The sequence below is a fragment of the Arachis ipaensis genome, chromosome B3 (assembly GCF_059453495.1).
Source record: "Arachis ipaensis isolate K30076 ecotype BB chromosome B3, ASM5945349v1, whole genome shotgun sequence".
Classification (NCBI taxonomy): Eukaryota; Viridiplantae; Streptophyta; class Magnoliopsida; order Fabales; family Fabaceae; genus Arachis; species Arachis ipaensis.
In genome coordinates, this window is record NC_142438.1 from 133216603 (window position 1) to 133288691 (window position 72089).

The 72089-nt window shown below is 33.7% G+C and overlaps 5 protein-coding genes and 1 long non-coding RNA gene across 7 annotated transcripts; 2 read left to right on the forward strand and 4 right to left on the reverse strand.

Moving 5' to 3' along the window:
* Positions 1–4336: 4336 nt before the first annotated feature.
* LOC110269817 (uncharacterized) lies at positions 4337–6611 on the reverse strand. Its single transcript, XM_021117611.2, has 8 exons — positions 6556–6611; positions 6343–6405; positions 5780–6260; positions 5347–5699; positions 5130–5264; positions 4890–4993; positions 4726–4819; positions 4337–4641 (listed from the first exon to the last, which is right to left on the reverse strand). The coding sequence occupies exons 3-4, from the start codon at positions 6227–6229 to the stop codon at positions 5508–5510; spliced, it is 642 nt and encodes a 213-aa protein (XP_020973270.2). The 5' UTR covers positions 6230–6260; positions 6343–6405; positions 6556–6611; the 3' UTR covers positions 4337–4641; positions 4726–4819; positions 4890–4993; positions 5130–5264; positions 5347–5507.
* A 415-nt stretch (positions 6612–7026) lies between these two features.
* LOC148572501 (uncharacterized) lies at positions 7027–7963 on the reverse strand. Its single transcript, XR_015907627.1, has 3 exons — positions 7833–7963; positions 7539–7606; positions 7027–7456 (listed from the first exon to the last, which is right to left on the reverse strand). It is a non-coding gene; the product is annotated as an uncharacterized LOC148572501 (long non-coding RNA).
* Positions 7964–10800: 2837 nt separating this feature from the next.
* APE2 (Glucose-6-phosphate/phosphate translocator-like protein) lies at positions 10801–13862 on the reverse strand. Of its 2 annotated transcripts, none has more exons than XM_016334560.3 (12): positions 13276–13862; positions 13130–13195; positions 12891–12956; positions 12642–12720; positions 12442–12562; positions 12266–12361; positions 12070–12182; positions 11912–11989; positions 11696–11812; positions 11446–11545; positions 11224–11324; positions 10801–11135 (listed from the first exon to the last, which is right to left on the reverse strand). In XM_016334560.3, the coding sequence occupies exons 1-12, from the start codon at positions 13536–13538 to the stop codon at positions 11118–11120; spliced, it is 1218 nt and encodes a 405-aa protein (XP_016190046.1). In that variant the 5' UTR covers positions 13539–13862; the 3' UTR covers positions 10801–11117. The 2 variants fall into 2 exon arrangements, with proteins under 2 accessions (XP_016190046.1, XP_016190047.1); XM_016334561.3 differs by having other exon boundaries at positions 13271–13679.
* Positions 13863–16275: 2413 nt separating this feature from the next.
* LOC107634677 (protein DMP4-like) lies at positions 16276–17095 on the reverse strand. Its single transcript, XM_016338103.3, has one exon. The coding sequence runs from the start codon at positions 17081–17083 to the stop codon at positions 16469–16471; it is 615 nt and encodes a 204-aa protein (XP_016193589.1). The 5' UTR covers positions 17084–17095; the 3' UTR covers positions 16276–16468.
* A 23016-nt stretch (positions 17096–40111) lies between these two features.
* Positions 40112–41092, forward strand: LOC148572502 (uncharacterized). The gene has a single exon (XM_088508137.1). It carries the CDS (start codon positions 40112–40114, stop codon positions 41090–41092), a length of 981 nt encoding a protein of 326 aa, XP_088364263.1.
* A 10787-nt stretch (positions 41093–51879) lies between these two features.
* On the forward strand, positions 51880–55926 carry LOC107631198 (receptor-like protein kinase HSL1). Its single transcript, XM_016334559.3, has 2 exons — positions 51880–54667; positions 55100–55926. Exons 1-2 carry the CDS (start codon positions 52060–52062, stop codon positions 55489–55491), a joined length of 3000 nt encoding a protein of 999 aa, XP_016190045.1. The 5' UTR covers positions 51880–52059; the 3' UTR covers positions 55492–55926.
* The last annotated feature ends 16163 nt before the right edge of the window (positions 55927–72089 follow it).

Below are 72089 nucleotides of genomic sequence, written 5' to 3' on the forward strand. Positions count from 1 at the left end.
CGACGTTGATTGATTATCAATTGAAAAAAAAAATTATTTTCAATTTTTTGGAAAATGTTGACATTTGATGATTATTATTTATGATCTTTTTCCAATTTTTTTTTAAAACTATCATAATTTTTTTCTTCTTTTTGAATCACTACTAACTAACTTCCTTTTTTTTCTTGTCCCTAACACTCCTTATTTTATTTTAGGATTAATCTCTATATACAAGTGTTTTGTGCTTACAAACTTTACAAGTCCTGAAGAGAACGAACCCACTAAACGCGTTGCTCATGTTACGTACGTTTCACGCGCTCTATAACAAACTTTTAAATCAATCCAAATCAATTAACGCGCGAGTATATGACTTCCATTTTTCAGAAGATTTCGTTTTCTTTTTCGAGTTTCTTGCCAAATTTGTTCGATCTCCTTCGTGCCTTCTGTCTTTGCCTTTTCATTCGTTGTTTTACATGCATTTATCACTGGTTTCTTCTTCGTCATTTACGTGAGTTTCTCTATCTGTATTCTTGCTTCGTTTTTTTTTTAGATTTTCATGGTTTCTGAAATCAAGCTTTGAATTCGTTTTGAAGATAATGTATGATTCAACTTCAGATTATCAGCTGAGCCAGGGCGAAGTGAATTTTGAATTTGAATTGAACGAAGTTCTTGAGGTGTGATTTAGTTTCAGTTAATTATTGAATCTGAATTTTATGCAGTTAGTCGTTTATGATTGTCTAGCTGAATAATCTGTGAACATTGACTGTAAAATTAATGCGCGAACATAATCTATGAATTGAATCTAATGTACTAATTTTGATTAATTTTCTGCATTTTATACCAGACGTTCGGGTGTAGATCAGAACTTTTTTGGTGTATTTTAGGAAAGTTTGTGTGTATTTACAGTTTATGGCTTTCCTTGTTATTTTAGTTGAGTTGTTGTCGTTCGGGTATATATCAGAACTTTTTGGGTGTATTTAAGGGAAGTTTGGGTGTATTTACAGTTTATGACTTTTCTTGTTATTTTAGTTGAGTTGTTGTCGTTCGGGTGTAAATCAGGAATACTTGGGTGTATTTTAGTTGAATTGTTACTTTTTTTATGACGTGCAGAAACTCTATCGTATATCCTTGTTTTTAACATCGTGTATTTTGCAGCCCCTTTGTGTTGTTGATGACCAGTTTATTCCCAAGGTTGGAATGACTTTTAACACTCTTGAAGATACTGCAAAATTTTACAAGAACTATGCAAAGGCTGCAGGTTTTTCTACAAGAGTTCAGAGCATAAATAAGAAGGGAAACAAAATTAAGAATCAATTGATTACATGTAGCAGAGAGGGAAAATAGAAATCTAAAATATCCCCGACCGAGAAGACAAATCCCACAGCTGGTTTCAATTGTCCTGCAAGAATTTATATACACATATTGAAGGATGTTGGTGCTTGGATCATTTCGAAGGTCATGTTGCATCATTCACATCATTGCTCTCTGACTCAAGCAGAGATGCTCAAACAGCATAGGGAACTAAGCATGTCCATTCATCGTACAATAGAGAATAACGAGGAAGCTGGTATCAGACCAAGTAAAATTTACCAATCATTCGTTGAGGCAGCCGGGGTCACCGCGAGTTAAATTTTATCAAAAAAGACGTAAGGAATTACATCACGAGAGAAGTGTGGAATGTTTCAGAACAAGAAGATGCAAAGAAATTCGGGAAATATTTATTAAGAATGAAAGAGAAGAATCAGAATTTCTTTTTTGAGATCGAACTCGAGGACAATTAGTCGATTAAGCTGGCTTTTGGGGCTGATGCAAAGAGCAGAGCTGCCTTTGAGTATTTCGAATATGTTATTTCATTCGACACCAACTACAATACAAACAGGTAATATGCTGTTCTTGTTTATGATGCTAAATTAATTTTGTTCTATGAATTTGCTGTAAAGGTGTATATTGGATATTTTTGGGTGTATAAAATCATTATTTGGGTGTACGTAATGATTTTCATTTTGCAATCTCGTAATTTATTTCAGGTATAATTTGGTTTATGGTTCTTTTGTCAGGGTGAATCACCACGGTCAGTCAACACTTCTTGGATGCGCTTTGATGAAAAACAAAGAAATTGAATCATTCAAATGGTTATTTCAATGTTGGCTTCGTTGTATCGGAGGAAATGCTCCGAAAGGGATTCTCACCGATCAATGCACGTCAATAAAAAGGGCTATAGAGGCTTGTATGCCAACAACAATTCACCATTGGTGTATTTGGCACATCACGAAGAAGATTCCAAGTAAATTAAATGGGTACAAGGGACACGCAGAAGTTGAACAAGAAATGAGCCAAGTTGTTTAGAACTCTCATAGCAAAGACTCATTTGATAGGAATTGGAATAATTTTCTGCTAAAGTATGGTCTTATGGACAACAAGTGGCTTTCAGATAATGTTGTTTAAAATCTGCAGCAGAGGTATAAATTGCCTATTTTTGGGTGTAATATAGCCTTATTTGGGTGTATTCTGCAGATCTTTACGAAGACCGTCATATATGGGTTCCAATTTATCTGGATCACCACTTCTGGGCAGGGATGAGAAGCACACAAAGGAGAAAGAGCATGCATTCATTTTTTAACAAGTTTATTACCCAGAACAGCTCGCTTATTCAATTTGTCAAACAATACGATAATTGCCTCGGAAGCAGGGAACAAGCAGAGAGAGAATCGGATGCTACAGATTTTCATATGGACATACCGTGTGCAACAAAATCCTCCATTGAAGCTCAGTTTCAACATACGTACACTCACCAAAAGTTTAGGAAAGTCCAAGCACAATTCAGAGGCAAGGCGAATTGCATCACAAGATTAACGAACTCCGCTCTAGGCTATTCAGTATACGAAGTTGGAGAACAAGTTTCCAGCTCAATATTCAACAAGTTTGTGGTTACTTTTGACTTAGTAGCAGCCCAAGTGAAATGCCAATGCTTATTATTCGAGTCAAGAGGGATATTGTGCCGTCACGCACTAAGCGTTTTAAGCTTTAAACGAGTAACCCAAGTGTCACCGAGATATATATTGGAACGATGGAGTAAGAAGGTAAAGAGGTGACATACACACATCAAGAGCAGCCACGACGAGCTACTGTTGGAGCCAAGAAGCAAGAGGTTTGACGAATTGGTGTTTCATTCGCAAAATATTTGTGAATTTGCATCAGAATCAGAGGAGCTGACTGCCATTCTGCACCGTGCGTACGATAACGTCATGGTTGAGATGGAAGAACTGAAAGCCAAAAGGAAGGGGACATGTTCGTTATCTCACGAAAATGCCAACTTAGAATCTGTTAACAAGCTTCAAAGCCCTCCAAGGGTTCGAACAAGAGGACGTCCAAAAAATAGGCTAGGTTCAAAGTTGGACAAATAGATTGCAAATGCCTCAAAGAAGAAGAAAACGAAAGCTCTAAACGAGGTAAAGGTGATGTTCTTTAAATATGTGGTGATTGAGTTTAATTTTCTTGTTAATAGTTTTGCTAATATGTGAGTTTATTATTTCCAGTTAAACCTCTTTGATGTTGTATCAGTGGTGCGTTCAAATTCCAGCCAATATCAAGGACATGTTATGAATTATTAATTCAGGGAACCAGCAGCAGGGGATAGTTTTTTAGGTGTATAGTTACAGAATATAGGTGTAAAGCTCAGTTTTTTTGGTGTATTTATGAATTTTCTTGTATTTGAAATTTTACATTTATATATTTTCAGATGCTGCTGTTTATGTTATAAATTATTGTTTTGTTTAGTTTTTATGGTTTAGGGTTTAGGGTTTAGGATTTAGTTTTTATGGTTTAGGGTTTAGGGTTTAGAGTTTAGGGTTTTAGGAGTTTAGGGTTTAGGGGTTTAGGGTTTTGGGATTTAGGAATCCAGCATCAGGGGATAGAAGTTTGGGTGTATATTGATATTGTTGGGGTGTAAAATTCCATGTTTTTGGTGTATAGTAGGTTGGGTGGTTTAGTGTTTATGATTTAGGGTTTAGGGTTTATGGTTTAGGGTTTAGGGTTTAGGGTTTAGGGGTTTAGGATTTAGGAGTTTAGGGTTTAGGAGTTTAGGGTTTATGGGTTTAGGGTTTATGGATTTAGGGTTTTAGGGTTTTATGGTTTAGGGTTTAGGGGTTTAGGGTTTTAGAATTTAGGGTTTATGGTTTAGGATTTATGGGTTTAGGGTTTTAGGGTTTAGGGTTTTAGGATTTAGGGTTTAGGGTTTTAGGGATAAAGCATCAGGAGATAGAAGTTTGGGTGTATATTCAACTTTTCTTGGGTGTAAAATTTCATGTTTTGGGTGTAAAATTTCCTGGTTTGATGTTTTCCTTCATATTTTAGCACATGTAATTCAGACCTTTTGAATACAGCAGAGACAGTTTAATTATGGAAAATTTTTTTATAATAAAACTGGATTATATTGGCAAAATTTTATAGCATATGTTCAAATTGTTACAAGACTACATAACAGTTAGATTAATCAGTGTCAATATCATTAGAATCTATCTGACAATATGGACTCAATAACAATGAGGATGGTTTGGACAGTCTTATTGCATCACTTCCCCTAATGGCTTTAGCTTTGTCTTGATTCATTTCATGGAATAGAATCCGGGAAGCATATCCTACTCTATAGTGGTCCACCTCCTCCTATAGTTTAAAAGAATTTTTTTTTAATCAACCATGTTAATTTAGTAAAGTAATACAGAGTTATATAGTTTTAAACACAATTACCTGGGTCCAATTGTCCCACTCATACTTCCCCCTTTTAACATTTTCAGGCTGAATTATTTCAAGCCACTTCATTACATAAATAGCACAGTCATAGCTGAAAAACAAGAAATAAATTAGCAAATTACATATAGGAAAGATTAATTTTCAGAGTGAAAGATTTATACCTTGTCTTTTGGCCTGAGATGTTAATGTATGGTGGTTCAATTTCCTGATCCTTTCTCTTCAGAGGTGCCCCCAGCATATACTCTCATTCTTGAAATTACATATCCTTTAAAACACAAAACAAATCAGTAATATATGAATAAATTTAATTAAGGAATACACCCAAAGGAGTACAAATTTACACCTTATATTGAACAGAAATACACCCAAATATTAAAATACAAAACACAGAAACAACTTACAATGAATTTATTTAGGTTCATTCTGGCATCGGAGGGACATGTCTTGTGATATGGGTTGAGTATATAAAATTTTCTCTTTCTTGCATCAGCCACCCATAACCACCAATGGTTTGAATAGCAAACAGGTGCAAAAATCTGAAGCATGTCCACATTGAACAGTGTTTTATTTTATTTAAGTAAAGAATGGTGATAAGAAGTTTTAGAAACGAAAACTTACATATGGATGTGATGCTAATTTTTTGAGGTCCAAGAAGGGTATAAACATTGGGTAGTCTTCCACCCTGAATGGGTTTTTGGTTTTAGGCTGTAAGAATTCCCCATTTGGATGATTTCCAATGGCCATGCTCTGCAATAATTGTGAAACACCAAATGAAATAATTAATACACCCAAATGAATACAGAAAATATACCCAAATAAAGACAGAAAATACACCCAAATGAATACAGAAAATACACCCAAGGTTGAATTGAAGTACACCTTACTACAATATCTGGGAGGAGACAGTATATTTCTTCTTGAAATCTTTTAGTGTTTTCTTGGTTTAGGATCAGGCAGATGGCAGTGACAATCTAGAAAAAAAACCCAAATCAATTTACATGAATTGCAGTTATATTTCATGATAAAATCATTAATGTTATTCTAATATTACCTTAGCTTCTATATGTGTATCAGCTTTAAGAGATGCAAAGTAGATTTTTGACAAAATGAATTGATCTTGGGCTTTGAGGGTGCAGACTGGGTCATACTCATTAGTGTTTTCATCTCCGTATGTCTTCACACGGGTGGCCCAGACATAACACTTCTCTTTCATTTCAACCGAGATCTCGTTGCTCTTCAGAGGAGTTTGAAACTTTTTAAAACTTTCTTCGCCACTCTGCTTTTGAATCTGTGGACTTTTACCTTCTGTTTTCACCCCACTGCTTGCAATTTTTTCCACCAGCTCCCCTAATTGTTCTATTAGTTTTGGCATTTCAGGAGTTTTTGCCATCTGCTCCTCTTGCGTTGCTGCTTCTTCTTGGCTTGAATCAGTCAAGCCAAGGCTGAATGATGGCATCGGACCTTCTTTAGGAATGTAGGAAGCTGTCCGTGCCATCATCATCAGTGCAGCAGCGTCTTCTGGGGCTGGATTACTGCGTGATGACATATAACGTACTATAAGAATAAGAATAGACGAATGATATTGAAAACCAAATTTTACTCTGTTAAACTTACATTTTGGATGGAGCTGGTGGAACCGTGGGTGTGCTTTGATCAAGTTTCGGGGGTTCTGGAGTGCTGCAGGGTTAGATAAAACGAATCATATTATAAAAAAAATAGTTACAGATCTTATGTGAAGATATACACCCAAGTAAGTAAAATATACATCCCAACAAGGATAATATACACCCAAACAATAACCAAATACACCCCAATATTATTCCTTACCTTTTTGTTCTTTCTTCATTAATTTTCTCACTTGGAAACTTTGCAAGGGTTAGTTCAATTTATGGCACAGGGGTTGACTGGGACAAAGGTACATAAACTTGAATCGGAACTCTAAATAAGACAAAAATAAAAAGTTAAGAAAGTCCGTCAAAATTCATGATTATAAGGTTGAAATTTACTTGTAAAACTCAGACTGAAAGTGCTTAAGTTTGTGACTGTATCTCTACCCTCACAACCATCATGTTCTATTCAGCTGGGTCATTAGGAGATTTTTCCACCAGACTCAACCTGAAATACACCCAAAAAAAGTTAACATACACCTGAAGCATTCAAAAGAAACACAGGCTTTGTATTTTGAGAACTTACGTAGTTGCAGTTTTTGCTTTTTTTTTTCATGCCTTTTTTTTCTTGAATAAAACATTAAAGGGCGCTTTTTTCTAAAAAAATATATATACAAAATTAGAAGCAGAAGATAATAAAAGATAAAAGCAACCGGTATTAGAAAGGGAAATTACATGCTATCCTCCGGTTTGTTTATGATGCTTTGATCTGTTTGTCTTTGAGACAAAGGATCATTCTCACTTTCTAAGTTGACCTTGGGGATTCTAAGCATAAAATAAATATCATTCAGTAAAAATACTGTACAGTTAAATCAGGATAACAAGATTTTATCAAATAAAAGTTCTTATGTTTCAGATGAGTCATAGTGACCTTCTGTCGATGGCAGTGGAGCTCCCTTCTTCCTGGGAAACCAAAACCAATTATCAGCAACCAAAAATTCCTTAGAATGCATACTATACACCCAAATATAACAAACCCCTGTGCAGCAGCTTTTTCATTAGCTTTCTTCTTTTTTGATTCCCTTAACAATTCTTCTAATACTTCAGTTTCAAGTTCAGATCTGGCAGTACATGCATAAAAGAACATGTTAACAAATATAATTTTAATGATAAATGGTAATATAGTTTTACAAAGTATCTTACCCATCATGGATTGAGTTTGTTCAGGAGACGAATCCTCAACAATGAGCTTTCTCTTTTTGGATTGCGTCCTGGAAAAAAAAAACAGTGAATCAGAAAAACAAAATAAAATTGATCATAAAATACTATCCAAAGTAGTGCTTACTTTTTGGCTGTAGTCTAAATTTTTTTATTTGTTTTTTGTTTTTTTATTGGTGATGATTCTTCACTTTTGGAAGTTAATGAGAAACAGTGTGTTAATTCATCAAATTTTGAAAATAAACGGAAAAGAAAGCAATGATAATTTCAGAATCTTACTCATCATTCGATTCAATTTCTGAATTGGAATCCTCCTGAATCTGCTTCCTTTTTTTGGATCCCATTCTGCAAGGCAAACAATCATTAGTAAAAAATACCCTAAACGAGACAAAATACACCCTAAAAGTGACAATATACACCGAAGTATATTACTTACTTTTTGGTTGTTCGGTGGGTTGTTTCCTTTTTAGTTCCTCTGAGTCTTCTTCAGTCTCAAACTCAGAGGAAGAATAGACTTCAGTTTTAGATGTATCACTCTCAGATGATGATGAATTTGCCTTTTTTTTGTTATTTTCTTTTTTTCTTTCTTTTCTTTTTCCTTCATTTGTTTCAATTTCTCTTTTGTTTCTCCCATCTTTACGATTCCCTGAAACAGTAGAAATGTTAGTTAACAGCATCCACGTAAATAAAATACACCCAAGGTATTCTGTTCACTTACCATATGTCCATCCATTTCTGCTCTCATCCTTTCAACCAACTGCTCTCTATTCCAGTTGGCAATCCAGGCTTGTGCATGTCTTTCTTCTCCTTTCTTGTCTTTGTTTTTTGACAGATGGAAATAGACTATCATCAGGGCAAACAGACAGTCGTCAATTGCCCTTGATGATAAAATTCAGAATATGGGCTCCCCAGTTGCCCTCCTTTATTTTGTCCATCTTAAAAATTGGAGCTAGGTGCACATGAGAGATTTTGTTTATTGTGGTTGGCAACAGGAACGTCATCTGTATATAGAGGATGAAAATCCTCTTGAACATGAGGCGATCCTGTTCATTTCCAACACTAATACTCATCTCATTCGTCAGATTTTTTAGAGTCTTCCCCTGGAATCTTCTAAAAATCTGTTTGTTCTCTTCAGAAAGTTCCTTATAACTGACTTTCTCAGAAAATAGATCTCCTACAAAAAAGAAAACAACTTAAACTGAAAATCACTTGAAATACACCCCAATATCACTCATATACACCTCAACATCACTCATATGCACCCCAATATCACTCATATACACCTATGTCTGTTTCTTGATTATATGATAGCAGAATAAGATATTACGAAGAATGGAAGTATAGAGGTTTTCTGTAATGAGTTACCTGATGCATTGAGGCCAAGCGCAGCCCCTATTGTGCTGGATTTAACTCTAAACGAACTGTAGCTGGTTTTGAGTGTGTTTTTCCCCAATTTAAAGGAGTTAGCCAACTCCTTTAATAGTTTGTGATGCACCCTTATTGGCGGGATGTGCATCAGTCACCAAAACCTAAATCCCAAACAATTGCTTTCTTTTCTTCGCTCATATGTTCAAATTTTTCACTCAACAATTTTGTTGCACACTTCAAGTCTTTTGTTTGCTGTAAACAAAGCAAAATTAGATTCATTAGAATAAGATATATTTGTATTAGAAAAAATTGACTTGTTCTAAGACATATATTTGTGCTTACATTGTATTTTTTTTCACCTTGATTTTTGCTTGTCATTTTTACTACAATGAAAAAGAGATGCTGTCAATATATAAAAAATACACCCAAAATTCAGAGAAATACACCCATATATCAGTCAAATACACCCAAATATCAGCCACATACACCCAAACCCAGTCCCATAAACATTTTGTTTTTCCAATTAAACGAAACTAAATCAATTCAAAATCATAATCAATTCACTCAAACATGCATAAAATGACACTACAAGGTCAAGCACAATTAGAACAGTACCAGTTAGACTTCAAAACTCCTAATATATATATCAGTCCCATACACCTCTACATTTTTTGGATTATATGACATTATATGAGTTCATAAATATATTTAAGTTCAAAATGCCACTAGAAAGAACAGTCGCATGCCAAGTCCGAGATATACACCCGACAATCGGCCATATACACCAAAAAATTCACCATATACACCCAAAAATCAATTAGAAGAGGAAGAGTCTTTCATGTAAACATGCACAAACCTACTTAAAAAACATGTAAACATGCACAAAATATGTACCAAACAGATCAAAACACACGTTAAAGCATTTACTAGAAGTATGTAAGATAGCGTAAACGAAGAACAGTTTCATCAGAACAGTAATATGAGATCTAAAAGAAGAACAGTAAAACCTAGAAGAATCTAGAAGAAATAGAGAGAGAAATACTGATGATATAGTGCTTCGATTTCGAAATCAGAAACAGAAATGTGAAAAATCTTGAAGAACAGTAAAACTGTACCTTGAATAATGTTTGTTCCTTCTTTTTGGTGTTTTTTTATGGAGATTTATATGCTTTCTGCTTGATTTCTTCTACTCTTCGCGAGGAGTTGGAACGTTTCTTCAGAATCATAATTTGTTTCGAATGTGGCTTGAAACTTGACGGTTTGCGTTTTGATTGAGGAAGAAGAGGAAGAGTCTGCCATAATGAGCGTGTTTTGGAAAAACGCAACCATTGTATAAGGCGCGTGCATTTACGCTCCATTCTAAAGAGTGTAGTGTGCATAATTTTTTTTTTGGGTTGGGCCAAAGCCAAAAAGGCTTGCGTGTGTAGCAGGCCTGTTTATTTTATTCCACTTTGAAAAATCGTTTATTGAATTATAAATTATTCAACTTTTTGTAGTGTGCGATTCTCCTCAAATCTAAAACGAAAATATCACACTCTTTCTAATTTACCCAAAAATATCACAATATTTAACAACGGTTTTTATATAGTCATGTAATAGGTCCTCAAATGGTAGTAATTTACAATCAACTATGAACGAAAAACAGAGAAAAAGGAAATGCATTTAACTAGTTTTAAAAATAAAAAAATAAAAGCATTTATTTTGTAACTAACAGTTAGTCTCTTAAATCTGTCTGTTTATAATATTTTTTTTTTTATGATATGGTGATTCAATTACATGCTATCACGTAAAGTCGTAAACAAAGTATTTGATTTCAGAACGTCATGAGAGACCAAACAAATAGCTGAGTGGCTATGAAAGAGAGACCTAGAAAAATATATCTCCCCAAATGCCGTTGCCACTTTTTTTTTTTGTTTTCATAATAGTTTTAGGAGCTATTTATGGGAATCAAGGTACTAATACATCATTTTTCAGTCAACAAGAGAAGACTGCAAATCAGAAAGTCCTGTTGTTTTCTGAATGAACAAACGGAAAAGAAAAAGATTTGACAAAGAAAAAATAGGAAGAGAGAGGAAGAATAGAAAGTTATCGCAAGGATAGTACAATAGTGAACCAGCCACCCAATTATTTTGAAGGAAATATGTGATGATTTACAGTGCAAAACACCCCCTCCTCCAACTTGACGCCTCTTACTTATTATGCTGCTTTTGCTTGCTGAAAATAAATCACAAAGAAAACATTTTTGTCAAAAAATATAATATTGTTTTATATAGGTTTTATAGAAATTTGAAAGAATACTTACTCTCTTCTCTTCCTCCATCCTGGCTTTGATGAACGAGTAGAGTGCAACTCCAGCAATTGCAATGCATGTTCCTATGCCAGTTTGGGTTGAAATCTTGTTACCTGTGTGTGAAGCAATATAATTATATTAGCCAGTTAGAATGTTAAGATTGTTACCAATATAAATCAGACATTAACAGTGGAATTGAACATCGAGAATGGGAGAAAATATATGTGAACTTACCAAAGACAATGATTGAAAATCCAATAACAAATACACGTTTGAGTACGTTGCCAACTGCATGAGTGAGAGGTGCCACTCTCTCCAGTGTGTTGGTGGCCACCTGCATGGTCGGTCATGCAATAATGTTATTGTTATGTTATCAATGACACTCCACACACAACAATTAAACAAGAGTTTCTCCTATCCAAAAGGAATGTAATGTAATGACATGACTAATAATTAAGTTTATTAGAAACTCATCAAAATTTACCTGATTGTAGAGGTGATAAAACATACCAACCCAGAAGAGGTCTGAGACGAACTTGACCAATCCTACTTTAGCAATTGCATCATTAAATCCATGCTTCATCAGTGCAGGCCCTTCCAGCTGTGATAACATCAGTTCCAATGAACAATAACAGCGATTAGTAAATGAATAAATAATTAGGGATATGTCATTCGGAAAGCAAAAGTGAATTTCACTCACAATAACAGCGGGTGGTATGCAGACAATTAGAGCAATGATGGAAATGTAGGCGTAGATATTAGTACTGTCCATATCAGTCTGCACAAAAAATTATCAAGTAATGACATTGAATTCATAAATAACAGAATGAGTTAACAGGGATAAGATTGAAAGATAACCATGGCTTTCTTGGAATAGATACTCCGGTATGTAAAGGAAATGTTTGAAATCATTGCACTGATGAATCCGGTCCAGTTGAATGAGAGTTCGGTCAATGACGCCATTGAGACACCTGCATTACATAACATGCAAAACTAATTAATCCAAATGAAGGAACACTTAAATTCAGTGGAGTTAATAAATGAGAAGACGTACCAATAACAACGGGAGCCAGTGAGAGCCAGAGAGTAATTGGTATTGATTGGCCAAGTATGAACTGTGAAGCAGCAGCATTGAAGAATGGCTCAAGAGCTGAAACAAATATTCTATCAATGTCAGCTAGCAAGATACAGTTTCAACCTTCAAGGATAAAAGAAAATGGACACAGTCACCTTTAATGGTATGTGTGAACGAAACAGCCACCGCTGCAAATGAGACATTGCTGGTAACGTGGCCTAATGCGTGACACACGGCCACAGGGATCAACAACTTGAGCAGGTTCGAGTCCATAGGCTACACAAAAATACTTATTAACAGCAATGGGCTTTAAATATTGCAAAACAATTTGGGCTGGATTATAATTTATACTTACAGCGCGCTTAGGAAGGCCCACGGTCCAGCTCACCAAACAGTACACCACACCCACGAACAAATGAATAACCGACACGAAGCTGCACAAACAACCATAAATAAAGATTAATTTTAATCAACATAAAATATCTGCGTAAACGATGAAACAGAAAGATTAATAATAAGCCTCGAGCGGTAAATGAAACAGTTGAATAAATGTTTCACGTATAATCCCAATTAAGACATGAAAATGTGTTATCCATGAACTTACTATGGGTAGGGGAAGTAATTGTAGATCTTCTTGTTGAGGATGTTGAAAATCACATTCAAGAAGTACCTGCATCGAGAATAGAAAGAGAGCAAGAACAAGAGGACAAAGAAGTAATTTCAGTTCTCATCAAAATTATCAGTGATCACGCACGCACATGTACCAAGCAAGTAATGGAAAGAAAGACAGTCAGACACAACAAAAAACACAGTCGCGGGTGGACTCGTAGTCACGCCACTTACCACATGAAGAAGAAAAACCCGGTTACAAGTGCTGGGTACTTGTCGAAGAACCCAACCTTCGCTTCCCTGTAACAACAGAAAACACACTAATGAGGACACTGAGTTGGCCGAGTTAACCGACTCAGAACGGAGGAAACGGACCTCACCCGGCGGAATCACTCCCCTCGGCCGGCGAGGAGGCGGCGGCCAGACACGGCCGAAGAAGCACGGCAGGCCCCTCTTTCTTCAGCACCGGCGACAACAGCTCCGGGCGCAGCTGTCTCCCCCATATGAGATTCCCACCGTCAGCCACGGAGCCGATCGCCTTCACAGCTGGCACAAAGGATGCATTGGCGGCGGATTCACGGCGCGGTAGCCTGCGGAGGTGGGGGAGGGAGGTGGCGGCACGTGACAACACTCGCGACTCCATCACGGTGAAGAAGACAAGAGAAAGAGAGAGAGAGTGAGTGATATGATACGTATGATGATGTTTGGCTCCGTTTTAGTAGGTATGGCTGTGGTTTAACCGCTTGTGTTTGGATTTTTGATCTGGTGCTTCGCGGGGAAATGTGCTTGATGGAGTTGAGGCCGTTGATGCGAGGGGTGAAGGGTTGTGGTGTGAGTGAAGAGAGGAAGTGGATAGGTGGGACCCTCTTATCTGTTAGAAGGGAGATTTGTGTCCAAGGTGGAATGGATGATTGGTGGAGATTTTGGTGTGTATTGCTTTTTCATCTATGAAGGACCTTATCGTCATATCGTTTCTTCTTTCACTCCTCGCCTTATACTATCATAGAGGTCATCGTTCCCCTTATGGGGTGGTTATTGTCGTTGTAATTAAATTTAAATGTCACGGAAAATACCACATTTTCTCAACAGAAAGGCAATTGCATTTCTTTTTTACTTACTTTTCTACAACCCAAAAGCGGGGATGATTACCTCTTCAATCTATTTAGAAAAAGAGTTCAATCAGAAATCAAATATTTTTCAATTAATATTTAATAATAACAATTTTTATTTTCTTAATTCAAAATCTTAATGATAAAGTTTAAACTTTAAATTTTAAATATTAAATATTCTAAAAATAAGAGTTAATAAATAATTTTGCAATAAAAACATTAATATTAACTAGGAGTGTTAGTCACCAAAAAAAACTAGGAGTATTTAAATCTAGATCGATCCAAATTAAACTGCTCATCCAATTTAATCTAAACAAAAAACTTATTAAAATTGTATTAATTTTGATTTGATTAGATTCTATTTTTTTGCAAACCGCATGGATTTGATTAGATTTTGGATTTACTTTTTAAAATTGATCCGATCTAATTCAAAACACACGAATGTGCTTTAATATTATTATTTTATTATTATATTTATAATTTTACTTATAATATGTTCAACTTGTTATATATTTTTATATTATTCATCGATTATTACTATTTAATAAATATTTTATATTTAAAATAAGATTTATTTATTTATTTTAACTAATTTATAATTTTTTTATTGTTATGTTATGTTAGTTTTTTAAAATATTGTTAATATTTATTATGTCATTATTAGTTATTTAAAATTTGATATTGAGATTTGTTATCTATATTTAATTTTTTTTAATTTATAAAATTACAAATTCAACCCAATTCAAACAGTTTGAAATTGAATTGATTTTTTTTAAAAAAAAAATATCTAATCCAAACTATACCACAAATAAAATTAGTATTTGAATCGGATAAATTTTTCACTTAAAAACTAATCCAAACTACACTATAAATACTCCTAATATTAACTAATAAAAAATTAATTCCTATACTTATTCATAACTATAAGCCAGCATTCATGGGAAAGCAGTTATACGAGCCTATAAGTTTTGCTAATCATGCTTTTATTTTGCTTTATTATTTTTTTTTTTTACCAAAGATAGAAGCCTCGAACCCAACTCGCGATCTCTTAATTGATTATGGGGAGTTTATGCCATTTGAACTATAACTTTACTCATTGGCTTATTTTGCGGGGAGACTATGCCATTTAAGCTATTATTCATTGGCAAAATTTAGAAAGATATGTAACTCGAACCCGCGACCTCTTAATTGAGTATGGAGAATCTATGCTATTTGAGCTATAACTGATTGGCTTATTTTGTTTTGCTTTATGTTGACTTATATTAAAAATACGTATTTCACTTTTTAATTGTATTTGCAATAAACAAATATTAATAAATTAATAAATTAATATTATAAGAAAACTTTTATGCAATCATGCGATTATAAAATTTCATCATGTTTACTGTTTTGGTGAAATATGATTAAATTCCAAAAAAAAAAAAAAAATCATGTGGAGTTGTGGACACACAGCATCGTTACTCTTATACAAGTGGTGGAACTTTGTGGTTCGATTGCGTTACATGGACCACACGTAGTGGATGATTGATCATAAAATTTCGTAACATCTTAGTATAATTTGGATGCTTCTGCGTTACAGTGAATAAAAAACTTTTTTTTCTTGACATTCTAAATCTTGGATTATCTTTTTCTCGTTTTATTTTTTTTCCTTTTTGGATAAAATAGAAACGTCAAAAGTTGGATGGCGATATCAGAAATGTCAAAGTAAGTAAATAATTGTAAACCAAAAATAGCCATTAAAATTAGCCAATAAAATAAAATATATATTAAAAATAAATTGAATTATATATATATTTATAATTTATATAAATATAATTAATTTTAGTGATTAAATTAAAAAAAAGTCTAGGCGGCATGAATTTTGTTGCCAATGAATTTTTTTGGGGATACTATCAGCTTCTATGTCTTTTTAGGCTGCATCAAGAGGTTTAAGAGAAAACCTGAGAGTAAATAATTTGATCTCACAGAAATATAAATATGAATTAAGTGTTCAACAATATAAAGTGTAAATTAAACTTTTAGAAATATTGATCTCAACATGAGAATCAATTAAACCTGCCAAACGAATTATAGATCAGATGACGTATTCTTTTCATATTTACTTATTTGAATCTCATTTCAAACTTTGAAAAAAAAAAAGAAAAGAAAATAAGGGATCACCTAACCAACATTTGATACATCAAATCTCTCAAACTCAAGCTAAAAGGAATTTCGAAAATGGATGTATGCAGTAAGCTTTAAGAGAAAAGAACAAAAAGAGAGAGAAACGTCATTTAACTAATCTGCCCAGTATTGAAATAATGGTGAATATCAAGAAAAAGTGTATTTTAACAGATTGCAGAATATATATAATATGGAAGCTTTAGAATATGCCATTCCACTAACAATAATAATCATCACGGAAACTTTTTGTACATTAATAGTTAGTTAGGTAGATACACGTGAGTTTTTGAATTGAATGATGTTAAGTTTTTGAGAGTGGGAATCCAATTCCATATCGCTGTGTAGGAAATGCAACAAAGAGCGTGCTGCAGAGCACTCCAATTCCCACCGGCAACGCCGTGAGCATCTGCTGCGCCTCATCCGACGGCGAAGGGAAGAAGCAATTCACCACATTCTGATCGAACAGCGCAATGGCGGTGAAAACCAGAACTGACATCACAGCGTGCACAAAATCAATGAACCTGAGCCTATACTTTGCATCAAGTTCGGGTGGGAGTGTGGTTGATCCATCAATAACCCACAGTCCCTTAAATGTGGCAAAACCGTGACATACATTCCCCTTACTGTCCCTGAAGCTATCAGTGAAGCTTAGAAGGAAGCATGAGAAAGCAGAGAGGGATAATAGTGTGTAAGTCATGAATTTGTTGACAGAGTCGCAGTTTCCTTGGTTTGTGAAGATTGGAGAGAGGAGTTGGAAGGATAGGACAGTGCCGGTTGGAAGAAGATTCGCCAAATGTGCCGTGCTTTGAAATGTTTGGCTTATGGCTCTTTGAACCATGCTCCTCTCTGCTTCTGGAACCTCTCTATTGTGATCAAGGAGTGGCAGCTTTTGTTCATCATCATTAATATGATCCATACTAATTGTTCATAAAATAATCATGTGTTAATTTGCTCTATATAGTTGCCCATGGAGCAATTGAAGACTTGCAAGAAACATAAACTGAAAACTTGAAGGATCTGCTTTTAACTTGTTTTGGGGGTTTCTAGTTTTCTTTGATCATCAGGGCCGAAAGTTAGTTAGTTATGAGAGAGATTTGTTATTTGGGGGAGGTATGATTTTTGTTTTATTGCCTTGTAAAGCATGCATGACAGTTATGAACCTAAAAGCTTGCGCAATATTAAAGATACAGAAATAAGAGAGACAATGCGTGGGATTTCAATTATCAATTTACTTGTCATGGATGTGGTAAAGTTTGGTGTCATAGGAAAACGTTTTCCGGGGACGCAATGCCTTCAAGCTTTGATTTTGCATAGGTTAGCAGTTTTACTATGTAAGCACATGATGCTATGTTTGCCCACCGCCTCCGTTTCTATGGATGAATATAGTTATACAATGTTATAGTTTTGTGATTTTGTCTTTTAATTTGCTCCTCTTTTTTTTTTTTTTTGATAGTATCTCCCAATTCAATACAATAGGTCATTAGGTCGAATAGACAGGACCAACTAGCATGGGAGAACATATAATATGGACCTTATTGGTTTTGGTCTTAACAATACATCGCAGAGGAATGTTTGAACTTTGAAAGCCTCATGCCCAAAGGCCCAACAGGAGGAACACGCTGGGCTTATGAATGCATACTGGGGTTTTCTTAAGGACGTGGTAGGAACTACATCAAATGTATTTTGAGGCCCATTAAGCTTATTTATTAAGTGTATATTCGCCTTCAAAACATTGAAAAAAAATTATCCTCCAAAGAAGATAACACATAATGATCCCATATATGTTCTATTTAACAAAATGATCATAATCTTCGGTCAACTCTTAACTTATTCAGTTAATTAACTGTTAGCTGTTTTTTTTCAAAAAAAGAAATGACTAAAATTTAACTCTACTACAATATATTCAACACCATCCCCATCTCCATTTTCACTTGAGACTAAATTATTGGCTTCATAAAAAATTAACAGTTTGGAGTAACTTGATGATTGACCGATATATTTTATCAAATAGACTATATCTTTTGAGAATATTTTGCCTTTCCGATGATCTTGAATTATTTTATCAAAATCATTAATTTTTTCAACGGTTAAAATAACTATTTACTCTTAAAAAATGTATTAAACACAATAGCAAAATATAGTTCTGCAAAAGAATCGTGATGTTCTAATTTTTTTTCAAGCTTTTACATCCAATTTGCTGTGCATGAGTTTCATTTGGTGCTTGGTTGGGTAATAGAAGAATCATTCATGTATTAAAATAAATTATAGCATCATCCTTACGCCTGCATCTGTTTATATGAATAAAACACTAAAATAAGAATACAGAAACACAAAATCATATTTGATATCTAAGATATAAATAAAAATATTATATCTAATGTCCATTCTCATAGAAAAAAGATACAGATAGTAGTTTATACGGCACTACTTGTCAAAATCTTAAGGTATCAAGTTAATGAGTCTCTCATCTTATAAACTCCTCACTCTTCCTTACTTTCTTTGATGTGGGACTAATTTCGACACTCCTCACACTTGCAACACTAACATGAAGATGGTCACGCATCTAGTTTTATCATGGGGATCAAGGTCTGCTGCCTTGTAATTGTAATAAAATAATAAATTTACAATAAAACAAATTAATTAATTAATTAAATTAATTAATTTCTTATACACAATAAAATAGTATAAACAAATTACACCGCAATAGCCGAATCTCTAGGTCTACCAATAAAAGAATTAAGCTATGATCCTATAAGACATAGAAAGTAGGCTATACATACATCCAAGATTGATTTCTTTTTCTCTCTTTACGTGAATTCCAGGATAAAAGTTAAACTACTTTTGGAAGTAGCATTTTAATGTAGTGAATTTCCCCTTAATTAGTTCAATCAATCAGAGAAAGAAAGGATAAAACTATAATATATGTGTCATATTTTATTGCAACAAATAAAGTGGGAGCGAGGAAAAGGAGAGCCTAGATCGGAACTACTCTCTACTATATCTTCATAACTACACATAGGGAAATAAGAAATAGACAATTTCTTTTACGAAATTGTAATTTGCTATACGCATGCTATAGTATATATACAACTTTTGGATAGGAGCTATAGTTATTTATGAGAGAAAGACTAATAAATACTCGTGACACCATTGATTATTACAGAACGGGGAATACTGTTTTAATGTTTTCTCTGTGCTGGATAAAGTTAATAATAAGGCGTTGACTGCTAAATTTATTGTCAAGTATATGAGTAGTTAAAATAAAATGGAGTAATTGATTTCCTTGTTATATATGTTTAAAGGATTGTCCTACTCTTGAAAGGAATCTTGAGGAATAGCAACTCTCATCTAGAGTACAGAATCTGGTCCATGGGGTTAGGTAGCTGAATATATTACATACATATATATTTTTATTTTCTTTTCTTTATCTTTGGGTGGAAAACACATAATATAGTGATGATAGCTGTTTTTCTTTCTCACCCCACATAGTAACATCCTATGCCACGGGGAATGAGGATGCTCCCCTGTAACGATTAGTAATTAACACTTTGCTTCTGAGGTAAGAGTGTCGCAGTAATTAAAATCATTGATTTCTTTTAATATGCCATTATTGTCTTATTCACATTTCAGGACAAAATTTTTTATGACTGTATGTGTTGATGGATAGCATATCATCAAGAATTGTCATGATTAGTATATAATATATATCCTTAATTACTACTTCAGAATCATGCCTTCAAGCTAAGATTAATAATTTGATAGTTACTGGACTCAATAACCAAGTGGACCCTTATGGTGAACCTTTTGCTTCTAGTCTATGCATGGGTGATTACAACATTCAACAATGAACACATGTTAGTAAACCATAGGACTACCTTATTATATAAACCACTCTTATAAGTTCTAACTAATTTCACCTAATAATTGACATTCCAACTTTCAACTTTAATTATTTAATTTAATAACTAGAAAGAGAGGGAGAGAGAGGAGGTGGTGTAAGTGAAGTAGTATAGTGATGATGGGTTGCATGGACCGTTAAAAAGTGTAGTCAGCCTTTTACATTAGAGGCTCAAACAAGCATGTTGATTGAGCAATAACGCCCTTGAGAATCATGAAGGAGAAAATCTTTTTCCCCCTCTTTAATAATTGACATCATGAACCTTTTTGTTCACTTCTAATTCCTGTTTGTGATCTCTTTTTCCCTCAATTTGAGGATTGGTGCCGGTAGGGAAACCCATATTGATGGTATATGCATCATAATGTTACATAGTGTGCACCAACATAGCATGAACAGAGTATCGATGCCTCATAATAATCATATCAACCTTTTCTTTTTAATTTATACCACAAAAAAGATTATTTCTTTGTATTTTTTAAGGACAATGTACCCTTTAATCTCATGCCCTTCTTTAATTCCAATTGAAATACATATTTCAAAAAGGTCAACTTTTTCACATTCATATTAGTGTTGTGACAAATAAACACTTCAATTTCTATATGATTTTCGAAAAGGTAAGTGAAGTGTTTGGTGATTATCACAAACATGGAGATCCTAGGGAGATGAAAATGAATATGTTTACTCATTTAAGTATAAAAAAAATAATTAGAAAGGTAAACTAAATCTCCTAATTATTATTCATAACAATATCTTAATTTAATACATACATTACATCATTTATTAACATCGATTTTTTTTTTTGGTTCCTAAGTACAACACACACCCACACGCTCCTCACATACTTATCATTTTTTTTTCTTTCTCGGTTGCAGTCGGTAGGAGTTGAGCCCGAAACCTTTTGGATGGGGAGGGGGCGGAATGCCACGTGAGCTAAGGCTCATTGGCTTTATTATTAACATCGATTAAGTAACTATGACTATGTATCTTCAAGATTTAATTAATTTTTATTCCTTAAGTCTTTTAACTAGTCTTAATCATTCAACCATTGCAGTAAATTAGGGATCTGCAGTCCTCAGCATGGGTTTAGATAAGCGAATTCTTGTGTGGATAAATTGGCATCTCATGAACATGATTTGCAATATAATTGTCACATTTTTTTTATCTCTCTATATTTTTCTTAGTTTTATTTCATTGATCAGTTGGAACTATATTTTTTATAATAGTAACTGTGTACTCTATCTAGATTTTTTCTTTGGCGTTTCGATCCCGTTATTTATAAAAAAATTACATTATTCACTAACGTGATTTAATTAATTATTTAAATATGATTTACTCTTTTATCCTTCAAAGTTCTACTATACATAAACATTTTAAGTGCATCAGAAGTACCGGTGCTCCAGTTGTTTTAACCGTTGATTTAAATTATAAAAAATATATATAATATATATTAATTAAAATCAACGGTTAAAATAACTGGTGCACCGATACTCTCCGGTGCACTTAAAATGTTTCTTATACTATATTAGTATGTCATATATATAGTGTTGTCCATACAATAGAGATGGGAACATCATTCTCCATTTCTCCCCTTTTTTTTTTTTTTTGCCTTTTATTTTATTTTATTTTATTTGTAAGAGTGGCCTACAAGCACCAAATTTTCTTCCCTAAGTCCTCTCCTATCTCCAAAAGCGATGAAGACCCTACCACTCATATCGATTGAAACGACAAAAAGAAAAGACCTAATAATTTTTTTTGTTAAATACTAGTTTCATGCCCTTGTTTTGTTTGTTTCAAATACGTACGTATTACTTTCTGTTCAATTTAAGTGGAACTACTTCACTCCAACCCAAATTCAAATTCAAAACAACATGGGTTTGTATTGTAGTGGTGTAGAGTGGAAGCCATGGCTCTCTTTGTATCTACCACCCAATTGCAATAGCAGGCACATGTGTATGAGTGATGGTTGGACATGATGGATGATTGGAAATTACAAGCAACAAAACACATGCATGCGCATGAACCTAGTTAAGTAGCTATATACATAGCCTATCCATCCATCAATCACTTGCATCTCCATCTTTGGCTGTTGTCTCTCTTGTTCAATCTTCTAATGCTAGTTTTGTCCCTAATTAGCTACCTTTTTAACACCTTCTCACACTCTCACTCCCACGCCCCTCCATTGCCATTATTTTCTACGCAGAAATAGTTAATCGGTCAAATCATTTTCTTCTTCTTCTTTTTTTAATTGTATTTATGTGTCTATGGTTTGGCCAATATATCACTCATTTTATCATTGAAAAGTTTATTTTGAATGGTAATTTGGATTTATCAAGTATTTTTTGGGTAATGGATTCTCTCCATTTTTTGTTTTATTTGAAAAGATAATGTATAATTTTTTATTATATATTTTATAAATAAAATTAAAAAAATATTAAAAAATATTAAAAAATTAAAAATTACACTTTATTCTCTTAAATAAAAAAAAATTAAAAAAATCTATTCTCCTTTTCTAACTTTAATTTCCGATTAAGGCTGACAAGTAGCGAAGGATTTGGTTGTGAGTTGAATTGTGAGTTGTGACTATTATGCTACTCCAGATTTTTTAAATTTTTTACTAGCGCAATAATAAATAATTTATATATTTATTGCTTTTGTTATTTTTGGGCATACATAAATCACTTAAATTATGAGTCTAAGAAAGCGAATGGCATTGCCGCCCCTAGTTGGGCAAAGGGATGAATCGGATCAAGAAACGCCAAATAATCCTCATATCTCTCTATATGATTTTACATCAAAATATTTATAGCATCAACAAATAACATCATCACCATCTTCATCTTGGAGAGACTTGATTTCTCAATGATTGTTATTAGAAAATGGTAACTTTTTTGTTACATGGATAAGAGACTAAGAGAGTCAGAGATTTACGCACAAAATTAGCTGCCTAATTGAATCACTAATCATATATTCTTCCCCTGGCTTCCTTCAGCGGTGATAATAAAAAAGGCATCCAAACGCGTAGCAAAGAATTCTTTGCATGATTAATTGAAACTTCGTGCTTCGTTCTAGACTTGTCAAAGTTAATATAAAATCGCCGCTAATCGATTGGTGCTTGATATGTGAAGGAATAATCATTAATCATGAATTGAAAAAGAAACTAAGCAATGATGATGAAGAGTTGGTGTATGACTGTATGTATGTGCAAGCTTAATCTTTCTTTATCTAGCCTTTTGCTTTAGGCCCCAGAGTAGCCGAACTTATATTTTCTAGAATATGTGCATGCCTTAATTACCATGAATCATGATCTATACTTAAAAGCCAATGACTGAGGTCATGCACTCACATGATCTAATTTTATGTTTAAATATCTCACATATATAAAAAAAATTTTTTATTTATTATATTAAAAATATATTTTTTTACGTAAAAAAAATCTTTTAAATAAATATAAATTATAGTTTATAAAAAAGATTTTTTTATTTTTATTATTAAAATTTTATTAAATATACTAAAAAATATTTGTTTTATTAAAATTTTCTTTTTAATAATCTAATGACACCCAAACAAATTATATATACGTTATTGTTAATAAAAGTTTAAATTTACTACTACACTAACGAATCCTTATGTACTGTGAATATAAAAATATCAATAATTTATATTATTAATACATATAGTAAATAGAATCTTTTATATATATTTGGCTCTTGTCTAAACTACAATGAGCTCTACATGTTATAATGTTATTTTTAAACTATATAGATTAAAGGAACAAACATGCACCGGGATCCTATCCAGATCGATCTCCTTAATTTGGTTAATCATTCACAATAGTAGGAACAGGAAGCAACAGGTTTTGTACAAGAAAATAAAAAAGAAAGAACAAGCTGCGAAAGACACATATAGTCAGAAATTATTTTTAATATGAAAATAGAGATGATATTTTTGTTGAATATTGATATTTAAAGTGTATTATACAGTATTATGAAAATCATTCAACACGTCTTCCACGTGTTGGCCAATATGCTGTCACATGTCCAGCACGCCCCCCACATGTTGACTTCTTTCCTATAAAATCCACTCATCTGTAATTACACCAAATAATGTTATTTTAAAAAAAAAACATCAATATTTTTTTTATATAAAAAAAATCAGCCATATAGAGTAGGAAATCTTTTTTTTTTTAAATCAACTAGTCATAATGTCTGCAAATTAAAGAAGAACCCTTTTTCCACGCAATATAATATAGACAGAGAAAAGCTTTTAAAGTGTGAGTCGACAATAATGTGTGTGGTTTGGAACAGATCCAAATGGGTTGGATCCACCATTACCTTTATAAGAGTACTAGCATTTTAATTTAAACATCTATATATGTTCATATAGCTTAATTAATATATTAAATTATTAATCAATAATGGACTAACTAGCTAGGGTCATTCATTCATATCTCTCCCCTCAAATTTTGTAAAAGCTTTAAGTTCTTTCTTTTTTTGCCCCACACATATATTTTCTTTTAATTTCTAGTGGCTCTACCATATAGGTCCGGATATTTATATCGAAGCATGGAGATGATGGTTACTACTATGGATACTTTAATAAAAAGTCCTTGCACTAAAATTTCTAGTAACAAATTTTTTTTGTGGTTAATTATTTGAGATATGTGAAGGGATTTTATCATCTTGAAATCAGGGAAGTAGTGTTTTAGTTGTTGGGTTTCTCTGCTAGCTGCATGGACCACGTACTATATTCTATATGAAAAAGGAAAAAAACAGTGTGAAAAGTGCTATTATATCCTTTATTCTATTGTAACTTGAACATGAAGCAGATTTTAAGTCATCATTCAAGAAAATGATGTAGATTGTCTATTGGTTTCTGAAGTTTGGACCACAAGTTGTCACAACTACTTAGGATGTGTAATTTGATGAGAATGTTAAAAAAAATTAATTAATAATTTGTTTATATAATTATTTTTTAAAAAACAATTGATTTTATATTTAGATATTTTAATTGAAAAGTGGTATAGTTACATAAATAAATATAGAAAAAATTGTTTTATTATTTAATATTTAATGTCAAATTAGTGAAATTATTACAATTTAAATATAATAAACTTTTACTTATTCTAGTAGTTCCTAAACGTGCTCTTATTAGGAGATGAAAGCCTAGCTAATTTAGATGATTATTAGTTCATTACCAAACATTTTGTTGAAAAAGTTAGTGTTTGTTTGGACATCATTAAATCGATAAAAAAAAATTTAATAAAAAATATCTTTTTTTTTATATATTTTAGAATGTTTGACAAATTTTTAATAGTAAAAATAAAAATACTAAAAAAATTAAAAAAATATTTTTTTAAAAAAGTTACGATTTACATCTTTTTTTTAAAAGATATTTTTTCTTAAAAATTTTTTTTCACATAATAAATGAACAAAAAAGTACTTTTATCTTATTTTATCCAAACATAATTGATAGATAAAAAAAATATTTTTACATGAGACATAAAATTACTTTTACTTTAATAAAATATCTTTTTTCGAAAATATCATCCAAAGAAATCCATAATAAAGGCGTGAAAATAATGTTATTGGCAACATTTGGACAAATCGACATATATAACTAGTTAATTAAGTACTATATCCACGCTTAAACATATATGTTGTGTTGTGTAATAAAGGCAATGTTAATTATGACAAACACCAAAGAAGAACTTTTCCTTTGCTTTGCTTTTCTTAGCTTCTTTAATTTTTTCTTTTGGGATGAGGATGATTAACTATTCTCTATTGCAGCATGAGTTGATAGTCATTTTTAATTCACCAAAAGTAAACTTTCTGAACTGAATTATGGAGTTGGTCATGTCAACTAACCTAGCTAGCTTTTCTTCTTTTTATTTGCCTATGCAAAACCACTTTTGGAAAGGTACGACACCGTTTCCATTCTATAGGACATGCATCACTAGTGCAGGTCCTTTTCTAAGTAAAACGGATCACGAGGATTTACTGTTTTAATCACCGTTACGTTATCACATGTTACCAAATAGTACCTCTAAAAATGGCAAAACAATAAAAATTGACTACTCCTAATTAAGTCTTAACTTAACACTTCTATTAATATATGTCTGTCTTTTTCTCTGGAAATTCAGTTAATATAAAAAAAATAGTAGTAAATTAAAATACACAAAATTTAACTAATTAAGCAACACTACGTACTACGTACTATATGTATTTAATTTACAGGTTCCAAGTTCCAAAAAATTCTTGGAATTGATCGTAAAGTTTCACTGTTGTAGTGGGATTGATCAATGGAATTGGAATTGCAAAAGAATTGATGGTGTTAGGTTCACATAAAATGAAGGTCGCTATCAATTTTAATCTGAAGGAGAAGGACTGATAACGAACCCTATGTGACTGTGCTGACAATTGTTAAAGGTTTAAGTGCCCTACAAATTTCGAACAACGCAACAACATAATGTGTACAAGTGCGTTTCGAAAGGGAAATTGTCATGTAACTATATTTTTCCAAAATCAATATACAAATGTGCCAAATTACTTCCCCACTTGGCCCTTAGCTTATTATTTTTCTAGCTATTGCTCATTTTTTAAATTGAAAAGTGAAATTAGATATCAAAATACTTATTTATTCTATCTCAATTCTCATAATTAATAATAATAACTTTTAACCACAAAATTATATTTCATTTTGTATTTTTTATAATATAAAATATATATTTCTATATCTAAATACGGCTTAACAAGTAAAGCGTGGCAAACAAATGAAGTAATAATTACAGTAGTGATAAATGGCCAATTTTATAGTACTTATAAGTTATTGCTTAAATTTTGTCTAATTTATTTTTTAAAAATTAATTATTTTTATATTTTTGTATTTTTTAAATTAAATATTAATTTTTTAAATTTTTTTATAAATTAAACACCACATTTTAGTTATCATAGAATTTACCATGATAAATAATAATAGATGATAAATGACTGAGATCGCTAAAACAGCTTACAATATTTGAGAGTAGCATGTATATGCAAGGCATATTTTTTTTAGATATTAATAAAATTTTTAGTGTAATATTCCGTTATTGATATTTTATAATATTTTTAAAATTTTAGAGGCGAGACAATACATTTCCGGATATATAATATGTGGAAGTACCCGTATATTTTCAATATGCGAAAGACGTATTGTCTCCACTCCAAAATTTTAAAAAATACTACAAAATTTAATAATTGAGTAAATTTTTTTCAATATCCACAAAAATGAGCCTACTGTTAATACCCAAAACCAATGATGAATTATATTGAGAATGAATGGTCGATTTTCCAACTTTGCACAGCTAAACTGGAGCCGGTGTTAGTTTGACTGACTCCAAGCTTGTAAGAAAAATTATTATTATCATGTTGTGTCAACTACTGCAAAGTACTGTTTTTATGTCTTTTGGCCACAAGCATGTTCTATAAAGGTTAAAATTTAATCAAACAATTTTAACTTAAGCTTGTACGCAAAATTATAGCAACGGTTCAAGTCTTCATCAAGCAAACCGATCCAGAACCTAAATTAAAGTAGCTAGGCTGGGGTGATTGTGATGCTTCTTCTCAGGTGAGGCTACTAATTTACATGAAGAACTAGTGCTGCTGTTTGGAGACAAACTTCACTGTTCATGCTGCACCCAACGCAGCCAATAAGCTCCTAACAAATACACCTATATATGTAACGTAACATTTCATCTTTAATTTAATCTACCCTAAAGCCTATTTTACCGCTACCTACGTAGCATCATTCTATATCAATGCAGGAAGTAACATGCATGACATGATTGATCTATGTATATATATTATGTCCATGAACAGTTTTTGTTACCTTAAGCTTTTCAACTACGTAACACTCTCTTGCAAAAAAAAAAAAAAAAAAAAAATCTACAGAATTTGTCTTATTTAATAATTAATGAATACTAAATAAAACAAATTCTGATTAATTTTGACTAAATTTTTTTGTTAAAAAATATTTTCGTAATAATGCTAGGGAGACAAAAAATACAACTAGAACTTGCCTTATTTAGCATTCATTAATTGTCGCAACAATTAATAAATGCTAAATAAGTCAAGTTATGGTTGTTTTTGGCTAATTTTCTTTGGTTACCAAACATTTCCGAAAGTTAATTAGTAATTATTCGAATATTGATTTTAAAAAAAAAAAGAAAGATTTCCAGAATGTGTGAATAGCTGGGTAACTCGAGCAAATTTGTTATTAATAACACAATTTATGAGCAATATTCTGTAGTTACGCCACATTACTAAGGTGGGACCAACTTAATTATAAGGATGCGTATGATCTCTCATAGTTATGTAGCAACAACCCATTTGCAAAATTTGGTGGAGAAAATGATGAGAATTATGCTATACCTTAAATTCAAGAATTATAATCTAGCTACCTTATCTTCTTAGTTATTATTATCCTTACTTAAATCCTTTATATTAGAATACCTTCTTCAAAGACCCAGATTCCAGGGTAGGTGTATTTCGGTTTTATTATATGTACGATGGAGCATTTAGAACACATAACAAACAAGAAACAAGCAATTAAATTAAAGACATGATAAATCGCTGTTCTTAAATTCATCTCAGAGACATTAAAAAAAATGCATCTTAGACTAATTAAAGGACTACACAGCATGTATTACTATTTACAATACATTAATTAGTAGTAATATTTACATGAAAAAAAGTTGGTGCTGAATTTAAATGTTGAATGTTAGATGTCCCACGAAGAAGGCAGTGACAGTGTATTAATAAATGGAAGTCACGAGGCAATTTATTATAACATTATAAATATGTTGCACCAACCTCTGCAGTGTCCCTGAATTCGAATTTTAACTTTGGCCTATCTATGTAACAACCACCAAATTAATAAGTAGATATTCTGATTCAGAACGAAATAGGTGGAACCATATGTAAACTCTTACCAACTGAAGTAATTCTACATTGAAAACAGTAGCTTCAGCTGTTGAAGATTATCACACATGCATTAGTTTAGTGCATTGCTACTATATCATCACAGTCTGTAAATTTGGTACACGCTTTCCTCGTCAGTATGGCATGCATTATATTCTGTAACAATGGCGAAAATTTGTCCCCTCAATCTACCCAACTTGACCAAGTACCTTCAAAAAGTTTGGTCACTAATATCAGGAATCTCTATCTGATACAACTAATTAATAGTTAATTAATTAAGTATACCCTTTTATTGATCTTCTATTATAATCCCAACAAGTACTTTCTTTTTTTTTTTTTTATACATTACTTGAAATTTTTCTCTCATTTGTTTTAAGAAATAAACGAAACACAAGACCTCAATTTAGAATGCCAAGACAATATTGAGTATCAAGGTTGTTGCTGCCTTTAATACTGCTCCTACTAACAATATATTGAACAAGTCAATGGTTAACTTTAAAAATAAACTTGTGTTTGGAGCCATGTCGAACATTGTGTAAATAAACTGGTGGATAGCATTTATCATATTTGAAATTGAACAACCCGTTAACTCAAATCAATGTGCTGTTCTTTGTTTTTTAGAAATGTTTGCACATTTATTTGTTATAGATGTATCGACTTACTACTGATTCTGTGTATGTTAAACACTATTTCATGTGGAAAAATTATACATTTTTCTTACCATATTTAAGAAACATTACAATAAAAACAAGTATAATTTTTTTCAACATGTGATCTCATTACTAATTAAAGAAGTGGCAAGTAAATATAATATTAATGTAACTAAGAGCCACTTTGCATAAACAACTTAAATAAGCTCTTTTGAAAAAGAGCTTAACGTATAAGAACTTTTATTAATAACAGCTTATAAATAAGTTATTTTGTATTTAGATTTTTAGTTATAAAAGTACTTATTTTAAAATTATATCATTTAGATAAATAACTCAAGAACTTGTTATAACTAGCTATAAAAATAATAGCAAGCTATATCAAAATAAAATCACATGTGAAAAAAATAAAATTAAAACTGAGATTTCATATCACACACAATGTTAAATACAAATTTAATAATAAAAATAGAATAGTAAAATGATAAAAAAAATAATTGGAAAAAATATATGAAGTAGATGATTCAGATAGAACATTATTTTAAAATGGTGTTGGAAGGTCCATACTTTTAGCAGATGGAATCATTACGTGAAAATGGTGGTGGGAGTCAATACTTCCAACAGATGGAACATTGAGTGAAAATGATGATGGAAGGTCAGTACTTCTAACAAAATAGGGTGTGTTTGGCAAACATGTTGGTGAAGAAAGAAGTGCGTTTGAGCTTTTTGAAAGTTTTACTTTTATGTTTGGCAATTTTTTTCTTTCTAAACGCAGAAACGATTCTGCCTCTGAACCCACTTTGAGAAGAAGCTACAATTTGTAACTTCTGCGTTTCACGTTCATGATTGCTAATTACCTTTAAAAAATTAGGTGAGAAATTTTCTTCTTTTTTACTAACCTTACCCTTCATTTTCTTCTATAAAAAGGATACCAATAACTATAAGCTTCACAGCAATTCTCTCTAGTTCTTTCTACTTTTTCATAGTTCTTCCTTTCATTTTTTTTTTCAATCAAAATCGTTCAGATTTGTTTCAGTCACTAGGGTAGCGTTTGTTTCCGGGGGCAGGACACAGAGAGACATGGACAACACTTGTTTAAAAAGTGTTTAGAAGCAGAGACATGGACAGTGGACATATTGTCTTCGAGACAGTTTTTTATACTTTTGTGTCCACTCTTTCACGAAGGACAATGATGGACACGGTATTTGAAAGAGTGGACACGGACAATTTTATAAATTTTGTTTTCCTTTTTTTCACTATTACCCCTTCTTATTTTTACTATTGCATTGTTCAGAGATACTTTTTTCTTCCTGTTCTTCCTCTATCTCTTTCTTTTTCAGGTACTCTATCATTTTTGTAGAATTTTTTATTGGGGGTAGATAATTCTTTTCTTTTTATCGTTTTACTTCAATACCATTTTAACCTTATATTATATTATTTGATTTGTAATAAAAATAATAACAAAAATAATTAATCTTAAAACTTTTGAAAGATAAATATTAGCAAAAATAAAATTAATCTTTTAAAATGCTAAAAAATAATTTATAAATTGTAATTGATTTTATATAATTTAAAGAAAAATCAGTTTTTCATAAAGAAAAATCAGTTTTTAGATAAAAAAATTAGTTTTTTTTAAATAAAAAGAGATTTTTATATGCAAAAACTAATTGTTTTTTCATGTAAAAATGTATTTTTTTAAATTAATTTAGCTTATTAACTTAAACAAAATTTTTTATTAATCAAATTCAAATTTATTTTTTTTGTTAATCTTAACCATGTATATTCCTATATATTAATAATAAATTTTAAAATAAAATAATTATATTTATAAATTTTATTTTAATATAAATACTAATATATTTTTTTATTAAAATTTTTGCCTCTTCAAATATTTTGTTCAAGTTCCGTTTGTACTCCTACGTACTCTCATTTTTTATTAAATTAATTTGTGTTGATGTAGAAAATTTGGAATCACAAGACTATTTTAGTCATTTCATATAATATTTTAGTCTTGTCCATGTATATCCAAATAATACTAGACATTACATTAGTGTCTTGTCCATCGTATCCAAACACAATACACAAAAGATAATTTTTAGTGTCTCCATCCTATTGTCTCCGTTTCAGTGTCATGTTCTGTCCTGTCTCTAAAAACAAACGCAGCCTAGTAAATTGAATATTTTAATTTTTTATTATTTTTAGTACTCATTTTCATATTTTAATTTTTAGTGTTACGATTTCTCATGTTATGTTTTTATATGAGTTTTTTTTTATCATTTTCTATACTATTTTTTATATGTATATTTTTTATGAATTTTTTTTATTTTTGTTTGACTTTGTTTATATGATTTTTTATTTATTTTATTATATTTTTTTTATACATATGACAAATATTGTTGATTTTTTGTTGTTGTGCTATAATTTTTAGATATTTTATTAATTTTTATGATTTTTTTATTATTTTTTGTTCATATGAATTTTTTTCTATCTTTTACTATATTGTATTTATGTTGTGTATGAAATTTTTTTATCTTTTATTTATTTTATTCATATGAATTTTATTTAGTTTTTATTGTATTTTTTTGTTCATATGATATGTGTTGTTGGTTTTATGAAGTTTTTATTATTTTTTATCTGTATGATTTTTTTTCTATTCTTTGATGTACTCTATCTTTGTTTTATATTAATTTTTTTTATTTTTTATTTTGACTTTGTAAAATTTATAATTGTAATTATTATTTACTACGTTTATTATCAACATTTTGTATAATATAAACTATGATCCTATAAAAAAAGACAAAATAAATAAAAAATTAATTATAAATAACAATAGAACCATAAATAGTGAAAATTTATAGTCCAAAATAATACTAAAGTAAAGAGTACGGGTAATATTAGAAAAATTATAGAATTTTTTTTGTTTAACATTATAAAATTTATAGTACTCTCTTTCATATTTTTTTTATTGTATTTATTTATTTATATAATAAATATTTTTTATATTATTTTTGTTAGGTTCTGTTTTTACATGTATATAAAAAAAATAATTTAAATTAATGTCTCTTTTAGTAATTTTTTTTATCTAAAAGTAATTTTGAGTAGTATAATCTAAACAAAATTTATTTTGTTATAATCAATTTTAATACAAATATTGCCAAACATAAATCATGTTAACCCAAACTTACTTTTCATCAGGTCTTTCTCTTGTTAATTGGAGGACCGTGATCACTCCAAAAAAATTTGGTGGCCTGAGTGTTAGAGATCCTGCGTGTGTTAATATATCTTTACTTGGTAAATTGGTGTGGCAACTTTTTCATTGTCAGGACAAGCCTTGGGTTGCTCTATTGAGGGCGAAGTATATGAGGAATGAGGGAGTTTTAGATGGCCCTGTCCCTTGCAATGCTTCTCATGTTTGGAAGAGTATCTCAAAGGCTTTTGGTGCTCTTAAGGATGCCTTCTCTTGGTGCGTTGGGTCACTTGATCAATCTTTTTGGTTTGACAATTGGAGTATTGAGGGTCCAATTGCTCAAGATGTCCCTTTTGTACATATATCTGACTCTGATTTAACTATTAGAGACGTTTGGAAAGATGGTCAATGGAATCTCCATGATATTTTCTCTATCATTCCAGAAGATGTCAAACAGCGTTTGAATGCTTATAATCCAGATTTGAATGCTGGAGAGAGTTCGGGTTGGTCGTGGGGTGTGGCATCTTTTAGACTTTACTCAGCTAGGAGTGGGTACAGTTGGCTAGCCAAAAGAAAGTTTGACTGGAATGAGCATGATAATTGGTTGTGGATATGGCGACTGCATATTCCTGAGAAGTACAAGTTCTTGATTTGGCTCAGTCTTCATAATGCTATTCCTACGGCAGAGTTTCGTTTGGGTCGTGGTTTAGCTTTATCTAGCACCTGTCATCGATGTCAGAATGGTTCTGAATCAATTCTTCATTGTCTTCGGGAGTGCCCTAGTGCCAAGGAGGTCTGGAACCTTTTAGGCCTGTATTCAGATAACTCGAATTTACATGATTGGCTCTATAGAGGTGCAAGGAGTGAAAATATTTTTCTTTTCTTTTCGACCATCTGGTGGATTTGGAGAAGCAGGAACCATGACTTATTTAATATAGATGATTCATGGAGTGCTAGTAAAGTGGTGAGTTTGATTCGTAGTTCAGTAAGGGAGTTTCACGCTATTTTTGCTATGCATCAATCTCTGTCTCCTCCTTCACTTTGTTTGCATTGGGTTCCACCTCCAGTTTATTCTGTTAAATTGAATTGTGATGCTAGTTGGTTTGCTCCTTCTGGCTATGCTGGTTTTGGTTGTATCATTCGCAATCCTGATGGATGTTGGTTGAAAGGTTGCACTGGGAAAGTCGAAGTGTGCAGTATTCTTTTTGCTGAATTGTATGCAATTTGGAGAGGCTTACTTCTTGCTTGGGAGAGTGGATTTCGTGAGGTTATTTGTGAAACAGACTGTTTAGAAGCTCTTTTCTTGGTAAACCAAAGAATGCTTGGTAAAGATATTCCGGAATGGGATTTGGCAAAACATATACAGGAGGTTATGAATTGGAATTGGAGAGTCTCTATTCTTTTAATTCAGAGGACTGCAAATAATGTTGCAGATTGTATGGCTAAAGCAGCTGCTTCTGTCGCGGACATTCACTCGAATTGGAGCCAACCATGGAGTGAGCTTCAACATCTAATAGATTTAGATATGACCCTAGCCAATTAATTTGGTTTTGTCTCTTTTTTTTCTTTCTTTTCTATTTAGTCACCAAAAAAAAAAACTTACTTTTCATCAAAATCAATTTTGTTAGGGGTGGCAACACTACCCGAACCCGCGGGTACCCACCCCGCCCCTATCCGCTCGGGGCGGGTAATTACCCGCCCCCACACCGGGGCGGGTTTTAATGGAGCGGGTTCTTGGGCGGGGCGGGGCGGGGTCGGGTTTAGGTTGAACCTGCCCCTACCCGCCCCGGTATATATAATATATATGTAAATATATATATTTTTAATATATAATATACGTAACATATATAAAATAATTAGTAAAATGATTAATAATATTATATCATATATAAATTTTTACTTTAATTTATATTATGTATGTAAATAGTGGTTATATAATTTTTAAAATTTAATTTTATTTGTTGGATTTAATAATTATAGGGGCGGGTAAGGGTGGGGCGGGTACCCGTAGGGGCGGGTTAGGGTTTAACATTTTACAACCCGCGGGTAAGGCGGGGCGGGTTTGATGCGGGTTTTCTGTAGGGCGGGGCGGGATCGGGTAGAGCAAAAACCCGCCCCTACCCACCCCATTGCCACCCCTAAATTTTGTAAAATCAATTTTATGCAAACTCAGTTTTCAAACTGAAATCCAAACACACACATAGTAGTTGAGGGCCAATTAAAAACAGAAAATATTTTCACAAAGTCAAAAATAAAAGAAGATTTTTTTTTATTTTAAAGTTAAATTTTTTAGGAAAATGATATAATGACTTATCAAAAAAAAAAAGTCATGTATTTTTACTTCTTCAAAAAATTGTGAATTAATTTTTTAAAAAATTAATTTTTTTTAAATGGTGTCAAATACTCGTATTATGACTTTTCATAATTTAAAAGTTAAAAAAAGAATAGCTTCTGGTATTTTTTAAACGGGCTCTAAATCATGTAAACAAAAAAAATTCATACTATTATCCGGTCCTGATGAGTTAGTTTTCATATTTCAAAAGTTAATTAACAATTATTCATTGAGATTATTGGACAAAAATAGAATAAATTTTTGTTAAGCGATGGTTTTGGATAACTTTTTAATGAATCAAGACAGGTTAAAGATATGTTAACAGTTTAATTATAGTTTGAAAGAAATTAAAAAATGAATTTTGTATATATATATATATATATATATGTATGTATTTAATAACTTGTGGTTGTTATCATTACAAGTTATATTTATTACTACATACTCAATACATGCATTGAATCTAATAAATGTAATAAAAATACTATTTATACACTAAAATTAGCCACTAAAATTAATCATAATATATTTATATATAAATATATAAATTATTTAACTGATTTTTAATATATATTTTATATTTTATACTAATAACTGAGTTTTATATATACCTAGTATAATTGAATTTAATTACTTGAAAATTTATTCATTAATAACATATTTCATTAAATTTATGTTTGCTATGCGGGGTAATAGTTTCATGAATTATTCACTATATAGTCCATACATGCATGCGCATTCTGCCACTTCTATTTATATATATATATAATTGTACAAATTTATGAACTATTAAATATCAAATATATTAGAGAAAATATGAGGAACTAATAAAATATTTGTACAATGTATATAATGAAAAATTAGAAAGTATTAGAGATATAACTATTAGTGTTATCTTTTGCCATCAATTAAAGCTTTTGGGATGAGTGGTATGAATGTTTATTATCCTTGGACTCAATATATTATGTATAGATTAAAATAAATTATTAAAATTAGTCAATAATATAAAATATATAATAAAATATAAAATACAAATTAAAAATAAATTAAATAATATATATTATATACAAAAATATATAATAATTTTTAGTGATGATTAATTTTAATATATTGGTAATATTTTAATTAAATATTTATTATTAATAATTAAGCTATACTATTAGGGATAAAAGCTCTATTCCTATTTATTATACAAGGCTAAAGGGCTCTCAAGTCTCAACAGCTACACACACGTTTATTTTCTAAGTCCTAGCATGATCATTTTATGTATCTTTTACATTGTTTTATATTCTCTGTATAGTAGTCTATACCTTCATACGTCTCACATGCATGATATTTTCCACATTACCTGATATTCTGTATTATACCTACACCGGAAATTTCAAATTAGCTTTAATTTAGTCACACATTCCCAATTTCCCATCTATTGTCAATCTGAGTCCAACTATAGTCATGTGATGAATTTTAACAAATAAAGAACACCAAATTTCCATCAAAATATGAATTGGAATGGAGTCAATATCAATATATATCATAACGGTTATGAACCATACGAATAACGAAATAAGATTAAATTTTAAATAATAATAATAAATCTCATCGTCGACAAATTATATATATGCTAGTTTTTTACATTTATTTTCCGAATGGAACATTTGTTTTTAACTTTTTACAAAAATATTTTCTGCATGTATTTCTAATTAATGATTGATTTTTTTTACCATTTTTTACAAGACTTTTTTAAAAATATATTTTATTATATGTAATTTAAATAAAAATATTTTTAGGGGTGCACATGGCTCGACCCAAATATTTTAGGGGCTAATTTAGTGTGATTTTACCGGGTTTATGGTCGAGTAAGAGTCTCAAAAATAGATTCGGTCATTATTTCGGGTCGAATCCGAGTCAAGACGAATCCGGTTTCACCCAACCCATGTGTATCCTAAGGGAACTAAAAAATATATATATGTTTTAAATTAATTTTAATATTATGTTATATTAATTATAAGCTTATTGTTTTATTTTTAATTACACTTGTTGAATTAGAAAATAGATCAAAGAAACATCCAATTAAAATTTATGGACAAATTCAAGTTTAAATATGGATATCAACTTTTCCGTAATAAGTTCTTCTTTATAAAGAAGTGCATCCTAAATAAGTTTATTTATAAATTATTGTTAAAACTTTAAAGATCCGGTTTTTATCCGATATAGTTGTGGCCCAAAATGTTTAAGTTTTATCGGATTTAGGGTCGGCTTAAAGTCTAAAAATTAAAATAGACCCGTATATATTTAGGATCGGATCTGGATCAGACAAATTTAATTTCATCCGGCTTATGAATACCCCTAAATATTTTATTATTTCTAAGACTTAAATCTAACCACTTTATTAAATTATAAAATGCCAATTTCGCTTTTATTATTTTTACACACATGTAATAAATAAAGGAGTAAATTTATTGATCCATCACTATAGTATCTAGCTATAACTATAGTTCAAAGATTTTCCCTATTTCAATGATGAGCACAAGAAGAAAGTTTCTTCAAGTTGATGAATATACACTTGAAGTGCAATCCGGCCTTCAACTTTGTTTGAAACTCAAAATCTTAAATAAGAAAAACACTTATTAAAAGCACTTGGATTGGGATATTTGGATGGAGATAGACATAGATGCAAAGAAAGAAAGAAGCCAGTCACCAAAAAAAAAAAGAAAGAAAGAAGCAAGTAACTAATAATAATAATATTAAAAATAATATATCTATTTGAATTTTTACCTATCTAAGTATTATAAAAATAATTAAGATGATAAATTAACACTTCTAATAAACACTTTAATAATAATAATAAAAACGAAAAGGCAAGGCACACATCCTGCAAGAGAGAAAATATTACAGAAAGCCAAGAATATCGTTTTCAGACATTGACCCATTGCCGTTTTGTTAAAAGTCTACGTGATGACACTGTCCGAATCCGAACGGTTCAACTAGGTATCTGTTACGGTGGATAACCGGAGATTAATGGGTCGGATGGCGTTGGTTGGCCCAAACGTGTGAGGGAGGTGACTATCGAGTGGACCTGGTACTCGGTGTTCCTCCGTCCGACTTGTGCGTGAGAAAGAATGGGGGGTGGTACCTGCAAAGACACTCCGATGCCTAAGTTAGCCAGAGTGGGAGCAGGTTAGAATGTATATTGGTCTCTCATACCTGAATGGTGTCAGTGTATTTATAGTGGTGAACTAATAACCACCGCTGAAGTAGTGCCACCTTTTTAGGTGGATAACCGTTCCCATATCTTAGGGAGGTTAAGATATGGCTCTATGAAGTGGTTAGAGAGTTTCTAGGGGCAGTTACTCGTTCAAATGAGTGTTATCTGCCAGCTGACCCTCGTATCCGACTTCTCTAGAACAGGTCGCGTTCAGTACCGACTTCTGGGATGAAGGCTGGTACTGGGGAGAAGGTCAACCCTTTGGGTTGGGCGTCTTTGCTTGGGTCCTGAGCCCTATTTATTGGGCCAGGGTATGAACAGTGCCCCTACTCGAGCCCAATTTCTTTTTAAGAGTTGGGTTCGAGTATTCAACTCGGGGTCTTGGCCGATTTGCGAGAGGACCGACGTGATGGTTTAAGAACCGACGTGATTTTTCTTGACCTTTCGATTCTGACGGTTACGTCTAATCAAGCGTCGTGTCCATTGGGTGTGCGTAGGGATTTAATGGCCTTGGTAACGGTGCACCTTTATTAAGGATTGCCCCAATTTTACCATTATGCCCCTAACGTTCTTATAAATACTTTTCCCTCTCTTTCGTTGTTTCGTTTCTGCGATCTTTCAAATTTTTCCTGCATTCGTTCGTGTTGCATTTCTTGCGTTTCGAAGGTTTTTACTTTCTCCAGACTTGATTTCAGACTTAAAGGTTAGCTTTTTCCCCTTCTGTAACATGCTTTCTATTTGTGTGCCTTTATCTTATAGGTAGATTGGTTTGTAGGCTTTAGTTCCGTACCCCTTCCCTTAGAGACCGTGTGTTGATTTTCCTTTTCTTTTGTAGGTTTCTTGTCACCCTTTTTAAGAAAAGAAAAATAGCTTCCGTAGATGCTCTCTCCCAGTGGGTTGATGTTACGGTCCTAGGGGAGGAGCCTTCAGTTGATACTGAATTTATCACCCACCTTCGTACTCACTATAGAATTTGTACTTCTGAAGAAGATGAGCCGAAGTACGAGTTGGTAGTCCCGGGTCCAGAAGACTGGGTTTGCTTCGGGAGGGCCGACGAGGCGGCCCGTCATTTCTTTTTTATGTATGAGAGTATGGTCACTCGTTTGGGCATTTTTCTCCCCTTTTCAGAGTTTGAAATGTCTGTGTTGCGTCATTGCCGGGTTGCTCCCACCCAGCTTCATCCCAACTCTTGGAGTTTTTTGAAAATTTACCAATTTATCAGCCAGGCCTTAGAGTTCCCGACTTCTCTGAGGATATTCTTCTATCTCTTCCATATGACCAAGCCCTTCAGTGGGTTAAATAATAAGCAACAGTGGGTGTCCTTCCGAGCCATTCAAGGTCGGAGGCTTTTTACCCTTTTTGACGAATCCTTTCACGATTTCAAAAACTATTTTTTCAAAGTTCAAGCAGTAGAGGGTCACCACCCCTTTTTCCTGGATGATGATTCTTCTCCCCGATTTCCTTTATATTGGCTGGAGGCCTCCCCCTGCGAGAAATATGGTCTGGACGACCTGGATGAGGTGGAGGCGGCCATTGTGGGGTTCCTCCGAGAAGTGTGGGGGAGGGCCCCATACTTGGATACTAAAAAATTTCTCCAGGGGTCGCCGGCCTTTGTCCAGTCACAACTAGGTAGCTTTTTGCGTTTCTCACTTATTTCCGACTTGCAGTTTCTTTTACCGACTTGTCTGACTTTTAGCTACCAATTTGTTTTTGCAGAGATGGCAAAGAAAAATGCTCAAGAGTCTTTCCAGAGGGTTCAGGAAGCCAAGGCGAAGTCTCGTGCTAGATCTGGTGGTGCTAGGGTGGTTGTCTCTCCTTCTCCTCCTCCTCGGAATGTTGGGACTCCCTCCCAACCTATTGTGATTTCCTCCTCTGCTTCCTCTCTGCCACCCCCTTCTGTCCGACCTACTCCTGAACCAGAGCCGAAGAAGCGCAAGACCTTAGAGTCTGGCGCTTCTGGTGAGGCGGACGCTCTTGCGTTCGTCCGAAAGAACATCTATCCTCATGCTCGTATGAGTATGGATGATGTTTCTGTTCGGCACTACCTCACCACTGTGGTTGAGGAGAGTCTCAAGACGGCGGGGGTTTGTGGCAAACTCTTGGATATATTTGAGAAGACTCCTATCAGCTCTTTAGGGACGACCTCGAGGGTCGAAGAGCTGGAGGGTAGGCTTTGCATATATCAGGAGCATGAGAGGGAGTTGGAGGGGAAAGTCGCCAAGCTGAAGGAGGAGAGGGACAGCCTCCGGGAGAAGGGGCAGAAGTTGCAAGCCCAATGCAACATGGAGGTGGATTTGAGGAAAGCAGCGCAAGCCAGCTACAACAGTTTATTTGCTGATCTTGTGTCTGTAAAGAATGACTTGCTGAATGCTCGGAAGGCCTATACCGAGTTGGAGGACTCTATTGCGAATGGTGCTGATGAGGCCTGGAGGGTTTTCAAGGAGCATGTCGGAGTCATTGCTCCTGACTTGGACCTTTCTCCTTTGGACCCTGATAAGGTTGTCATTGATGGTGCCATCGTGGATCCTCCTGTTCCCGTGGTGGAGTCTGAGTCTGATTTGAAGACTCGGGGGCAGAGGATCATAGAGTCCCCTCCTCGCTCTAAGGACGCTCCGAGTTCTTCTGCTGCTCCTCCGACTTTCTCTCCAACCCCTAGTCCTGGTGGTGGTGATCCTCCTACTCCTCTTGCAAAGAAGTGATTTGGCTATTGGGGGTCCGGCCTATGGACCCCCCCTCTTTTTAAACTCTTTGTATTTATTTGTTGGTGTTTGAACAATTTTTGGCCTTTTAAGGCCGTAAACAAAACAATTTATGATGCCCTTTTTTAATAAGGGTTTAATTTAGCGTTTTAAATAAATGCCCTTTTTTTTTGGATAAGGATTTTGAGTTACCTTATGCGCGCATGCTTTTCTATTCGTGGTTCTTTTGACCCTTTGATCTTTTCTGGAAAAAACCTTTCCTTTGGGGCTTGCCTGCTTTTCTGAATCTCTTTGATCCTCAAGGCAGCCTTACAACTTTTTCTTAGTTTTTCCTATCTCTTTTTGTTATTCCTAGTACTCAATTTTGTTTTATTGAGTTTTTCGTGACTTAGGCTACTTTTGCGATTCATTTTAATTTTACTCGGTTCCGACTTATGAGTCGGACTGCTCCCGAGTTTATCATGATCGACTTCTATAGCCTCTTTACGCCGACTTGTACCTCGTCGTTTTATCCTGACGACCATCTAGGTCGGTTCATGGGATTTTCACGTTTTGTCGAGCTTAAATCAGCGCGTTTCGTAGAAAGAGAATAAAAATGGAATTTAAAAGAGATATTTAAAACGAAAGAGATCTTTATTAATTGAGGAGGTACCTTATTGCTACTAAGGGCTTTTGATTATTTATTTTCCCTTAGCCCCTACTATGATGCCTCGTTAAAAACCCTTTTTAGAAAAAACCCTTTGATTTTGGGAAAAAATCATGAAATTGGGAAAAGAGTACATCAGGGAGTAGGGTTCGCTTTTAGCTGTAGTACCTTTTCATATTACAAGCATGCCATGACCTTGGTAACTCGTTGCCGTCGAAATCGGTTACCCTATAATAGCCCTTTCCTAAGACCTCGTTGATCTTGTATGGTCCTTTCCAATTAGCAGCGAGCTTTCCTTCCCCTGATTTGTTGATTCCAATATCGTTTCTGATTAGGACCAAGTCATCTGGGGTGAAACTCCTTCGAATGACTTTTTTGTTGTATCTCGCGGTCATCCTTTGCTTCAACGCTGCTTCTCTTATCTGGGCTTCTTCTCGGATTTCGGGGAGCAAGTCGAGCTCCTCTTAGTGCCCCTGTATATTCCCGATCTCGTCGTGGAAAATCACTCTTGGGCTTTGCTCATTGACCTCTATTGGGATCATGGCTTCTACGCCATAAACTAGTCGGAAGGGTGTTTCTCCAGTGGCGGATTGGGGGGTTGTTCTGTAAGCCCATAGTACTTGTTGGAGCTCTTCAGCCCAAGCTCCTTTCGCATCTTGTAATCTTTTCTTCAGCCCTGCCAGTATGACTTTGTTGGCCGCTTCGGCTTGCCCATTGGCTTGTGGGTGTTCCACTGAGGTGAACTGGTGTTTGATGTTCATACTGGCTACTAGGCTTCTAAAGGTGGAGTCGGTGAACTGGGTTCCGTTATCTGTGGTAATGGAATAAGGTATCCCATACCTTGTGATTATATTTTTGTAGAGGAACCTCCGACTTCTTTGTGCAGTAATGGTGGCCAGTGGTTCTGCTTCTATCCACTTTGTGAAATAATCTATTCCTACTATTAGGTATTTGACTTGTCCTGGCGCTTGGGGAAAAGGACCTAACAAATCCATTCCCCATTTTGCAAAGGGCCATGGGGAGGTGATACTGATGAGCTCCTCTGGGGGGGCCACGTGGAAATTTGCATGCATTTGACATGGTTGGCATTTTTTCACAAAGTCTGTGGCATCTTTCTGCAAGGTTGGCCAGTAGAATCCAGCTCGGATCACCTTTCTGGCTAATGACCTTGCTCCGAGATGGTTTCCGCAGATTCCACTATGTACCTCCTCTAATACCTCGGTGGCTCTTGAGGTCGGTACACATTTTAACAATGGTGTTGATATCCCCCTTCTATAGAGAATATTTTTCACCAAGGTATAGTGTTGTGCTTCCCTTCGGATTTTCTTGGCCTCCTTTTCCTCCTTGGGGAGGATGTCGAATTTCAGGTATTCGATCAAGGGGTTCATCCATCCGAGGTTTAATCCGACCACTTCAAAGACTTCTTGTTTGTCTTCCATTTTTACCACTGAAGGTTCCTGGAGAGTTTCTTGGATCAGGCTTCTGTTATTTCCCCCTGGCTTGGTACTTGCTAACTTGGATAGGGCGTCTGCTATGCTATTTAGATCCCGAGTTATGTGCGTGACCTCGGTTTCTGCAAAACGCCCGAGGTGCTCCAGAGTTTTTTCCAAGTATTTCTTCATATTTGGGTCTTTTGCCTGATATTCTCCACTTATTTGGGAGGTCACCACTTGAGAGTCACTGTATACCATTACCTTGGTAGCACCGACTTCTTCTGCCAGCTTTAATCCTGCGATCAAGGCTTCATATTCTGCCTGATTATTTGAAGCTGGGAACTCAAACTTGAGGGAGACCTCTATCTGGGTTCCCCTTTCGTCTACCAATATTATGCCTGCGCCGCTTCCTGTTTTATTGGAGGATCCATCCACGTAGAGTTCCCAGGTAGTTGGTTTATCCTCTTGATCCCCTGCATATTCCGCAATGAAGTCGGCGAGGCACTGGGCTTTAATCGCCGTCCGAGTTTCGTACTTCAAGTCGAATTCGGAGAGCTCTATTGCCCATTGAACCATTCTTCCTGCAACATCCGTCTTTTGGAGGATTTGCTTCATAGGTTGGTTCGTGCGGACTCTTATTGTGTGAGCTTGAAAGTAAGGCCGTAGCCTTCGAGAGGCTATTACTAAGGAGTAGGCAAACTTCTCTAATTTGTGATACCTTAGCTCAGGGCCCTGTAGAACTTTACTGATGAAATAGATTGGGTGTTGACCGACCTCGTCTTCTCTTATCAAGGCTGCTGAGACAGCCTTGTCTGCCACGGATAGGTATAGGACGAGGTCTTTTCCGGCTATAGGTCGGGTCAAAATAGGAGGTTGGCTCAAAAACTTTTTGAACTCCTGGAATGCCTCCTCGCATTCGGGAGTCCACTCAAACTGGTGTCCCTTTCTCAATAGGGAGAACAGTGGAAGGGATCTTAGTGCCGATCCTGCCAAAAATCTGGAGAGAGCTGCTAGTCGGCCATTCAGCTGTTGGACCTCTCTCAAACAAGTCGGGCTTTTCATTTCTAGGATAGCTCTACACTTGTCGGGATTGGCTTCGATCCCTCTTTGTGTTAGCATGAATCCTAGAAATTTTCCTGCCTCCACTGCGAAGGCGCACTTTGCAGGATTTAGTCTCATCCCGTGCAACCTTATGGTGTCAAAGACTTGTGAGAGGTCAGACAAGAGGTCGACTTCCTTCTTGGTCTTTACCAGCATATCGTCGACGTATGCTTCCATTAAGCTCCCTAAGTGAGGGGCAAACACCTTATTCATCAGCCTCTGATATGTGGCCCCTGCATTTTTCAATCCAAATGGCATGACCACGTAGCAAAAGTTAGCTCTGGGCGTGATGAATGATGTTTTTTCCTGGTCTGGTTCATACATCGGGATTTGGTTATATCCTGAGTAGGCGTCCATGAACGACAAGTATTGATACCCCGAGCTAGAGTCTACTAGGGCGTCAATGCTTGGTAGTGGATAAGGGTCCTTAGGACATGCCTTATTTAAGTCGGTATAATCGACGCACATTCTCCATTTACCGTTTTGTTTTTTGACTAGCACTACATTGGCTAGCCATGTTGGATACTTGACTTCTCTGATGAAACCGGCTTCTAGGAGCGCTTGTACTTGCTCCTCTACTATTAGAGCTCGCTCTGGGCCGAGCTTGCGTCTTCGTTGTTGTATAGGTCGAGATCCCGAGTAGACCGAAAGCTTGTGGGACATGAGCTCGGGGTCTATCCCAGGCATGTCGGAGGCCTTCCAGGCGAAGAGATCGGAATTATCTCTTAGAAGCTTGGTCAACCCTTGTCTTAGGGTTTCCCTTAGGTTGGCTCCTATGTGAGTGTTTTTTCCTTCCTCTTCGCCGACCTGAATCTCCTCGGTTTTTCCCCCGGGCTGGGGTCGCAGCTCTTCTTTAATCCTTGCTCCACCGAGCTCTATTGTGTGAACTTCTTTGCCTTTTCCTCTCAGGTTTAGGCTTTCATTGTATCATTTCCTTGCTAGCTTCTGATCTCCCCTCACCGTTGCTATCCCTGCTGAGGTCGGGAATTTCATGCAAAGGTGGGGTGTCGATACCACCGCTCCGAGTCGATTAAGGGTAGCTCTGCCGATTAAAGCATTATAGGCCGACCCCACGTCGATGACTATAAAGTCTATACTCAGAGTCTTTGTCTTCTCCCCCTTTCCAAAGGTGGTGTGGAGGGGCAAAAATCCTAGTGGCTTTATTGGCGTGTCGCCTAACCCGTACAAGGTGTCGGGGTAGGCTCTTAACTCTTTCTCATCTAATCCTAGTTTGTCGAAAGCGGGCTTGAAGAGGATGTCCGCCGAGCTTCCTTGGTCTACTAGTGTTCTGTGTAGATGGGCATTTGCCAGGATAATGGTGATTACTACTGGGTCGTCGTGCCCAGGGATTATCCCTCGCCCATCTTCCTTTGTGAATGAAATGGTTGGGAGGTCGGAGGATCCCTCTTCGACCTGTTAAATTTTCTTGAGATGTCTTTTACGAGAGGATTTTGTGAGTCCCCCTCCCGCAAACCCTCCTGAGATCATATGGATATGTCTTTCCGGAGTTTGTGGTGGTGGGTCTCTTTTATCCATATCGTCTCGCTTTCTTTTTCCATGACTGTCCGACCTTTCTATGAGATATTTGTCAAGCCGACCTTCTCTGGCCAATTTTTCTATCACATTTTTAAGGTCGTAACAGTCGTTTGTGGAGTGCCCATATATTTTATGGTACTCACAGTAATCACCGCGGCTCCCTCCTCTTTTATTTTTAATGGGCCTGGGAGGAGGCAGCCTTTCGGTATTGCAAATTTCTCTATACACATCCACTACAGGAACTTTCAGTGGAGTATAAGAGTGATATTTTCTTGGCCTATCGAGGCCGAGTTCTTCCTTCTTCTTAGCTTCCCTCTCCCTTTCTTTCGTTGAGGGAGGGTGCCCGCTTAGCCTAGCGTTTTCTTCCATATTGATGTACTTTTCAGCTCTTTCCTGTACATCATTTAAAGAGGCGGGGTGTCTTTTTGATATGGACTGTGAGAAGGGGCCTTCTCTAAGACCATTGACTAGCCCCATGATGACTGCTTCGGTGGGCAGGTCTTGAATCTCCAAACACGCTTTGTTGAACCTTTCCATATAGGCCCGTAAGGACTCCCCAACCTCCTGTTTTATTCCCAGGAGACTTGGTGCATGCTTTACTTTGTCCTTCTGGATGGAGAACCTCATCAAGAACTTTCTTGAGAGGTCTTCAAAACTGGTAATTGACCTCGGAGGGAGGCTGTCGAACCACTTCATCGCTGCTTTTGACAAGGTTGTCAGAAAAGCTTTGCATCGCGTAGCGTCAGAAGCGTCAGTCAGATACATCCGACTTTTAAAGTTGCTCAGATGATGCTTTGGATCAGTGGTTCCGTCGTAGAGGTCCATATCGGGGCTTCTAAAGTTTCTTGGAACTTTTGCCCTCATTATGTCCTCGCTAAAAGGATCTTTCTCTCCTAAGGGAGAATCTTCTCTATCGCCGTGGGGATTCCGACCTTTGAGGGAGGATTCCAATTTTAAGAGTTTTCTTTCTAACTCTTTTCGTCGCTCCGTCTCCTCTTTTAGGTTCTTTTCGGCTTCCTTTTGTCGTTCCCGCTCCTGTTCTAGCTGCTCGAGGCGGCTATGGATTAATCCCATAAGCTCACTAGTGTGGGCGGGTCCTTCTTTTTCTGATTCGCGCCCCTCCGAGGAGTTCACCTTCGGATTTTTGATTCCGGAGGTGCCTTCCCTATGTTGATCATTGGCTTCCTGGTGGACGGTCTGATCTGCCTCATTGTTTCCAGTGTTCAAATTCTCTTGTTCAGAATCTGTCTCCACATGACCCTCTTCAGGGGATCTATCCGCCATCACTGGTTGATCTCTCGGGTCCCCGGCAACGGCGCCAATGTTACGGTGGGTAACCGGAGATTAATGGGCCGGATGGCGTTGGTTGGCCCAAACGTGTGAGGGAGGTGACTATCGAGTGGACCTGGTACTCGGTGTTCCTCCGTCCGACTTGTGCGTGAGAAAGAATGGGGGGTGGTACCTGCAAAGACACTCCGATGCCTAAGTTAGCCAGAGTGGGAGCAGGTTAGAATGTATATTGGTCTCTCATACCTGAATGGTGTCAGTGTATTTATAGTGGTGAACCAATAACCACCGCTGAAGTAGTGCCACCTTTTTAGGTGGATAACCGTTCCCATATCTTAGGGAGGTTAAGATATGGCTCTATGAAGTGGTTAGAGAGTTTCTAGGGGCAGTTACTCGTTCAAATGAGTGTTATCTGCCAGCTGACCCTCGTATCCGACTTCTCTAGAACAGGTCGCGTTCAGTACCGACTTCTGGGATGAAGGCTGGTACTGGGGAGAAGGTCAACCCTTTGGGTTGGGCGTCTTTGCTTGGGTCCTGGGCCCTATTTATTGGGCCAGGGTATGAACAGTATCCTTTAAAAATCGTACTACATTCAGCCTTTTATTACAATAATTAAAAAAAAAATTAAAACAAACACAACTAAAAATTATGAATAGATTTATTATCTTTTTAAAATTAAATACACATTCAAAATACAATCTAAAAAAACTGAAATTTAAAATTTAAATTTTAAATTTTTTTTTCAGATTTAATATATTTAATTATTAATATATTATAATTTAAATACATATCTAAAAATCAAATTATTCAAAATTCAAAATTTTGATTTAAAAAATATAAAATAAACCTTAAACTATCAAATTATTAATTAAACTCGTACAAAACACTCAAAGAAGCAGAGAAGTCACGTTTGCGCCATGTCGAAAATTCAGAGGCGCACATGAAAAAGTCAGAGGTGCACATCGAGAAGTCATCCTCCGCTGTCGTTCATCCTCTTCCGCGCTCATCCTCAACGCTGCCTTCCTCCTTTTCGGCGCTCATTTACAACGCTGTCTTTTTAATGTTTAAATTTAAATTTTAGATTTATGATTTTGGATGTGTTTTAAAAATATTTTCTGTATAACATCATAATTTTAGATGTGTTACAATTATTTTTTAATGTTTAAATTTAGATTTTAGATTTATGATTTTGGATGTGTTTCAAAAATATTTTCTGTATAACTTCATAATTTTAGATGTGTTACAATTATTTTTTAATGTTTAAATTTGAATTTTAGATTTATGATTTTAGATGTGTTTTAAAAATATTTTTTTGTATAACTTAATATTTTAGATGTGTTACAATTGAAAAAGAAACTACAATTGAAAATATTTTAGTTTATGTATATAATTATATTCGACCATTCATAATTGTATTATTAACATTTATATTGTATTATTAAAGTTGACTGATTTTAGATGTGTTTTAAAAATATTTTGTATAAAATATCATACTATCAGATGTATTATAATCGAAAAATAACAACACAATTTTAAATTAATTGTTGATTATATACTTTATTTGCAACAACTTTATTAATAAAATTAAATAAGATCAACCTTGTTCCAATTAAATCAGCAGAGTGTTTTTATGTTTAAATTAAAATATAATTAAAAATGTTGAACATTATATTTCTTAACAAATTACATAAACACATGTGTGGAAAATAATGATACCTTTCACCAATGCAAAATGAGAGAGTGCTTCAGCTGGAAGGTGGTGATGGTCTTCACCAATGAATCTTTTTTGGTTTGGGATTCACTAATGCGTGTGAATATCCCGTAGAATAAGAAATTTAAAAAACTGTATCTGTTACGTGAAGTTACGAAAGTAAAGCAAAGTCACCATAATCACCAATGAAGTGGGTGGGTTTTAAAATTTAAATTTAAATTAAAATCTAATTATAGATATGTATCTACAAAATAGGAACATGTTACACTAAAAAAATAATTAAATATTATTTAAATCTGATTAAAGGCTGATTAAAGGCTGATTAATATTGTACAACTAGCATTTCCCGAATCCGAAATATGAAATATCACGCCGCGATTAGGCATCTATCAAAATTTATTCTTCAATCAGTTATTATTTATAAAAATTTAATAAAATATGTATTTTAAATTTTTTCATATATTTAAACTTTAAAATTATATCTCTTTAAAATTAAAATATTTAAATTTAATAAAATAGAAATAATAAATTAAAATTAATATAAAATTGAAAAGAAGCATAGATGGAAAGATATTGCGATTCAATGTGAATTGGCAGTCCGACTCCTATATTAATTAGGTGATTCCTACGATGAAGGTTGGATCTAATTTATTTAAAAGGTTAAAATTTAATATTTAATTTTAAAAATATAAAAATAAATAATTTTAAGAGTTAATTATTTATTTAGTATTCAAAAAATTTAAGTGTTGATAAAAAGGTCTTTGAAAAATATTATCAATAAAACAATTCTTAAATAATGTTAGAATACAATAAAAATAATCAATAAATATAATATTTTTTGTAAATGACAAAAAAAATTGTATTTAGCAAATAATTTATTCATTTAATCTAAATTTTTGTGATAATATTTGAATAAATATTTAGAAGGTGCAAAAAAAATTAGACAAAATTTGATCTCTAGTTTTTTCCTTTTTTTTTTTTAAATTATGCGATCGTTCATAATTAAATTTTTTTTTTTAAAAAATTCACTTGACATAAAATTATTAAATCTTAAAGAGGATAAGATTTTATATTTTTAATAATGATGACAAAAATTCGTATAAATATGTCTGAAGTCTTTTTTTAGTATATATATATATATATATATATTTAATATGTAATTTTTTTATCATGTTTTTAAATATATTATAAAAATTTATTTGTTGTTAATTTTTTTGTGATTTTTTTTGTCAGAGATGTAAATTTTTGAATATTATTTTGATAATTTATTCTAATTTTTAAATATTTAAAATTTATCATCAAAATAAATTAAACAAAAATTAAATACTAAATTATAGACACAGTAAAATTCACTTATTAATTAATCCGAGGCCAAAAATTGAGATCTAAAAGTAAACAACTTAGGGTGTGTTTGGGAAACTCGTTGGAAGAGAAGAAGCACGTTTAGACTTCTTGAAAGCTTCGACTTTTGGTTTGGCAAATTTTTTTTTCATAAACGCAGAAGTGATTTTGCTACCAAAACCAACGTTTACAAGAAGCAACTATTTTTAACTTCTGCGTTTTCCTTACGAGCTTTTAGCCATAGATATTAACCATTTATTTATCTTTTACTAACTTTATCCTTCATATATGTTATTATATTATTTATAAAATTCTTATTATTTCTATTTATATGAGCTCTATTTTTTTATTATTTATTATTTTTATTTTTTTCAACTATTTATTTGATATTATACATTTTTATAATTGTGATTTTTTGTGTATTATGTTTGTTATTATCTTTTTATAATATGATTTATTGATTCTATTAGGTAAAGTAAATTAAACAAAAAAATTAACTATAAATAATAATAATAATAGTAAAAAATTATAGCATACTAAAAAAAGAGTACTAAAAATACTAAAAATATACTATATAAAAAGATCATAAAAAATTTTTAGATTTGTTTCGATTACTATAAAGTAAATATTTAATTTTTTATTATTTTTAGTACTCTCTTTTATAATGATAATTCTCATATACTATATTTTAGTGTAATTTTTTATAACATAGATTATGATTCTATTAAAAAAATAAATTAAATAAAAAATTAATCATAGATAATAATAAAATACGAGAGTATTAGAATAAGAGTATGATGTAAAAAAATACTAAGGTAACATTCTTAGTTAATACTTAAAAAAAATGTAACATATTTGATTAAATATTCTTATATATATCTAAAATTTATATTGTTTTATTTTTATTTAAAAATATATTTTATCTATTTTTATATGTTATTTTTATTTTAGTAAATAAATATTAATTTTATTATAAAATTAATTAATAAGATCTATTTAAATATCTAAATTAAAATGATAGGATAATATAAAAAAATTATTTAAGTTGAGGTCTATTTTAGTAATTTTTTATCTAAAAGTGATTTTGAATGGTATAAGCCAAACAACATTTATTTTACTATAATCAATTTTGATACAAAAATTACCAAACATAAATCACTTTAACACAAACTTACTTTTTATCAAAATCAAGTTTGCAAAATCAATTTTATACAAACTCCCGTTTACAAACTGTAATCCAAACACACACTTACAAGCTAGCAAAAAGGTAAGGTTCTAAATAGAGGAAATTTTAGCCTCTACGTATCATCACAATATGCATGTTGTAACTATATCACTTACACGGTTACACCAATACTGCACCTTTTGCTGACCAGTCCAAAACCGCATTGGTTGTTAACCGTAGCTACTAGCTAGTAACATTTTGCCGTATTAGTCATGTCAAGTAAAAAACATTAAAATCCACTATTAAAATTAATTATTAATATAAAATATATATTAAAAAAATTAAATAATATATATATATAAATATATAATAATTAATCTTAATATATAAATAATGTTTTTGTAGTCATGCATTTACTAATTAACGCCAAGTATACTCAAAATTAACTTGTATACTATCTTTTGTGAGAGTTGGAATTAAACCTCGGTTGTTTAGGCCAAGTCAGGAATGTTTAACCCAAAAAAGAATCATTTTATAAGTTTAGCAGCATAATCATACTGTTATTTTCCAAATTGATGCACTGGAGACTGGAGTGTCCTATTTAAAGATGCTTGGTTATGAGGAGCGGACAAATACAAAAAAATTTAAAAATAAAAAAACAAGTGCATTTGTCTGTCTCAATAAATTGAGCGCACACACTCATTACTTACTCTTGACTCTAGAGTCTTGATTCCATAGGAAGCCACAATGCTTCATCTGCTTGTGTGCATGCTCTGCATTCTCCTCTCCCCAGTGACCTCCCTCAACCAAGAAGGCCTCTACCTCCAACAATTCAAGCTAACCCTCGACGACCCCGACAATCGCCTCGCCGACTGGAACCCCCGCCATGCCACCCCTTGCAACTGGTTTGGCGTCCTCTGCGACCCCCCTACCAACACCACCGTCACCTCCCTCTCCCTCCCCGACACTAACATCGCCGGTCCATTCTCCGCCCATATCCTCTGCCGCCTCCCCAACCTCTCCTCCATCAACCTCTTCAACAACTCCATCAACGCCACCCTCCCCCTCGACATCTCCCTCTGCTCCAACCTCCAACACCTCGACCTCTCCCAGAACCTTCTCACCGGCACGCTCCCCCACACTCTCCCTCACCTCCCCAACCTCCGCTACCTCGACCTCACCGGCAACAACTTCTCCGGCCCCATTCCGGACTCCTTCGGGACCTTCCAGAAACTCGAGGTCATCTCCCTCGTTTACAACCTTCTAGAAGGCACCATCCCTCCCTCATTGGGGAACCTAACCACCCTCAAAATGCTCAACCTCTCTTACAACCCATTCTACCCGGGTCGGATCCCGGACTCGCTCGGCAACCTCACCAACCTCGAGGTTCTCTGGCTCACACAGTGCAACCTCGTTGGCACCATTCCAGACTCGCTTGGCAACTTGAAGAACCTCAGGGACTTGGACCTTGCGCTCAACGATTTGTACGGTTCCATCCCCACTTCCCTCACTCGTTTGACTCGTTTGACTCAGATTGAGTTGTACAACAACTCGCTCTCCGGGGACCTGCCTCGTGGCTGGAGAAACCTCACCGCCCTACGCCTTCTCGACGCCTCCATGAACCACTTGACGGGGACCATACCGGAGGAGCTCTGCGCGTTGCCCTTGGAGAGTCTCAACCTCTACGAGAACCGCTTTGAGGGCCAGCTGCCGCCGAGCATTGCCAATTCGCCCAACCTCTACGAGCTCAGGATCTTCGGGAACCGTCTCACCGGAAGGTTGCCGGAGAATCTGGGGCGCCATTCTCCTCTCAGGTGGCTCGACGTCTCCAGCAACCAGTTCTTGGGGCCGATTCCGTCCACGCTGTGCGATCACGGGGAACTGGAGGAGCTTCTTGTGATATACAATTTGTTTTCCGGCGAGATTCCGGCGAGTCTGGGAACGTGCCAGAGCCTGACGCGGGTGAGGCTGGGGAACAACCGGTTCTCCGGCGAGGTGCCGGCGGGGATGTGGGGTCTCCCCCACGTGTACCTTCTTGAACTCGCGGAGAATTCGTTCTCCGGCCCCATTGCGAAGACCATTGCCGGTGCCGGGAACCTTTCGCTGCTGTTTCTCTCGAAGAATAAGTTCGAGGGAGTGATCCCCGACGAGGTTGGGTGGTTGGACAATCTCGTGGAATTTTCTGGCAACGATAACATGTTCAGCGGTTCGATCCCAGAGACTGTTGTGAATCTCGGGCAGCTTGGGACCCTTGATCTTCACAACAACAAACTATCCGGGGAGCTTCCAAAAGGGCTTCATTCTTTGAAAAAGCTGAGCGTTTTGAATTTGGCCAACAATGGCATTGGTGGGAAGATTCCAGATGAGATTGGTAGCTTGTCAGTTTTGAATTCTCTTGATCTCTCCAAGAACCAGTTCTCCGGGATGGTCCCTCACGGATTGCAGAATTTGAAGCTGAACATTCTGAATTTGTCTTACAATCGTCTCTCCGGGGAGCTCCCTCCTCTGTTGGCTAAGGACGTGTACGTGGATAGCTTTCTGGGGAACCCCGGTTTGTGTGGGGATTTGAAGGGTCTCTGCAGTGGAAGAGGCCAAGCCAAGAGTTTGGGCTATGTTTGGCTTCTCAGGACTATCTTCATTGTCGCCACTTTGGTGTTCTTTGTGGGCGTGGTGTGGTTCTACCTCAAGTATAAGACTTTCAAGGATGCCAGAAGGTCCATTGATAAATCGAGGTGGACCTTGATGTCGTTTCATAAGCTGGGTTTTGGTGAAGATGAGATCTTGAATTGCCTTGATGAGGATAATGTGATTGGAAGTGGGTCATCCGGGAGAGTCTACAAGGTGGTGCTTAGCAGCGGGGAAGCGGTTGCGGTGAAGAAGATATGGGGAGGGGCAGGGAAGGGTGGAGAGAGTGGAGATGTGGAAAAAGGTGGTGGTGGACGGGTGCAGGACGAAGCTTTTGATGCGGAGGTTGAGACTTTGGGCAAGATCAGGCACAAGAACATTGTTAAGCTGTGGTGTTGCTGCACAACCAGGGATTGCAAGCTACTGGTTTATGAGTACATGCCCAATGGTAGTCTTGGTGATTTGTTGCATAGCAGCAAAGGTGGGTTGTTGGATTGGCCAACCAGGTATAAGATTGCCGTTGACGCTGCTGAAGGCCTCTCTTATCTACATCATGATTGTGTTCCACCAATTGTTCATAGAGATGTGAAATCCAGCAATATCTTGTTGGATGGGGACTATGGTGCCAGGGTGGCGGATTTTGGAGTGGCCAAGGCCGTCGAAACTGGAGGGAAAGGAGGAACCAAATCCATGTCTGTCATAGCTGGGTCTTGTGGGTACATTGCGCCAGGTTTGTAGAAATTTCATGTTATTAAATTTCACTTTGGCTCGCGTTGACTATAATTTCTCTGACTCTAAAGATGCATTTGTGGGTTTAGTGGTAGATAATACTTGTGCTTAGCTTAGCACATAGGCTTCGTGTTGTTAGTGTAATTTGATAATAGTATGGAGCTCTCTGTAGATCTTGTTCTGTTCTTGCTCTCTTAGCTTAACTAACAGCCCTTTGATGGCACTTCATGTGTACTTTTGTTGTTATAATTTCTCTAAATTACTAGACTACTAGTAATAAAATATGAACAGTTAATGATCTAAACTCTAAGAAAGTACAGATTGTGTAGCATATTTTCCTTTTGATTTTTGTTTGCAAGCATCATATTTTGTTTCGTGTGTTATTAATATATTTGTTTGGACTAGTCTGACCTTTGATTGTTTTGTTCTGCAGAATATGCATACACTCTCAGAGTGAACGAGAAAAGCGACATATACAGTTTTGGTGTTGTGATACTTGAGTTGGTTACCGGGAGGCGTCCGGTGGATCCTGAATTCGGAGAGAAGGACTTGGTGAAGTGGGTGTGCACCACCCTGGATCAGAAAGGGGTGGACCATTTAATTGACTCGAGGCTTGATTCTTGTTTCAAAGACGAAATTTCCAAGGTTTTCAACATTGGCCTCATGTGCACCAGCCCTCTTCCGATCAACCGGCCCTCCATGAGAAGGGTGGTGAAGATGTTGCAAGAGGTGGCAACAGAGAAACAAGTGAAGCCTGCCAAGAAAGATGGCAAGTTAACTCCTTATTACTATGATGATGCCTCGGATCACGGAAGTGTTGCTTGATTCAAGGCCCTGCAAGCTAAAGATCTGGATCAATTGATTCGGAAAGGAAAGTTTGAAGCTTCGCATTAACAAGAAGCCAACTTTCCCTTCAGAAAGTTGACCAAAGAAAAGAGGAGAGGAAGGTTGGGCTTGAAAAATTGGTGTTTAACTCTGAGTAGACATCTACATCAGAGGTGCTTCCCTACCAAAATCAAGTTGGTGCTTTGCATTATAACTTTATTTTTAGAAATGATATTTTCCTTTGTTAAAAGAAGTATAAGATTTTCCGGGTACATGTATATCTATGACAAGAATTTTTCCTTGTCTCTTGCATGGGTCAGGGATTTATAAATTTGTAATATCAATAGCTTCAAAGAAATTCAGGGTCCTAACTCATAACCAGTGTTCTGCTGTAAAATCAGGCTATATACTGTTTGAGCTACCCTTACCTACAAAGTTGGCTTTGAAAATCTGAAAGCAACATTATACAGTAACCTTCTTTTCTAGATCATATTAACTTAGAAGATGATAAGCCTGCGTAAGGAATGGAATAAGCAGCCTGATTGTTCTTGAATTCTCATAATTGTTTTTGGATGTTTGTATCTAAATGCTTAGAGCCTTAGACTCTTCTAAGCTTGAGAATTTGTATCTCACTTGTGTGCTGTGTACAGCTATAATTCGTTAGTAAATGAGGTTGTTAGGAAGGCTTTGTCCTCTCCGGGCCCTCTCTTTAAATTGCAGTTTCCATTCGTTTGGGACTGCGATTAAAGGTGTATCCCTAGAAAATGGCTATGGCCTTGCGGTACTGAATTTATTTATTCATTTTGATGAGACTTAACAGTGGAATTTTGTCCTTTATTGCTAGTTCTTATTGTGTCTAGTCTAGTGGTCATATTTATACGTCAACTACTATATTGTCCGATGAAATGTAAACGAAATTATTGTAAGATTAATGCTAGATTGAGCTTTTTAACCGCTCCACTTTTTAAGTTCTCTTTATAGGGTAGTTGCGGCAACCAACAATGGAATTCCAAGCTATTATTCTTATTAACGGAAAAGTAAAAGTCTGAATGCTAAATCTGAATGGCAGTTTCAAATGCCTAGCCCAATAGGCCATAAAGGCATAAATGCAGAATGCTGAGGTTGTAGGACCATTCTGTGGCCATTTCACTTGGATGCTACTGAACTTGAAACTTGTGTACTAAGATTTAGATTCTTAATCACAGTCATAAAATATTTTAATACAGTATCAACAACTCATTTGTGATTTATCCTTAAAGTTTAGGGACGCTGTTAGTTAAAAGGTTATGTTTAGCATTGTATCCTTCCTTAACTCATACATTGTCTATATACTTTCCTTTCAGTCTAAATAGATTTGAAAAAGGTCATTTCTTATACATTTCATAACGGCTGCACCAAAAACTCAATTTTTGAAGATAAAAAGAATTTGGGCGAGAAGAAACACAGCCAAAAACCTGCATGTTAAGCCATAAGTAGAGTCAAGCAAGTTACTTTAATCTAAAAGTGTTGGAGAATCTAGTACAAAAATTTATGCTGCAAACACAGACATGACTTAACACCTGAAGAGCTAAATATTGTTGGGGTTGTTCAATGTTGTAAGTTTTAAACTTGTAAATGTAACCTACCCCTTTGTGCCTAAATACTGATTGTGAACTTTCGGCTAGAATATTAGTGTGATTATTCCTTCCTCCCACTTTAGTACAAACAATGCACATGCATTAGCAGAATCTAAGGAACCGTAACATAGAACTCACTAACTAAGCTAAAGCTGCTGGACACACACACACACAAAGGAAAAGAAAAGAAAAACTACATGAAAAGGACACACTTAGAATTTTGATCATGTATCAAGTGAAGTTACAACGGTCTACAGATTTTCATTATGGCATATTATCCTTCTTGTAATCAAGAGTTTAAAGAAGAATATTATATGGACTAAAAGTAATCAATCAGAAATAAGAGAAAATAAAGTATTTGTTTTTTATAAAAAAATCATAAAATAACAAAAATGCTAATTGTATATCAAAATCAGCCACTAATGTATTTGTATATAAATATATGTTATTTAATTTATTTTTAACTAGTATTTATATTATAATATATATTTTATACTAATAACTAAATTTAATGGCTAATTTTAGTATATATTTAATATAATTGATAAAATAAATATTCACAAAAATAATATAAATATTATTTCTCTTTCAATAATCAACCTGTTTTTATCAAAACCTTGATCATAAGAAGGAGAAGGAAAAGTTTTGCCAAACAAATGCATTTTTTGTTTTAAAAAATGTTCTTTTAATGCCTACATTGCAAATTTATCATCCACTTTATTTAAAAAAAAATTTGACGTCACTTTCTAATTCTTAAATTTCATTTTTTTAACATTAAACTGAAATTAATATTCAGAGACACTTTACTTTTAGATACTAAAATAACACATTTGGTATTTGTTCCAAATTTTCCAATTTCTCTTCAATTAGGGTGAGACTTCTACATCGCGCGAAGTGGTAAATTAACGATAATATATAGTATATTTTAATAAATATTATATTATTTAAAAATTAATTAAAATATATACTTTATTATTAAATTTGATAATTTTATTTAAAATATTTTATAATATAAATTTTTTTATATTAAAATTGTATAAAATTATATTTTTATTTATTATTTTTATTTTTATATTTGTTTTAATTAACAAACTTAATTTTTTTATGTGGTATTTGTTTTCTTTTATTATTTTTGGTTATTATTGGAGTTATTTTTTTCTGTCATATGTTTTTGTAAAGACATTTTTTTATTGTCTTTTTTGTTCTATCTTTGTATATATTTGTAAAGACATTTTTTTTATTGTCTTTTTTGTTCCATCTTTATTTATATATATATATATATTTTATCTAAAATGTATGTTGGATTCGTTTACTTTTTTTTTTAACTTAATATTTTAATTGGTATATCATCTAGATTTTATGATATTAGTGTTGGTGAAGTTAGTTTCTATAATCAATGAATAATATAAATGAACAATATAAATGATATTTTAAATAAATAATATTTTTGTAATATTACCTGTTTTATTTGTGGTAACAAGGGTTGAGTTTTAGTATTTTTTGTTGGGATAAATATCTTGGTAATAAAGTATTGTTAACAGCTTTATTTATTTAAAGTTAAAATTATTTACTTTGACTTCAAATATAAGTGGAAGGTTGTAAAAATTTTTAATTGAGATGATGCTTCAGTATTATTGCTGTCTTGGAATGTAGTTAGATTTAAGACTAAAACACCCCAACTTTTGACACGTCATGACCAATGCCAACTGTTCAGGTGTTACTCGTCGTGAAGACCTACTTAGCTCTAGATTCAGAATTTCGAAACAAAAATTAATTAAAGCCTTTATTGATTCAATCGTGAATAAACTATTATTAATGGATTCAGCGTTAGTTACTCGCAATGTTAGTTTCTTTAAAGTTATGATGTACGAAAACACATGGCAACATAAAATAACATATATAAACATATGTACAAATATACACATGAGTTAAGTTTAAGGATACGTGTCGTCTATCATAAGCCGCGTATCACACCAAGTTATATGTCCAGATACAAAAGAAGAAGTCAATCCCAACCCTCACACGGGTTTCCTAAACTGGAACCGAACTACTAAGATGTCCTACCCCTCTAAAAGTACTACAAAAGCGGGGGGAAAGTAATACTAAGATCATAAAAAAAGGAGTGAAAGATTCACTGCGACTAACTTTGGAGTGATCTCCGAACATCGTCCAAAAAAGTGGTCCAAAGCGTGCTCTATATGAAGACTCCGTCGCGCGCCGGATCCACATAACTCAAGATAGAATGAAACTCAAAGAGCTCCTCTGCCGAACCCGTCTGGGGAGGGGGAGAAAGAAAGAAAAGAAGGGTGAGAACCTAGAGTTCTCATCAAGGTAAAAGGGGAACCTAGGGTCCTTGTCTCTAAGTTGTCGCGAAACAGAAAAAAAAATAACAAACACAGGAATTCAAGGCACAAACATACATATAACAAGTAGATAGTATAAACAAAAAGGAAATAGCAGTAAATAATTCACAAGAAGTACAAATGCACAAACAAGATGATGCATGCCTGTTCCTAGTGCAGGCCATGAGTTCATGTGTCGGTTGTCTACCCGCAACCGGAGGTTACTCGAAGTGAACCCCGAATATGGTCCCCTTTACTGTGTCAATTAGACACCTTGGCATCACGGTTACCCGTGTCAATTAGGCCTCATTATAATAACAGTTCAATGTGTATCACAGTAAAGAACAGTGCTATCAATTATGCGAACATTCCGGCATTAGCAATCTCAGGCTATCCGTTAGGCAGGCACTTTCGCATTAGCAGTTCGGCACAAGGCCCATTCAATATAATTCTCAACTTTTATTTCGTTCCTTGTTCCTCATTCTTCTTTCTTCTCTTTATCTCTCAATATCATTGTCTTTAACTTTAACCCTTCCTAGGGGCAACTTACATTTCTTTTCATTTCCTAAGCTTGTTTAATCTAAAATCTTCTTGTGTTATGAATACTTATGCACGACCTATTTTTCTTGGTAAGGTAACTCTAGATATCCTAATACTCAATTTAAGTTAGGTTTTGCTGAACTTGGATTAGAATTGAATTTTTTTATAAGAGTTAGAATTCTGCTACTGCATTTACAAAAATTCAGAAAAATAGACAGCAACAGTATTTTTTATAAATTTCACAATAATTCCAATTCTAATATGTTGCTTCTAAATTTTGGTAGAATTATAGTCAACATCCCTAAATTTCAAAATCCACAAATTCCAGGTTCATATCACTTCATTTGAGTAATTAATTATCAATTGGAAGTGGTGTCCTGTTTTCATAACTAAGTTCAGAATTTCTAGCAAACAACCCATCTTCCAAATGACTTATCTAAGTCTAAAAAATAGATATGGACATGAAACTTATTCTCACTTAATATAGACTGATAAATATTTAAAACCCTTTTGGGAGAAACTCAAAATTCTGTTTAAATCAAAAGTTATAGCGTCTGGAAGTTGAGACTGCAGAACCAGAAAACCAGAAAATTCTACAGCAACCACTACAAAAATTCATATCTTTCAAACCGCTTGGCCAAATTTCCTGAAATTTTTATGGAATATTCAAGACGCACTAAAGTTTTACAGAAAAATAATTTCATCTAAAATTTAGGTTTGGACTGCTCCCAGAAAGTCGTTCGTTCTACTGCCAATTATATAGATTTTGTAGAAATTCTGCAAAATATATTTCCAACAACCTCACATACCAAATCTTATGTTCAAGCCTAGAATTCATCTAAACCCATAATTTTACCTTTATTTTGACTAACTAAAGTTACTAGCATGGTCAGCATAGCTCTAAGAGTTTATACTCATTAATTTACCCCTTTTTACAAACACACATTCATAACTCTAATTCACTTTTTTGCATTTCATCATAACAGAAAATCAATAAACACTTCTCATCAATCAAACACATGATAAACCATCAATCATCACCAGTACACACAGCTGCAAACAAGATATTCTATATATACTATCTCTTACCTCTCCTTGAGAATTTCATAAATCAAAGTCTGTCATTTGCTATATTAAATTAGAAAACCCTAACAAACATAATTAAAGAGATTTGTCAATTCAAAGGGCTAATTGGCCAAGTTACATATCGAGCAAGAAAAGAGTTCTTACTTTTGTGATGGGCTGAATTGATTGGTTTGGTCACCAATTAAAAGAATTGAAGCTCAATAAGGGTAGAATCTTTAATTTAGGGAAAACTAACAGAACATAGAGTTACTGATTCTTACCCAACAAGAAGAACACTAAGAAAACCAGGAAGAGAAAGAGGTAGGGTTCCTTCGTTGGCTTCGGGTAGCAGCTCCCTTAATGTCCCTTCTCTTTCTTCTTGGTGGTGACGCACGCAGATGATGATGATTTCTGCTGGGTCTTCCTCTTCCTTCTTCTTGGCCACCACTCTTGCTTCCTTTCTTCTCTTCATGTGGTTTCCAGGAAAATTGAGAGACTTGGTTCATCTATATATATCTACAGAAGGTAGAAAGAGGTGAGCTAGTGTGGCAAGGCTTCGTGGCCTCCTTCTTTTGCAACACCACATCACAGTGATTACATGAAGAGGTAACCATGGTTTTCTTTGAAAACACGTTCGGTTGTGAGAGGAGAAGAGAAGATGAGTTTAATTAGAGTTTCTTTAGGTCTGGTTTATTTAAGGGAAGCATGGTTTGGTTGAACTGGGAGAAGGGAAACCAAACTGGTTCAAGGGTTTGGATTATCTAACTAATATGGTTCAATGATTCATTCATTAGTTCTCTTCAAGAACAACCAAGGAGATTATTAAAATATTCTGGGAGTACTTATTTCATAGAATAATTGAATCGGAAAAAAGTTCGTCACTTGGAAGTACTAAAAGAAAAGTTTTGCGTTATGTGTTCTAATTCTAATTTGTTATCTATGCTATATATATATATATATATATATATATATATATATATGAACCTATGCGTGTCAGCGAACGCTGTAAAGAATAAAAAATCACAGGCCTCATGGGGTAGGGTGGTTACATTCTACCCCCTAAACAAAATTTTGTCCACAAAATTTCATTACCTCGAGTGTGGGGATCGGTTTCGGTAGTATTTTCCGCATCCAAAACAAACACTCTTCTTGGCTGTTGCTGTCCAGGGAAATCAAATTCAGGCTTTCGGCGTATGCATTCTTTGGTTATATGTCCGGGCTTTCTGCAATTACAGCAAACCCCAGATTTCAATAAACAGGGTTTGCCTCCATGATTCTTTCCACACACAGTGCATGTCAATTTTGGTTGGGTTGGTTGTAGCTGTTTGCTTAAGTCCGGCTGTCGAGTTACTTTGAAGTTCTTCCTTGAGGAGCGAGGTTACGATTGAAATCCCTTGTTGGAAGGTTCCTGTGGTTAGTTTGTGCTGCCACCAGCTTCTTTACACATTCCTCCGTCTGTTGGCTCTTGTTAACTAATTCTGCAAAATTTTGTATTTCCATCGGGCCCACATGAGCTAACAATTCTTCTCTAAGTCCTCCTTCGAACTTGATGCACTTCTATTTCTCGAATGCAGTTGGTGCTCCTTGACAAACGTTCGAGAACCGGCATAACTTTTCAAATTTACGAGTGTACTCAGTGACTGTCATGTTTCCTTATTTCAACTGAAGCAACTCCAATTCCTTAGCGGTGCAAAAATACTTAGGAAAATACTTCTTATAAAATTCAACTGAAAATTCCTCCTAGGAGATGTCAATAGCTTCTCTTACTAGTAGTTGGAGTATTCCCTGCCACCAATGTTGCGCGTCATTCCTCAACATATAAGCAGCAAATTCCACTTGCTGTCCTTCAGGGACTTGTTGGGCTCGCATTGTTCGTCCTATTTCTTTAAACCAGTCATCAGCTCGTGTAGCACTAGTGTCCCCATAGAATTGAGGCGGATTAATCTTCAAGAAAGTGGCTAAAGTCATGGGCCGGTTATCGTTACGTAGTCCACCTTCACCTTCTTCGCCATTTTCATTTCCATGTCTAGGCTCATGGTTGTTTTCAACTCTGCTGTGACAATCAAGACGTTCAACTACTCGGTTAGTAGCAGCTATTGAATCACGTACAGTAGCGGCCATAGCATTTACAGATTCGAGAATAGCCATCGCACCAAGAAAAGTTCCCTCACTCGTTCTCTCCAGTCGAGGGCGTCTTCGCCTATTCGCAGCCATTTGAGTCCTATCAATACCCAATAATCAATATTAAGGTGATCAGTCTTAATATATCAAAATCAAGTATTAATATTACTACAATGGATGTTCACAGACCTTCATGAAGAATATATTACCAAAATGTCCTAACTGCATGGTATAAAAAGATTCCGAGTATTCGAGGAAGCATAGATAGTACATCCCAAGGCTCAAAGGACGAACTGATCTGATACCAACTTGTAACACCCCAAATTTTGACACGTCATGACCAATGCCAACTGTTCAGGTGTTACTCGTCGTGAGGACCTACTTATCTCTAGACTCAGAATTTCGAAACAAAAATTAATAAAAGCCTTTATCGATTCAATCATGAAGAAACTATTATTCATGGATTTAGGTTAGTTGCTCGCAAGGTTAGTTTCTTTAAAGTTATGATGTACGAAAACACATGGCAACAAAAAATAACATATATAAACATATATACAAATATACACGAGTTAAGTTTAAGGATACATGCCGTCTATCATAAGCCGAGTATCACACCAAGTTATATGTACAGATACAAAAGAAGAAGTCAGTCCCAACCCTCACACGGGTTTCCTAAACTGGAACCGAACTACTAAGATGTCCTACCCATCTAAAAGTACTATAAAAACAAGGGAAAAGTAATACTAAGATCATAAAAAAAGGAGCGAAAGATTCACTGCGACTAACTCTGGAGTGATCTCCGAACATCGTCCAAAAAAGTGGTCCAAAGCGTGCTCTATATGAAGACTCCGCCGCGCGCCGAATCCTCAAAACTCAGGATAGAATGAAACTCAAAGAGCTCCTCTTCCGAACCCGTCTGGGGAGGGGGAGAAAGAAAGAAAAGAAGGGTGAGAACCTAGAGTTCTCATCAAGGTAAAAGGGGAACCTAGGGTCCTTGTCTCTAAGTTGTCGCAAAACAGAAAAAAAATAACAAACACAGGGATTCAAGGCACAAACATACATATAACAAGTAGATAGCATATACAAAAAGAAAATAGCAGTAAATAATTCACAAGAAGTACATATGCACAAACAAGATGATGCATGCTTGTTCCTAGTGCAGGCCATGAGTTCATGCGTCGGTTGTCTACCCGCAACCCGACGTTACTCGAAGTGAACCCCGAATATGGTCCCTTTACTGTGTCAATTAGACACCTTGGCATCACGGTTACCCGTGTCAATTAGGCCTCATTATAATAACAGTTCAATGTGTATCACAGTAAGGAACAATGCTATCAATTAGGCGAACATTCCCGCATTAGCAATCTCAGGCTATCCGTTAGGCGGGCACTTTCGCATTTGCAGTTCGGCATAAGGCCCATTCAATATAATTCTCAACTTTTATTTCATTCCTTGTTCCTCATTCTTCTTTCATCTCTTTATCTCTCAATATCGTTGTCTTTAACTTTAACCCTTCCTAGGGGCAACTTACATTTCTTTTCATTTCCTAAACTTGTTTAATCTAAAACCTTCTTGTGTTATGAATACTTATGCACAACCTATTTTTCTTGGTAAGGTAACTCTAGAGATCCTAATCCTCAATTTAAGTTAGGTTTTGCTGAACTTGGATTAGAATTGAATTTTTTTTTTTACAAGAGTTAGAATTCTGCTACTGCATTTACAAAAATTCAGAAAAACAGACAGCAGCAGTGTTTTTTATAAATTTGACAATAATTTCAATTCTAATCTGTTGCTTCTAAATTTTGTTAGAATTACAGTAAACATCCCTAAGTTTTAAAATCCACAAGTTCCAGGTTCATATCACTTCATTTGAGTAATTAATTATCAATTGGAATTGGTGTCTTATTTTCATAACTAAGTTCAGAATTTCCAGCAAACAATCCATCTTCCAAATGACTTATCTAAGTCTAAAAAATAGATATGGATATGAAACTTATTCTCACTTAAAATAGACTGATAAATCTTTAAAACCCTTTTGGGAGCAACTCAAAATTTTGTTTAAATCAAAAGTTATAGCGTCTGGAAGTTGGTACTGCAGAACCAGAAAACCAGAAAATCCTGCAGCAACCACTAAACTTAAAAAATTCATATCTTCCAAACCGCTTGGCCAAATTCCCTTAAATTTTTATGGCATATTCAAGACACACTAAAGTTTGATAGAAAAATAATCTCATCTAAAAATTAGGTCTGGAATGCTCCCAGAAAGTCGTTTGTTCTGCTGCTAATTATGCAAATTTTGCAGAAATTATGCAAACGTATTTCCAACAACCTCACATACCAAATCTTATGTTCAAACCTAGAATTCATCTAAAACCATAATTTTACCTTTATTTTAACTAACTAAGTTGCTAACATGGTCAGAACAGCTCTAAGAGTTTATACTCATTAATTTACCCCTTTTTACAAACGCACATTCATAACTCTAATTCACTTTTTTGTATTTCATCATAACAGAAAATCAATAAACACTTCTCATTAATCAAACACTTGATAAACCATCAATCATCACCAGTACACACAACTACAAATAAGATATTCTATATATACTATCCATTACCTCTCCTTGAGAATTTCACAAACCAAAGTTTGTCCTTTGCTATATTAAATCAAAAAACCCTAACAAACATAATTAAAGAGATTTGTCAATTCACAGGGCTAATTGGCCGAGTTGCATATCGAGCAAGAAAAGAGTTCTTACTCTTGTGATGGGCTGAATTTGATTGGTTTGGTCTCCAATTAAAAGAATTGAAGCTCAATAAGGGTAGAATCTTTATTTTAGAGAAAAGAAACAGAACACAGAGTTACTGGTTCTTACCCAACAAGAAGAACACTAAGAAAACCAGGAAGGAAAAGAGGTAGGGTTCCTTCGTTGGCTTCGGGTAGCAGCTCCCTTGATGGCCCTTCTCTTTCTTTTTGGTGGTGACGCACACAGATGATGATGATTTCTGCTGGGTCTTCCTCTTCCTTCTTTTTGGCCACCACTCTTGCTTCCTTTCTTCTCTTTGTGTGGTTTCCTGAAAAATTGAGAGACTTGGCTCATCTATATATATCTACAGAAGGTGGAAAGAGGTGAGCTAGTGTGGCAAGGCTTCATGGCCTCCTCCTTTTGCAACACCACATCACAGTGATTACATGAAGAGGTAACCATGATTTTCTTTGAAAACACGTTCGGTTGTGAGAGGAGAAGAGAAGATGAGTTTAATCAGAGTTTCTTTAGGTCTGGTTTATTTAAGGGAAGCATGGTTTGGTTGAACTGGGAGAAGAAAAACCAAACCGGTTCAAGGATTTGAATTATCTAACTAATATAGTTCAATGATTCATTCATTAGTTCTCTTCAAGAACAACCAAGGAAATTATTAAAATCTTCTGGGAGTACTTATTTCATAGAATAATTGAATCGAAAAAAGGTTCGTCGTTTGGAAGTACTAAAAGAAAAGTTTTGCGCTATGTGTTCTAATTCTATATATATATATATATATATATATATATATATATATATATATATATATATATATATATATATATATATATAGTGAACCTATGCGTGTCAGCGAACGCGGTAAAGAATCAGAAATCACAGGCCTCATGGGGATAGGATGGTTACAAAGACAGTTGTGTCCAATAATTTTTTTGTTTCTCTATCACATAACACAAAAATTATCATAGCACTTTGATCTGAAATCTTTAATTTAATTTTAAATCTGTAATAATTATTAAGTTAGTAATTTATAAATTGATGAAATTTTTATCATAAGTATAATTTGATAGAATTTTTTATAATTTGAATTTGTAATAATTTTTTATATTATAGCACAAAAACTTTATTTTTTGTGATTTTTTTTTACATTTACTTGTTTTTCTTCTTCTCCTAATACATACAATTTTTAATGACATCTACAATAGTAAGAATAAACATTTTTAAAATATTTATTATATATATATATATATATTGAATAAATTATTTTTAATAAAAATTATTTAAATAGTATAAAGTACATCTACAATAGTAAGAATAAAAATTTTTAAAATATTTATTATATATATATATTGAATAAATTATTTTTAATAAAAATTATTTAAATAGTATAAAGTAAAAATATCTGTTAATATTTTTTAACCTACTCTCTGTCAGCCAATATCTCCTGTGATATAAATTCAAAAGAGTATTTAAAAATTATTAAAATTGATTCTTTGATCATAGCATTTTGAAATAAATATAATTATAAAATTTTAAAATATAATTATATGTAAAGTAGTGTTACAAAATAATAAAAAAATATAAAATGTAAAAATAATAACAATATTTTTTTCGTAAATTTATTTTAAAAAAATTATAAATATTTTTATTTTATATCTAATCATCTAATAGAATCATTTTTAAGTAAATTAGATAGACTTCTCTTTATTTGTTGGTATAAATTTTTTTCACAAATAAATTACAAATTGTAAAATAAAATAATAGTGATAAGAATTTTATGTATGATATATAAATAGATCAAATAATATGAAATTTGAATATTTTATAATTTTAAATTTATTATTATAATATTATTATGATACTTTTAATATAAATATTTATTATATTTAATTAATGTTTTATATTTTTATGAAATAATAATATGTAATAAATTAATTAATTATGAGAGTTATGATTTTAATTTTTATTTTTTTAAATATTTTACTAAAATTTAATTAATTGATTTCTAAATTTTATCAAGTAAGTAAAACTAATGAGGTGGCGTTATTAAGAGAACGGAGCCGTATCTTAAATATAATGTACAAAGATTTTAGCATTAACTTTTATATAATAAATTCAAAAATATTATTTATACATTAAAATTAGTTACTAAAATCAACTACTAATATATCTATGTATAAATATATATGTAGTTTAATTTATTATTTTATAATGGCGACTGATTTTTGTGTTTAATTTTAGTGTATATATAATAGTACACTAAAAATAGATAGATTGTCCGATGTCTCACCAACTTTGAATAACAAACATAAGCTAGTTTCCACACACACATCTCTTTCGCATTCCATCCCTCTCTTTTCTTGGTATTGTCCTACTCGTATCTATTCTTTGCAAGAACAAAACCTACTGATTCAGAAGAAACACTTCCGGTGAAGAAACTTATTAGTGCACGAGCTATCACCGTTGGCTTCAACCAAAGGCAAATCATCGGAAGGGGTCGCCTAGGATTTTTTATTAATTATGGCCTCAAGTTTATTCGGTTGTGTATATATATACTGGTGGTGCTAGTGAAGAAAGTGATTTTATGGATTTGGAGTGCGTTGTGCTTGAGCTTTTACCCAAAGTTGTTTTTAGTTAGTGTTTGTATTTCAAGGAAATATAATGTATGTAGGCCTTGCATGCATGGCTAAAGTTGCAACCATTCTCAACAACTTATTTATATTAGGAAATGTGCATATGATCAAGCTTGGTACGCATTTCTAGTCTATATATTTAAAAAAAAAAAAAACAATTATATTTTGCTTAGATATTTTGTCTAGATTTTACATATTCTAAATCATTCAATGAGATTGAGATGTTGAAATAGAAAAGGCGTGCGTGCGTGACAATGGCTTTATCATGAGGGAAGTTGATATGCTAATATATGGTTACGTGCGGTGTGGGGATCCTTTTATAGTTTGATGAGAGCGAAAGTGACCCTTGGATTTCTTTTTTCCCTGTTTCAATCAGCTTTTCATTTATTTTTTTTTTAATTTGTGTATTGGTCTTTTGTTATTCAGCTTGTTTAGTTGTGATTACTTTTAAGCATTTATCGTAGATTCAAAGTTGTAGTACTTTGATGGAAATTCTGAATGGATATCAAAAGCTTATTACAAGGGACCTATAATCGCGAATCCTGATGGTGACTATTTGAATATTAGGTCATCCTTAATTTTTGTGATAATAATTATATTTGATTCGATTATTCGGTTGCAGCTCATTTTCGTTGACATGTTTCTCATATTTTCATTTTATTAAAGAAATTTGAGTTAATTTGATTTTAATCTTCACATTATTGGAATAATAACGAAATGAAGGATGATGGGAAGAATGTTGTTTCCGCTATGGCCAATAATAAAAATCAATTTTATAATAAGATTCTTATTTTTTGTTCCTGAATTTTTAATTGAATTAAATTCATTTAGTCAAATATTCAAGTTGTAGCAGCACTTCCTTGCTTCAAAGTTCAAACAAAACAAAATTGAGACAATTCAAGAATAAGCTAAAAATCTCATTCGTATTCATCTGTTTCAATGCAAAATCCACCTCCTCTTTGTAGAGCTGTATGTTCCTTTAACAATTCACCCAACAACTTTCTGTATTATTAGTATTAAATCCAGTTCTTCATAATAGGTTTAAGCATTTTAAAGTAGACCTGCATTTTGTTCATGATCGTATAAATAAAAAATAACTATTCGTGATCCATATTCCTTCCAATTTCCAAATTACAGACCTATTCACCAAGCCTTTATCCACTACTTTATTTAAAAATTCAAGCACAAACTTAGAGTAGATAATATAACTAAAATAACAAAATAGCAAAAACTTTCTATTATTAGAAACTATTTTCAATTATTTATCTCCCAAGCTATTGTACACAGCTTTCTACTCCAAGCCACATACACTCCTTAATATATATATATACATGTATAATCACACTTGTTTATACACTTGAGATTATAATAATAATTTTCTAATCTTGTTTTCCAGTATTCAATTCTCTCTTTTCATCATAATTCTACAACAATAATTATCACTCTTCTCACTGTTCCAACAGACTTCGTATTGATTAGACATTGCTAAGGCAAAGTGCAAAATACAAAGTGACAAAATTCGGAATAATTATGCGCTTGTTTTACCAGCTGTTTTTGAGGCAAAAGTCTTGTGTTCCCACTTCGTACTCGATAATTGCATTTCAATTGTCGTTTTTGGAACATGGTTTCCCATGCCAATAACTACACCGCCCAATTGGTATTTTTCTTTAGAAATTGACCCTCCAAGCAAATTTAATTTCCTGTTCAGAAGTTCTTATTAAACCTTTCACTCAACAAACAATTTGCATACTTATTATGGGATTGCCAGAGTGCAAAATACAGCTATACAAGCATTGCTTGTAAACTGACCCTTTAGAAAGGCCTATCTATATATGGTTGTGCACGTTTGTTTTCAATTTTGTTTTTTGTTTTTTAGATAACTAAGAAAAATAATGAAAATAACCGGAGACAATCTTATTTAGTTTTTCAAAACATATTGTTTCAATTTAGAATGAATCCCGCTAGGGAGCCAATACAATATTTGTACAATGTATACAATAGGGCGATGGGCTATGAGTTAAAAAATGAACATCACTGATTTTGGAGTTCACCAAAGATCGAACTCTTAACCTTTTGGATTTAGAGTTCTAATACCATGTCATGAAACTACTCATCCCAAAAGTTTAAGCTGATAGAAAAAGGTAACACTAATAGTTATATCTCTAATACTGAATCGGACATCTCTAAACCTCTATTGTACACATTATACAAATATTCCATTCGCCCTCTATACCTCCTCATTTAGAATATGATTTATTGTCACAAAAATTGGAACAGACGCATACAGTGTAGTACAGTACATAAAACTGAACTTTGTTATTCAATTATTTAATTTGTCATTCAATTATTTAATTTATATATAATACATATTAAAATGTAAAATATATATTAAATATATGTATGATAACACACATACAAACGTATATATACACACATACAAATATATTTGTATAGCTGATTTTTGTGTATTTTTGGAAAAAAGTAATCCTCACAATTATGAATTGACGCTTAATTAAACAACAAGATTACGTACACATAAAAAATCAATAACCAAATCAACTTCTTATATAATAAATGATAACCGCCACATAAAAAGTGATTATTAAATGATGAAAACGAAATCAAGGAGTAACACAAAAAATGTTTACAAATATTAATATCCAACCAATATATATATATATGAAGAAATCAATTTTTTATTGTAAAATTATTTTTTTAACTCTTATTTTGTGGAGAGTTCAAAATTTAGCAATATGATTTAAAATTTAACTAGGATAAAAAATCATTTAAAAAATTGATAAATATTAGTTAAAAAATTAAATTAACTTCCTATTTAAACTCATAAAAATATAAACACACCGAGAACCATTTTGTAAACTTATTTTTGAAGCAAAAAGTTTGGGAAAACAAAAATTTTTAGTTAAAAACCGTCAAAACTTTTTATGACTTTATTTAATGCATCCTGTAATTTTTATTAAGATTTAATTAACATATGTCTTTAAGACACATGATAAATTTATTACTAAGTTTTAAAGATTTTTATTTAATGAATGTAAAATAAATGTATTAAAAATTTAAATAATATTACACATATAAATCTTTTTATGAATCAAGTCTAATCAAATTAAATAATATTAAGATTTAGAATAATAATAGTTATAATTTATTTTTGTTATGTTAAACTAACTTAGTTAGATTTAATTAATAAAAAAATTTAGTTGTGTAGTATTATTTATTTTTTTATTTTGTAATATTAATATGTATTCTAAAGACACATGATAGATAAAATATTTTTATTATATTTATTCTTACGCGCCCTGCAGCTAATTCATATTAATGATGTTATAGTCACCAAAAAAATATTAATGATGTTATGATTTATTTTGTGGGTTTAACATGTGTCTCAACGGCACATAATAAAATTATTATTGGTAGAAAAAGGTTTTAAATTTTTGTATTTAATAGATATAAAATAAATACGTAAAAACTTAAATTTTTGTATTTTTAATAATTCTTTTTTAAT

Excerpts from the sequence above, each read along its gene's own strand:
- APE2 (XM_016334560.3), bottom strand. The coding sequence starts at position 13,538 with ATGGAGTCGCGAGTGTTGTCACGTGCCGCCACCTCCCTCCCCCACCTC. Across the intron at positions 13,196-13,275 it reads GAGGGGAGTGATTCCGCCGG|GGAAGCGAAGGTTGGGTTCT; the intron begins GTGAGGTCCGTT and ends CTGTTGTTACAG. Across the intron at positions 12,183-12,265 it reads ACTGGCTCCCGTTGTTATTG|GTGTCTCAATGGCGTCATTG; the intron begins GTACGTCTTCTC and ends TATGTAATGCAG.
- LOC110269817 (XM_021117611.2), bottom strand. The coding sequence starts at position 6,229 with ATGATGATGGCACGGACAGCTTCCTACATTCCTAAAGAAGGTCCGATG. Across the intron at positions 5,700-5,779 it reads ATACACATATAGAAGCTAAG|ATTGTCACTGCCATCTGCCT; the intron begins GTAATATTAGAA and ends TTTTTTTTCTAG.
- LOC107631198 (XM_016334559.3), top strand. The coding sequence starts at position 52,060 with ATGCTTCATCTGCTTGTGTGCATGCTCTGCATTCTCCTCTCCCCAGTG. Across the intron at positions 54,668-55,099 it reads TTGTGGGTACATTGCGCCAG|AATATGCATACACTCTCAGA; the intron begins GTTTGTAGAAAT and ends TTTGTTCTGCAG.
- LOC148572502 (XM_088508137.1), top strand. The coding sequence starts at position 40,112 with ATGGCAAAGAAAAATGCTCAAGAGTCTTTCCAGAGGGTTCAGGAAGCC.
- LOC107634677 (XM_016338103.3), bottom strand. The coding sequence starts at position 17,083 with ATGGATCATATTAATGATGATGAACAAAAGCTGCCACTCCTTGATCAC.